Source organism: Salmo salar, chromosome ssa24 (genome assembly GCF_905237065.1).
Source record: "Salmo salar chromosome ssa24, Ssal_v3.1, whole genome shotgun sequence".
In the NCBI taxonomy this organism is placed as follows: domain Eukaryota; kingdom Metazoa; phylum Chordata; class Actinopteri; order Salmoniformes; family Salmonidae; genus Salmo; species Salmo salar.
In genome coordinates, this window is record NC_059465.1 from 15,258,902 (window position 1) to 15,329,818 (window position 70,917).

Sequence of the window (70,917 nt, forward strand, 5' to 3'; positions counted from 1 at the left end):
TAAGCATATCACCGTTTTATTTTACCTTTATTTAACTAGGCAAGTCAGTTAAGAACAAATTCTTATTTTCAATGACAGCCTAGGAACAGTGGGTTAACTGCCTTGTTCAGGGGCAGAACGACAGATTTTGTACCTTGTCAGCTCGGGATTCGATCAACGCTCTAACCACTAGGCTATGCTGCCGCCCCATAAACTCTGTAAAGTCTTTAAAGTCTACACCTGTTTTATTAGGTGCAAATACAATTTGATTTGATTCGATTTTAATCACTTTGTGTGTAGTTTTTTAAGACATCACCAGGCTGCTCAGAGGGTTGTTTTTAGGAGATTATGCACAAAGCGCTAACTAAAACTAAGTAATAGTAGCTATGCCTACTAAAATATTGATGAAGAAAAGAATGACAGAACAAGATAAAATAACAGGGTACACCATTATCAATAGAAAGAACTGTACATACACTGAACAAAAATGTAAACCCAACTTGTAAAGTGTTGGTCTCATGCTTCAAGAGCTGAAATAAAAGATCTCAGAAATGTTCGATACGCTTATTTATCAAAAATGTTGTGCACAAATTTGTTTACATTTGTAGGGGAAACTCATTCTGATTGGCTGAGCCTGGCTCCCCACTGGGTGGGCCTGGCTCCCGGGTGGGTGGGCCTATGCCCTCCCAGGCCCACCCATGGCTGCAACCCCTGCCCAGTCATATGAAATCAATAGATTTGGACCTAATGAATTCATTTTGACTGATTTCCTTTTATGAACTGTAACTCAGCAAAATCTTTGAAATTGTTGCATGTTGCATTTATATTTTTGTTCAGTATAATATTTGTACAATTGAACAATGTTGAACGTTTTCTATGTTGTGTCGAAGTAGTTGTATAGACTTGGATCTTTGTCTGGGTCCAGGTTTACAGCAAGTTTAACTCTCTGTTCTTCTCCTCCACGCAGCAAGAGCAGCAGCCACTGATGGCCAACCCAGATCCAGAGGTGTCAGGGGGTGGGGAGCAGAAGAAGGCCCAGGGGGAAAACGCAGAGCCTAGGAAGTCTGCAGTCCCCACCTGCCAGCAGAAGGCCAAGGCCCGGCTCCTACTGTTACTGTCCTACATCTCAGGAGACATGGAGGTGTTTGCAGAGTGGATGAAAAGTAATTATGGATGATATTTTAACATTGCACTTCTCCAAATAGGCAAATAAGTTTATCTGCTATACAGTTAGTCAAAAACATTGACAAATCATTGAGTAAAAACTTCATTTTTCAAATAACTTAACATATACCTTGAGGTAGTGAATTCAACAGAACGCTTACAACAAGGAAAATACATAATTCGTCATTATCCAACACAGAGACAGACACTAGAACCCCAATTCCATATTTTACTGTACAGTGTGTGATTCTGACTCTTTGTCCAATGGCAATGTCCATGAGCAGAGAAAACACGTCCAGACCGTCCCAAGCCCAGGACCGTCCCAAAAAGGACTGTGACACCGAAAAAGAAAGACATTCATAATCTTTAGACAATGCAGCAAAGTATACAATACAGCTCTGTTGAAATCTCTCTGCAAATTGACAGCCCGAATAGGACCTGTGTTGGGGACTGTAGGTACATGTATGTGTGTGAGAATACAGAAACCTGCATACAATGACCAGATTATCTATAGCTTTGTGTGCAAAGAAACATATATCATATTTTTTTATGAACCTGACTCTCTCTTTCTTCCCTCACCCGCTGCCCATCTCCATTCTCCCCCTCCAGAACAGTTCTTCCTGCTCCAGCTGTTAGACTGGGTTCTCCGTGGTGCTGCCCAGGTCATGTTTGTCAACAATCCTCTGAGTGGCCTAGTGATCTTTGCTGGGCTGATCCTGCAGAACCGCTGGTGGGCTCTCAACGGCTTCGTGGGCACACTCTTCGCCACCATCTCTGCCCTCATACTGCAACAGAGCAGGTGTGTGTGTGTCCATGTGTGTGCGTGTGTCTGAGTGTGCGTGCACGTGAGTGAACATGTGCGTATGCAATCTCTGACTGTGTGTGTCTGTCTCTCTTTTAGGGGTGCGATTGCAGCGGGGCTGTATGGTTACAATGGGATCTTGGTGGGGCTGCTGATGGCCGTGTTCTCTAACGCTGGAGACTGGTACTGGTGGCTCCTACTGCCCAACATCGTCATGTCTATGACCTGGTGAGTTAGATAGTGCCACCAGATACCCATCAGATGACCTGATAACCACCATCTCATGGGGTTTTGCACGTGAATCTAACATTTGAATAATGTAATCTTTTCAGTACCAGGAAAAGATGGCTATCTGGCCCATTAAGATCAGAATCACATCATGACGTCAAACTGACCCACTTTTTTGCCTCTATTACATCACATCATCGGGTCAAAAGGACATTCATGACTTTCTTTCTACCTTGTCTAGCTCACTTTCACTAATGTCAGTTATTATGGTCCTGTCTTACTGGCACATATCGAGCCATCTCTGCAGTGCACTAATAGACTTGTGACAATCACCATTTCTCAGAACGGACAGGGAAATAACTTTCCCCCACATGGTAAAAACAAGATTTGACGATGCCTGACTAGATTTGACCTCGACTGTGACTACTGGAGAAATTTAGAGGTTATTATGTATCATTATGGTAGAGCAGCATACATTAAGCTCCTCTCCTCCAGCCCTATAGTGTCCAGTGCGTTGGCATCCATTAACAGTCGTTGGGACCTGCCAGTGTTCACTCTTCCCTTCAACATCCTGGTATGTCTCCACATGGTGGCTACTGGCCACTACAACCACCACTTCCCCCAAGTCCTCATCCAGCCACGCACAGAACTAGCCAACATCACCTGGGCTGAGGTCGACGTAGCTAAGGTAATAAACAAAGCAGGTTGTACATGTGGGTGCGTGTGTGTGAGAAAGAAAGTGAGTGTGTGTGTATACTGTTTCTGTGTGTTGTGTCAATGCCTAGTGTGTGGTTGTGTGAGTGTGTTCAGGAAGGTGTGTACAGGTGTATTCTAGAAACTTCCAGGCTGAGTCATTCAGTAACTCTAGGAATCCCATCTATCTGGAATGGCCACATGCCAGAAATAGTTCACATACACACTGAGATGTAGGTTCCCTGAAAACTATGTCTTTAGCCTTTTCAAAATGCGAAAAAAGATGGATACATTCTTGTGCATGCGTTGAGGGTTTCAACCATCATTCTATTTTTGTCCGATTTTGTTTTATATATGAGTCAGAAGGTGTGTTTGTGTCACTCAGATCATCTGTGGTTTGGTGCCTGTGGGTTTTGATGACGTGATTGCCCCTGGCCACACACGCATGCACACACACACGCGAGTCTGATCACCTCTCTGTCTCTCTCCTCAGCTGTTCACAGCAGTGCCAGTAGGTATAGGCCAGGTGTATGGGTGTGATAACCCCTGGACAGGAGGAATCTTCATAGTCGCTCTCTTCATTTCCTCTCCCATCACCTGTGCTCACGCTACCATTGGATCCGCAGTCGGCATGGTCTCAGGTAAACACACACACGTACATAACCACCAGACTACACCCAACACGAGTGTTCCAGATTAGGTATTTGAAGTGGACAGTATCGTTCTGCTGAGTGAATTCCAGTGTGGGCTCTTTTCCTGAAGGTCTGGCCCTGGCAGCTCCATTTGAGGCAATCTACTTTGGTCTGTGGGGGTATAACTGTGTTCTAGCCTGCATCGCTATTGGAGGGATGTTCTACGCTCTCACCTGGCAGGTACACCTGCTGGCAATCACCTGTGGTGAGTTCACACTGCAATGACAACTGGGGACCTCTTGTCTCAGTGTCACATGACCGGTTAAAGGCCTTAAAGGTTTGGATGGGTGGTGCTGTAGCAATATGACTGAATTTGACTGTGGCTTTTCTTCACCAGCTTTCTTCTGTGCATATCTGGGCTCAGCCATCGCTAATGTCATGTCCACAGTAAGTACAATGTTATGAGAATATGACAGTCATGCTGTTATCTATACAGTAGCCTAATTTCATTCACACAATGTGGGACACATAAACACATTTTGAAAACACACTAAGACCACATTCAACGAGCTATATAAGGCTATAAGCAAACAAGAAAATGCTCATTCACAGGTGGTCGCTCTTAGTGGCCGGGGATTGTAATGCAGGAAAACTTAAATCCGTTTTACTTAATTTCTACCAGCATGTAACATGTGCAACCAGAGGGAAAAAACTCTACACCACCTTTACTTCACACACAGAGACTCATACAAAGCTCTCCCTCGCCCTCCATTTGACAAATCTGACCATAATTCTATCCTCCTGATTCCTGCTTACAAGCAAAAACTAAAGCAGGAAGTACCAGTGACTCGCTCAATAAGGGAAGTGGTCAGATGACGCAATTGCTAAGCTACAAGTCTGTTTTGCTAGCACAGACTGGAATATGTTCCGTGATTCATCAGATGGCATTGAGGAGTACACCACATCAGGCACCGGCTTATAGGGAGGAGGTCAGAGACCTGACAGTGTGATGCCAGGACAACAAACTCTCCCTCAACGTGATCAAGACAAAGGAGATGATTGTGGACTACAGGAAAAGGAAGGTCATTCACATCAACAGGGCTGTAGTGGAGCAGGTCGAGAGCTTCAAGTTCTTTGGTGTCCACATAACCAACAAACTGACATGGTCCAACACACCAAGACAGTTGTGAAGAGGGCACGACAATGTCTATTCCCCCTCAGGAGACAGAAAATATTTGGCATGGGTCCTCAGATCCTCAAAAAGTTCTACAGCTGCACCATCGAGAGCATCCTCACTGGTTGAATAACCGCCTGGTATGGCAACTGCTCGATATCTGACTGACTACAGAGGGTCGTACATATGGCCCAGTACATTTTCTTAACTCTTGTAAGTAAGCGTTTCACAGCAAGGTCAACACCAGTTGTATTCAGCGCATGTGACAAATACAAATTTTAATCTCTGAAATCTGACTGTTAAGGAATTTATATGTTTGAATGTAATGATTAAATAATTCTACCCTGAAACTTAACTATTAGGGATATGGTCTATATAGCATGTAGAATGAGTAACTAAAGGGTTAAGCATAAATCTAACGAGGTTGGACTGGGAAAGAGAAGAATTTGTGTCTGTGTGTTTAAGTAAACACCAAGAACCGTTAAACTGTAGTTGACCTGCCCTAGCTTGAACTCTGAGGGTTTAAGATATGAGAGAGAGTACCCCTCAAGGTTTCCCTAATCTCAGAGGAATGAAACTGTCGGCTGGGTAATGATCTACAGTGTTAAGAGATCTGGGGCCTTAATGTTTGTGTGTACGTGTGTGTGCATAAGTAAGAAGTGACCTATAAAAATTATGTCTCTGTACAATGGACTTCAGAACGTTCTCGTGAATAAACATTCTGCCTCTTGTAGACTGTCTGTTTCATTCAACCAGAATCTAACAAAATCCCAGGTTGCAGACTGAGTATTTTAATTGAAGTTAACATTGAGAACATATTTCTCGGAACACTGACTCTCTCTCTCTCCCTCTCTCTCTTTGTTCAGTTTGGCCTGCCAGCCTGCACCTGGCCCTTCTGTCTCTCCGCCCTCACCTTCCTTCTATTTACCACGGAAACCAACACCATATTCAAGCTGCCGCTGGCTAACGTGGCCTACCCCGAGAGGAACCTGCGCTTCTTCTGGAAGCTCCGCAAGAAGGAGAAGCTGGAGAGAGAGGAGAAGGAAAGAGAGGAAGAGAAGAAAAGAGATGAGGAAAAGTGGAGGGCAAAGGAGCAAGAGCTGCTAGGTAACGATAAAGAGGTGCTGAGGATGGAGAGAATGGATGGGAAAGAGAATGGTGATGGGATGGAAGGCAAGCACATGAATGAAATTATGATTCAGGAGGGAGAGATGATGGAGGGGGCCTTGGGTGAAGTGAGTAGCATGGCAGAAAATGTCTGAGCTCATCAACAGACTCCAGATGATTTACTATGTACATAGAGTAGCAGAGACTCAGGTGATAAAGGACAGATGGGTGTGTGTGTTTGTAGACGGTGTCTGAAGTGTTCGTTTTAGCATTATACATACTGTATGTAACTTATCTTATTGTTTATTACTTCTGAAAAATACCCAAAGCTCAGGTAACTAGCCCTCAGGTAACTAGCCCTCAGGTAACTAGCCCTCAGGTAACTAGCCCTCAGGTAACTAGCCCTCAGGTAACTAGCACTCAGGTAACTAGCACTCAGGTAACTAGCCGTCAGGTAACTAGCACTCAGGTAACTAGCACTCAGTTAACTAGCACTCAGGTAACTAGCACTCAGGTAACTAGCACTCAGGTAGGGCTACAGCAGGTCATCCCGGTGTATGGTATTATATCTAACTCTGCTATAAAGTGGATATTACCACAGTTATGTACTTTCATACTTGCTTGGTTTGAATTCTAATAAAAGTCTATTTTTCTAACAAAAGCTCAGGGTTGTTGCTCTTTGAAAATGCCACCATCATATGTATCTTCGAGTAGTCATGGGACACACACACATACCAATCCTCATACACACAGTGACACGCACCACCCTCAGACACACTCTACCCATATAGTGGTATGCACTGTAAGAATGTATGGTCAAGCCCATTGGCACACACACAATGGGCTTGACCTTACAGAGTCTTATAGTGGTATCAGGTAGCACATTCTTAACATGCCATTACATAATGCATAATTACTGTAGTTACTCTACTAGAAGATTCTGTCCTGATTATTGAATGAACAATTGGATAAGAGCTAGAGTGCAGCAGGGAAGTTGCAGTTCACCAGTTCAAATATTCTTAATTTAATAATAGGCCCCTTTTTTCTCAATTTCTGCCTGAATGACGTGCCCAAAGTTAACTGCCTGTTGCTCAGGCCCTGAAGCCAGGATATGCATATAATTGGTACCATTGGAAAGAAAACAATTTGCAGTTTGTAGAAATGTTAAAATAAATGTAGGAGAATATAACACAATATATATGGTTGGAGAAATTCCAAAGAAAAACCAACCAGAAATTTTTTTTTGGAGAGCCCATGCTCTTACAATGGAAAGTAAAGGGGCATCTGAATTCTAGCTCCCAGGGTGCAATTCCTATGACTTCCACAGGGTGTCAGCAGTCTATGTTCAAGGTTTCAGGCTTGTAACTTCCAAAACGAATAAGAAATATGAGTTTTAGTATAGGGACACAGTCTTGGAAATTCATGTATGCGCGCGCGATGTAGACAGAACGCACCTGCTAAAATCGGTTTCCTATTGAACATACTTCTTTCCGTAAGACATATTATAGTCTGTTTACATTTTAGGGTATCTGAGGAGTAAATAGAAACATATTTTGACTTGTTGAAACAATGTTTAGGGGTAGATTTTCGGATTCCTTTCTCTGCATGTTGAACGAGTGGATTACTCAAATCGATGGCGCCAACTAAACGGACTTTTTGGGATATAAAGAAGGATTTTATGATTTTATCTAACAAAATGACACTACATGTTATAGCTGGGACCCTTTGGATGACAAATCAGAGGAAGATTTTCAAAAAGTAAGTCAACGTTTAATCGCTATTTGTGAATTTATTAAACCTATGCCGGTGGAAAAATATTTTGATGTGGGGCGCCGTCCTCAAACAATCGCATGGCATGCTTTTGCTGTAATGGCTACTGTAAATTGGACAGTGCAGTTATATTAACAAGAATTTATGCTTTCAACCGATATAAGACACTTGTATGTACCTAAATGTTTAATATCCATAGTTAATCTTTATGATTATTTATTTGAATCGCACGCCCTCCAGTTTCACTGGAAGTTGTCACGCTAGCGGGACGCCTAGCCCTAAGAAGTTGGGTACATATAACATGTAGCTGTAGGGTTAAGGTAGCCTAGCAGTTAAGAGCATTGGGCCAGTAAACAAAAGGTCACTGGTTTGAATCCCGAGCCGGCAAAGTGGAAAAATCTGCCTTTCTGCTCTTGAGCATGACGTCGATTAAGGCAGTCCCCCACAGCTCTCTGATTCAAAGGGGTTGGGTTAATACACATTTCGATTGAATGCATTCAGTTGTGTATGAAAATGTCATGTTTTAAAATTTGGTGACCCAACACTGGTGGAAAATTCCTGACCTTTAAGCATTCTTCCAGTGCTATCAAGGGTGGCTGATCATCTGACTGATCACCTCAATCAGGGCAACTCCATACATCAAATGCAATTTGGATTCAGAACTAACCATTCTACCGAAACAGCCAATTGCCATTTTCTGGAGTATATTAAATCTAAGCTGGATATAAGTGGTGAAGTCGGCGCAGTCTTTTTGGATCTTAAAATGGCCTTTGATACTGTGAATCACGAGGTCCTGTTATCCAAACTATCCTCCCTTAATGTGTCCACGGAAGCCATTAGTTGGATGTATTCCTATCTGAATAATAGAAGCCAAAGGGTTCGTCTGGGGGACACTCAGTCAGACTCTCTTTACTATAACATTGGGGTCCCACAAGGGTCAATATTAGGCCCCCTTCTGTTTACTATCTATATAAACAATCTCCCACTTGCTTGCCCACAAGTTAACATGCAGATGATACAGTCCTGTATGTACACTCAAAAAACAAACAAGTTGTTAACAAGTTAACTGAAGCTATGGTACCGGTTTTGAATATTGACAAGACTGTTTGTATGTACTTCTCTAAGAAAACCATTCATTCTTCCCAAAGAGCTGTTCTAGTCATTAGGGAGAATCTGAAAGTTATGTCTATCTTCTGGTATCTCGGCGTCATTTGACCCCAACTTGACATTTAAGAAACAAGTGAAGGTGGTGGTTAACAGGTTCAAGTTTGGATTATCCAGCTTTAGGTTTATAAGACCTTATCTTCCCCTGGAGGCCACCAAACTATAAATGCATGCTAGATCTCACATCTGAGATGTTGCCTCACATGCTGGTCACAAGCAAGAGCTACTATTCTGAAACCAATTGAATAACTCTACAAACACTTACGATTTTTGATAACAAATCAAACCGTTACCACCATTGTCACATCTTTCACAAACATAATTTATTCAATCTGGACAGCTTTAAGCAGTATGTAGATGCACGTCTTGTATTTCAGATCCTGCATGGTCTTGCCCCTCCACCTCTACAATATTTTGACATATCATGCTCAAGGAAAGCACCTCCAGGATAACAAGGGCAGTAACTAGAGGGGATTGCGTTGTCCATTTTCGACACACTAAACTCGGTCAATCGGGCCTTCTCTGTTAGAGCTACAATATACTGGAATTCAATACCCCACGGACTTGAGAAACTGTACTGATTATGTAATGTATTTGTATTATGGCTGTGTAATTGCCCTTACCTGCCCTGGGACTACTGGTGCAAATTAGCTTTTGGCTATCCCAGGCACATTTAAATGGATGTTGTCAGACGATTGCTAGGAGTGGTGGTAGGAGTCAGGCGCAGAGAGCAGAGGTACGGAACTTTGTGTTTATTTAAATAAAAAAAACACAACACGAACAACGCCAACACAAACGGCGTGGAAAAAATGCCAAGTGCCCAAAACAGGTGCACAGCCAGCATACAATATCACAGTCGTAAATCGCCAGCACATCCAACGACAAAAACACAACCTGACGCTAAAATAATCCCGCACAACACTGGGCGGGCTAACCAAGCTTAAATAACCAAAATCAAAAGACAAATGAGGAACAGGTGCAAACAATAAGACAAACCAAACGAAAAGGAAAAAAGGATCAGCGGCGGCTAGTAGGTCGGTGACGACGACCGCCGAGCGCCGCCCGAGCAGGCAGGGGAGCCGCCACCGACCTCGAGGGTGACCCGGAGGACGAGGCGCAGGGCGATCCCCATGAAGGCGGTGGAACTCCCTCAGTAGTGGGGGGTCCAAAATGTCCCTCCTGGGTACCCAGCACCTCTCCTCCGCGCCGTACCCCTCCCAGTCGACGAGGTACTGTAGGCCCCCCCGAAGTCTGGAGTCCAGAATGGCGCGTATTTTATACGCCGGGGACCCCCCAATGTCCAGCGGGGGGGAGGAACCTCCGGCACCTCACCTTCCTGCATGGGACCAGCCACCACCGGCCTGAGGAGAGACACATGAAACGAGGGGTTAATACGGTAGTAAGATGGAAGTTGTAACCGGTAACACACCTCATTTATCCTCCTCAGGACTTTAAACGGCCCTACACACTGCGGGCCCAGCTTCCGGCAGGGCAAGCGGAGGGGCAGGTTTCTAGCCGAGAGCCAGACTCGATCCCCTGGTGCAAACACAGGGGTCTCACTGCGGTGCTGGTCAGCGCTCTTCTTCTGCCGTCCACTCGCCTTTGTAAGTGCGTCTTGGACGGCTCTCCAGGTGTCCTTCGAGCGCTGCACCCAATCCTCCACCGCAGGAGCCTCGGTCTGGCTCTGGTGCCATGGAGACAGGACCGGCTGGTAGCCCAACACGCACTGGAACGGTGACATGTTGGTTGATGAGTGCCGTAGAGAATTTTGGGCTATTTCTGCCCATGGCACGTATCTCGCCCATTCTCTGGGCCGGTCCTGGCAATACGTCCTTAGAAACCTACCCACCTCTTGGTTCACCCTCTCCACCTGCCCATTACTCTCGGGGTGGAAACCCGAGGTCAGGCTGACCGAGACCCCCAAACGTTCCATGAACGCCCTCCAAACTCTGGACGTGAACTGGGGACCCCGATCAGAAACGATGTCCTCGGGCACCCCATAGTGCCGGAAGACATGGGTAAACAGGGCCTCCGCAGTCTGCAGAGCCGTAGGGAGACCGGGCAACGGGATGAGACGACAGGACTTCGAGAACCGATCCACAACGACCAGGATAGTGGTGTTCCCCTGAGATACGGGAAGGTCAGTGAGGAAGTCCACTGACAAGTGTGACCACGGCCGCTGTGGAACGGGGAGGGGGTGTAATTTCCCCTCTAGGCAGGTGTCGAGGAGCCTTGCTCTGAGCGCACACCGAGCAGGAGGAAACATAAAACCGCACGTCCTTACCCAAGGTGGGCCACCAGTACTTCCCCCTCAGGTTCCGCACTGTCCTCTCGATCCCAGGGTGACCCGAAGAGGGGAGATTATGGGCCCATCGAATCAATCGATCACGGAGACCAAGCGGTACGTACTGAACACCTGCCGGACACTGCGATGGTGCAGGTTCCGACCGTAACGCCTGCTCGATCTCCGCGTCCAACTCCCATACCACCGGAGCTACCAAACACGACGCCGGAAGAATGGGAGCCGGATCGATGGCCCTCTCCTCGGTGTCATATACGCGGGACAGTGCGTCGGCCTTCATGTTCAGTGAACCTGGCCGATAAGAGATCGTGAACCGGAAACGGGTAAAGAACATGGCCCACCTGGCCTGACGCGGATTCAGTCTCCTAGCTGCCCGGATGTACTCGAGATTACGGTGGTCAGTCCAGATGAGGAAAGGGTGCTTTGCCCCCTCAAGCCAATGTCTCCACACCTTCAGAGCCTTGACCACAGCTAACAACTCCATGTCCCCCACGTCATAGTTCTGCTCCGCCGGCCCTAGCTTCCTAGAAAAGAAAGCGCACGGGTGGAGTTTGGGTGGCGTGCCCGAGCGCTGTGATAGCACGGCCCCCACCCCAGTCTCGGACGCGTCCACCTCCACTATGAATGCCAAAGAGGGATCCGGATGAGCCAGCACTGGAGCGACGGAAAACAGCTCCTTCAGGCGACTGAACGCTCTGTTCGCCTCTGCTGACCAGCGCAAGCGCGCCGGACCCGGACCCCCCTTCAGCAGTGAGGTAATGGGAGCAGCAACTTGACCAAAGCCCCGGATAAACCTCCGGTAGTAATTGGCAAACCCTAAAAACCGCTGCACCTCCTTTACCGTGGTCGGAGTCGGCCAATTACGCACGGCTTTAACGCGGTCATCCTCCATCACCACCCCCGAGGTGGAAATGCGATACCCCAGGAAGGAAACGGCTCGTTTGAAAAACTCACATTTCTCAGCCTTGACGTACAGGTCATTCTCCAGCAGTCGCCCAAGCACCTTGCGCACCAGGGAGACATGCGCGGCGCGGGTGGCGGAATAAATCAGGATGTCGTCAATATACACCACCACCCCCTGTCCGTGCAGGTCCCTGAGAATCTCGTCAACAAAGGATTGAAAGACGGCTGGAGCATTCTTTAACCCGTACGGCATGACGAGGTACTCATAGTGGCTCGATGTGGTACTGAATGCGGTTTTCCACTCGTCCCCTCCCCGGATACGCACCAGATTGTACGCGCTCCTGAGGTCCAGTTTCGTGAAAAAACGCGCGCCGTGAAATGAATCCACCGCCGTAGCGATGAGAGGTAGTGGGTAACTGAACCCTACTGTGATGGAATTTAGACCTCGATAATCAATGCACGGACGCAACCCTCCATCCTTTTTCTTCACGAAAAAGAAACTCGAGGAGACGGGTGACATGGAGGGCCGAATATACCCCTGTCTCAGAGATTCCGTGACATATGTCTCCATAGCCAACGTCTCCTCCCGTGACAATGGGTACACATGACTCCTGGGAAGTGCAGAGTTTACCTGGAGATTTATCACGCAATCCCCTCGTCGATGAGGTGGTAATCGGGTCGCCCTCTTTTTACAGAAGGCGATAGCCAAATCGGCATATTCTGAGGGAATGCGCACAGTGGAAACCTGGTCTGGACTCTCCACCGTCGTCGCACCGATGGAAACACCCTTACACCTGCCTGAGCACTCCTCTCACCACCCTCTGAGAGCCCCCTGTCTCCACGAAATATTGGGATTGTGATTGGCCAGCCAGGAAATCCCCAGCACCACCGGAAACGCAGGAGAATCAATGAGGAAGAGACTAATCCGTTCCCCATGATCCCCCTGCGTTACCATGTCCAGTGGCACCGTGGCCTCCCTGACCAGTCCTGACCCTAATGGTCGGCTATCTAAGGAGTGCACGGGGAAAGGTTGGTCCAACGACACCAGGGGAATCCCTAGCCTTAATGCGAGCCCACGATCCATAAAGTTTCCAGCTGCGCCTGAATCGACTAGCGCCTTATGCTGGAAAGAGGGAGAAAACAAGGGGAAAGTTACTAAAACGAACATGTGACCAACAGGGAGCTCTGGGTGAGGTTGGTGCTTACTCACCTGAGATGGATGAGGAGTGCTCCGCCTGCCATCCCGATTCCCAGAGGAGCTCCCCCAGCACCGGTCGGTAGTGTGTCCTCTCTGACCACACTGGATACAAGGGGAGCCTCCTCCTCCGGTTCCCCTGGACGCGGCCCCCCCTAGCTCCATAGGTATGGGAGCTGGAGGACCTGGAGGTGGAACCAACAGGGCCCCGTCTGGACGCCCGCGCGCAGCCAGCAGATTATCAAGACGAATGGACATGTCGATTAGTTCGTCTAGTGACAGGGTAGTGTCCCGACAGGCTAGCTCACGGCGTTAAGCAGGAGACGAGGACGCTTACGCTCTCCTCTCCCGAGGGAGCTGGATGAACGGTAGCCAGGTACAAATCCAACTGTAGCAGGAACCCCTGGCACCCAGCCGCCGCTCCATCGTACTCCCTGGGGAGAGCCAGGCGTAGGGCTCCGGGTCCGGACGTCGGTGGAGGGGTAGATGGTGGAGGGGGATTTGGTGCTGGGGATGCGGTAGGGAGGCCACTCCTCTCCCATCGGTCCATCCTCTCCATCATCTGCTCCATCGCTGAGCCGATTCGGTGGAGGATGGTGGTATGGTGAAGGACCCGTTCCTCCATCGATGGGAGAGGAGGGGAGGCTGCTCCTGCTGACTCCATAGTTGGTGCGGGATTCTGTCAGACGATTGCTAGGAGTGGTGGTAGGAGTCAGGCGCAGAGAGCAGAGGTACGGAACTTTGTGTTTATTTAAATTAAAAAAACACAACACGAACAACGCCAACACAAACGGCGTGGAAAAAATGCCAAGTGTCCAAATCAGGTGCACAGCCAGCATACAATATCACAGTCGTAAATTGCCAGCACATCCAACGACAAAAACACAACCTGACGCTAAGATAATCCCGCACAACACTGGGCGGGCTAACCAGGCTTAAATAACCAAAATCAAAAGACAAATGAGGAACAGGTGCAAACAATAAGACAAACCAAACGAAAAGGAAAAAAGGATCAGCGGCGGCTAGTAGGTCGGTGACGACGACCGCCGCCCGAGCAGGCAGGGGAGCCACCTTCGGTGGGATTCGTGACAGATGTTGATTAATGTTCACTGTCCCTATAAATAAATACAGTGTCTTCGGACAGTATTCAGACCCCTTGACCTTTTGCACATTTTGTTACGCTACAGCCTTATTCTAAAATTGATTAAATACAAATCCTCAGCAATCTACACACAATACCCCATAATGACAAAGTGAAAAACAGGTTTTTAGAAATGTTTAAAAACAAAAAGCAGAAATATTCAGAACCTTTGCTATGAGACTCGAAATTGAGCTCAGGTGCATCCTGTTTCCATTGATCATCTTCGAGATGTTTATACAACTTAATTGGAGTACACCTAAATTCCATTGATTGGACATGATTTGGAAAGGCACACACCTGTCTATATAGAGGATATATAAGGTCCCACAGTTGACAGTGCATGTCAGAGCAAAAACCAAACCCTGAGGTTGAAGGAATTGTCCATAGAGCTCCGAGACAGGATTGTGTCGAGGCATAAGTCTGGGGAAGGGTACCAAAATATTTCTGCCGCATTGAAGGTCCCCAAGGACACAGAGGCCTCCATCATTCTTAAATGGAAGAAGTTTGAAACCACCACAACTCTTCCTAGAGCTGGCTGCCCGGCCAAACTGACCAATCGGGGAGAAGGGCATTGGTCAGAGAGGTGACCAAGAACCCAATGGTCACTCTGACAGAGCTCTAGAGTTTCTCTGTGGAGATGGGAGAACCTTGCAGAAGGACAACTACCTCTGCAGCACTCCACCAATCAGGCCTTTATGGTAGAGTGGCATGACAGAAGCCCCTCTTCAGTAAAAGGCACCTGACAGCTTGCTTGGAGTTTGCCAGAAGGCACCTGAAGACTCTCAGACCATGAGAAACAAGATTATCTGGTCTGATGAAACCAAGATTAAACTATTTGGCCTGAATGCCAAGCGTCACATCTGGAGGAAACCTGGCACCAACCCTACGGTGAAGCATGGTGGTGGCAGCATCAGCGGCAGGGACTGGGAGACTAGTCAGGATCGAGGCAAAGATGAACGGAGCAAAGTACAGAGAGATCCTTGATGAAAACCTGATCCAGAGTGTTCAGGACCTCAGACTGTGGTGAAGGTTCACCTTCCAACAGGACAATGACCCTAAGCACACAGCCAAGACAACGCAGGAGTGACTTCGGGACAAGTCTCTGAATGTCCTTGAGTGACCCAGCCAGAGCTCGGACTTGAACCCGATTGAGCATCTCTGGAGAGACCTGAAAATAGCTGTGCAGCAACGCTCCCCATCCAACCTGACAGAGCTTGAGAGGATCTGCAGAGAAGAATGGGAGAACCTACCCATATACAGGTGTGCCAAGCTTGTAGCGTCATACCAAGAACACGCAAGGCTATAATTGCTGCCAAAGGTGCTTCAACAAAGTACTGAGTAAAGGATCTGAATATTTATGTAAACGTGATATGTTATTTCTAATGAATTAGCAAAAATGTAAAAAACAGTTTTTACTTTGTCATTATGGAGTATTGTGTGTAGATTGAGAGGGAAAAAGACTACATAAATACATTTGAGTATGGCTGTAACCTAATAAAATGTGGAAAAAGTCAAGGTGTCTGAATACTTTCCAAAGGCACTGTAAATATACTGCTCAAAAATATAAAGGGAACACTTAAACAACACATCCTAGATCTGAATGAAAGAAATAATCTTATTAAATACATTTTTCTTTACATAGTTGATTGTGCTGACAACAAAATCACACAAAAATAATCAATGGAAATCCAATTTATCAACCCATGGAGGTCTGGATTTGGAGTCACACTCAAAATTAAAGTGGAAAACCACACTGCAGGCTGATCCAACTTTGATGTAATGTCCTTAAAACAAGTCAAAATGAGGCTCAGTAGTGTGTGTGGCCTCCACGTGCCTGTATGACCTCCCTACAACGCCTGGGCATGCTCCTGATGAGGTGGCGGATGGTCTCCTGAGGGATCTCCTCCCAGACCTGGACTAAAGCATCCGCCAACTCCTGGACAGTCTGTGGTGCAACGTGGCGTTGGTGGATGGAGCGAGACATGATGTCCCAGATGTGCTCAATTGGATTCAGGTCTGGGGAACGGGCGGGCCAGTCCATAGCATCAATGCCTTCCTCTTGCAGGAACTGCTGACACACTCCAGCCACATGAAGTCTAGCATTGTCTGGCATTAGGAGGAACCCAGGGCCAACTGCACCAGCATATGGTCTCACAAGGGGTCTGAGGATCTCATCTCGGTACCTAATGGCAGTCAGGCTACCTCTGGCGAGCACATGGAGGGCTGTGTGGCCCCCCAAAGAAATGCCACCCCACACCATGACTGACCCACCGCCAAACCGGTCATGCTGGAGGATGTTGCAGGCAGCAGAACATTCTCCACGGCGTCTCCAGACTCTGTCACGTCTATCACGTGCTCAGTGTGAACCTGCTTTCATCTGTGAAGAGCACAGGGCGCCAGTGGCGAATTTGCCAATCTTGGTGTTCTCTGGCAAATGCCAAACGTCCTGCACGGTGTTGGGCTGTAAGCACAACCCCCACCTGTGGACGTCGGGCCCTCATACCACCCTCATGGAGTCTGTTTCTGACCGTTTGAGCAGACACATGCACATTTGTGGCCTGCTGGAGGTCATTTTGCAGTGCTCTGGCAGTGCTCCTCCTGCTCCTCCTTGCACAAAGGCAGAGGTAGCGGTCCTGCTGCTGGGTTGTTGCCCTCCTACGGCCTCCTCCACGTCTCCTGATGTAATGGCCTGTCTCCTGGTAGCGCCTCCATGCTCTGGACACTATGCTGACAGACACAGCAAACCTTCTTGCCACAGCTCGCATTGATGTGCCATCCTGGATGAGCTGCACTACCTGAGCCACTTGTGTGGGTTGTAGACTCCGTCTCATGCTACCACTAGAGTGAAAGCACCGCCAGCATTCAAAAGTGACCAAAACATCAGCCAGGAAGCATAGGAACTGAGAAGTGGTCTGTGGTCCCCACCTGCAGAACCACTCCTTTATTGGGGGTGTCTTGCTAATTGCCTATAATTTCCACCTGTTGTCAATTTCATTTGCACAACAGCATGTGAAATTTATTGTCAATCAGTGTTGCTTCCTAAGTGGACAGTTTGATTTCACAGAAGTGTGATTGACATGGAGTTACATTGTGTTGTTTAAGTGTTCCCTTTATTTTTTTGAGCAGTGTACAAATGTCTGTCGTTACATGTAACTTTAATTCAATGAAATCTAAATGCCACCCATTTATATCATTACAAATACAATTATGTAGTTACCACGTACAGCCGAGTAATAACATTCTGGTTTGCAGATGTAGAGTAATGTTACTTTGGGGCCAACTTTAAGTAGTGTTTTTACTTTCTGTGGATATACACCCATCTAGTAGCAGGTCAGACCCACCTTTTCCTCCAGAACAGCCTGAATTCTTTGGGGCATGGAAACGTTATTCAATTGGTATAAGGGGGCCTAACGTGTGCCAGGAATACATTCCCCACACCATTACACCACCAGCCTGTACTGTTGACACCAGGCAGAATGGGGCCATGAACTCATACTGCTTCGTCAAATCCTGACTCTGCCATCAGCATGACATATCAGGAACCAGGTTTTGTTGGACCAGGCAATGTTTTTCCACTCAATTGTTTAGTGTTGGTGATCGTGTACCAACTGGAGCTGCTTGTTCTTAGCTGATAGGAGTGGAACCCAGTGTGGTATCCTGCTGCAATAGCCCATCCGTGACAAGAATCGATGAGTTGTGCGTTCCGAAATGCCGTTTTGCGCAGTTATTTTCCTGTTTGTGGCCTGTCAGCTTGCAAAAGTCTTGCCATTCTCCTTCGACCCCTCATCGAGCTGTTTTCACCCACAGGACTGCCGCTGACTGGATGTTTTGTTTGTCGCACCATTCTCTGTAAACCCTAGACACTATCGTGCGTGAAAAGGAGGCTGGCCGTTTCTGTGAACGCCGCGCCTGGCACCAATGATAATGCCACGCTCAAAGCCGCGTAGAATGGGCAAAACGAGTGACCTAACGTTCAAATGAACAGTAACAATGCCTCGATGCCTGCTTTATATAGCAAACCACCGCTCTGTATGAGCGAACCATTTCGTGAACGGGGTGGTGAATTATTTTTTACACAGCCCCATTGCCAGTGTATGACAGGAATTTATTGGGTTTATTTTTACAGGGCACATTAATCAACATCTCAGTAAATGTGCCGGTTTTAGCTAGCCGGCTAATTTTCAACTGCAGTCCCTGGGAAGGTTATTAAAAACAATTACAATACAAACAATGAGTAGTGAGCACATGCAGAGCAACATAGGACAAGCAACACGTAGCATGCTGACAGCAATAGCACAAAACACATAAAAGCAACAGTGTTTCTACACCTCACAAACTATACACATGGAAAGAGGAAATACACAGCTAGAGATTATGTTCAAGTCTGATTGGCCTTTAGCCATGTCTTCATGTTTTTTGTGAAGGTGCGATAGGTGGTGCAGTTGTGTATGTCTGGAGCACAAACATGACAGAAATCATCTTAAACATTGTGTTTTCGTGTTGGGGAAAAGGAATAAGACAAACGATCTATGGTGTATTAAAATGAGCCCTCCACCACAGAAATATGACGAGCAAGACTGAAGACAGTGAGACGTCACTTGGAGAGGGGGGAAAGAGCAGCCTCCCCAGGGCAGGTGGTCCCCAGGGCAGGTGGTCTAGTTGTCTAATTAACCATACAGTCCTAACAACTCTAGCTCTGTGTATAGTCTACATTACATTCCTATCTGTAGCACATTTGGATATATCCCAAACTAACACTTGACCTGCTGAACACAAAACACAAAGCAATGAAAGTCCAGAAAACATTTTTATTCATATTTATTTATTTTTCATCACATGAAGAGCCTGACATTTTTCAGCATCATTCAACCCCAGTGCAAAAAAAGTTTAAAATGATGAGCAACAATCAAGGTGGGCTTGGCATAGGAATACACTAACATAGAATCATAATCTAGAGACAGGCTACAAGCCTGGCGACATGCCACCTCCATCTGGGTCTTCATACACTAACACTTCACCTAAACCGTCTGTCAAAAGGTATTATAACACTGTCGTAAGAATGACATAGGAAACACGCAGTCATTATGTAGGCTTTGGCTAATTAACTTGATATAAAATCAAACCTAAATAATAGTTTGAGTTATGGTGGTGGAAAAGGCCATTTTCATGAGATTGCATCAGCTGTAATGATGACTGGTTATAACATGTTATGCCATCTTTGTGGCAGTGTTAGGTAGGCTTTATGGCAGTAGGTTCAGTGAAGAGTTAACAGTTACTAACATATCTCCCTGAGCTCTGAGGTACAGTACAGGCTGTTGTTTTCTGGTGAGTGAGGGAATGATTATCTAAAATCAACAATTCTGCCCCAAAGCTAACATATTTGATTTCATAGCGCTATCAATTGGGCTCATTCATCCCCCTCCTCTCCCCTGTAACTATTCCCCAGGTCATTGCTGTAAATGAGAACGTGTTCTCAGTCAACTTACCTGGTGAAATAAGGGTTAAATAAAAAATAAATATCATAACCACCAATATGACCTGGCTTTTCCAATGTTTTCAACATGACATAACATTCAGAGTGAGACAGTGAAGTAAAATCCTCCTTCAGAATGAGCCAGTACCAACAGGAGACATACAGACATCTGAGGCATTAGATTAGAAGAGGAGCTAGCTAGACACTCAGTCATTGGTCATGCTGTTCTGTAATAGAAGAGTTCCTTCAGGACATTCAGTGGTTGACCACTGGAGCTAGTGCTGCTGTAGCAGAGAGGCGGTAGCATGAAGATGCCCCTAAACACTGATCCAAGGTCAGCTCCATGTTTGGTTAAGGTCTTCATTGGCATTGGTGGGGGTAACTGGCCCTAGATCTGTTCTTATAGGGAACTTCTAACATAGCCAGCCGGGAGGCTGAAACAATTACGTCAACAACAAGGCTACCATAAAGAACTGAATACCATAAACCTCACACACAGTGAGACAACGTAACCTAGCCCTGACTGAGCCAGGTTAACCAATCACAGAGAAAAACTGGTGAAATTACTTTCTGATTATCCACACTGTTGGGACTACAGACGCGGCATAGAAAACGACTCTACCCAGCTCTACAGACGCAACACTGGGTCACTCACTGTCAAGTCCTTTAATGGAAAAGAGAGACATAATCAGGCAACCCTGTATTTTAACCAAAACATTTCCCCTTGTGGAGGGGGCAGAGCTTGGGAAACCCTGCCATATACGAACATGGGGCATTGAAGTGAGCCAACATTAAAAATCAGTATACGTCATTGTTTAGAAAAAACAAAACCATTAAAAGCATTTGACCGGGACTCTTATGTCTACGTGGTATCACACTGTACACACACACACACACACACACACACACACACAGAAACCAAACTTAAAAAACAAGTGACAGATTTGCTCACACAAAATATGACAAGCAAAAAGCAAGGTAGAGATAGGAGTAATAATAATTACATCTTTACAAGCATTGTGAGAGTGAAATATTCTGTACAAAGATTGCCTCATATGCAAAGGAAATTAGAAAAGCGGTTTTGGGACTATATCAACAATGGACTAATGAAATAAATACCAAAAGATCCTTTTTTGGTGGAGTTTTCCTTTAACTGTCAAAATGTAACAAATAAAGTTACATCAACAGAAGAAGTGCTCACAGGGAGTGCTGGGGGGGGGTTAGATGCTTCAAGATTCATCAAACAACGTTTCAGCAACGTTTCCACTATCCGACCAATACTTCTTGAGGTCTAAATAAAAGACCTAGAGGTGGAAATGTGGTACAGTGGAACTTTGGGAGCATCTAAAACAGTGAGAAGGTATTTTCATGTTCCTTCAACATGTAACTGGTAGCTGTACATGTTCTAGCTGAAGCCTGGGTAGCATGCTGTCTACACTGTCACCTAACCCCTTTGCATTGTGTATCAGCTCTATAGCCCAACTCTGGGCTTCAACAGACATTCTCCCATCTCCCCCACTGCTCACCGTCAGTAGGACAGTCATGAGGAGGTTGGTGCCAGGGCCTGAGAGAGCAGTTAGTCACTGCACCATGAGTTTCACAGGTGACGCATACTGATGACACGTGGCCAGCGTTGATGACACACAGCATGTTCTCTTCCTGTATTCCCTTTCCTTATTTCTCAGGTGGCTGCTACACATACACTATATGGTGGCGGAAGGGCGAGTTACCTCCATACAATGTGAAGCACGTCGAGTTTGAAAGAAAGAGAGACGGGCTGCTGTATCCAGGCATGGTGTTGTGGTGAAAGCTGTAGATGAAGTTTGCTCAACAGCATAGAGAGAGGAATTTGAGGTCACCCTGAGCTAAATACTACTAAATAAACTCATAGGACAAGCCTAAAAATAACACCATGTTCCCTATACAGTAAAGTGCACTACTTCTGATCATTGCGAAAAGTAGGGATGGGCCTTTGAAATTATTTTCCTATTCAAATAATATATCATGATACTTTTTCGGATATCCGGATATTGACCGCCGACCAATCAGAATGACGAAAGTGCACATGGCAGAGGTAAACAGCGGACATGCTGCTTTCCTCCAGGTTGGCTAACAGCAACAGCGAAAGAGAAGTCTGATTTTCACCAAGATGGAACTGATTCTGTTACAAAAAGGTTTTCTGGTGAGTGTTTTTCAATGATCTGTCAGGTATTGTGGAAACTCAGTAAGATGAGTGCCTGTAAATCGCTATTGGAAGTGGGAAAAATAGCATGCCGATGTCAGGGCAGCCTGTAGGCCTAAATGTGCAGCAGTAGCGCAACACACTGTTATAAAAACTAGCTACATTCAAAATGTTGTTTTATTAAATTAAGAATTTCAAATGTCACGGTATAGGTAACTGCCAACACAAAGGAAACACTTAAGTAAATGAGGGGTTCAAAGTAAATTAAAAAGCAGGTGCTTCCACACAGGTGTGGTTCCTGAGTTAACTAAGCATTTAACATCCCATCATGCTTAGGGTCATGTCTAAAAATGCCCAGTGGCCATTATTTTGGCTACCATGGCTAGAAGAGATCTGTTACTTTGAAAGAGGGGTATCAAAGGAGCATAGGGGGTTTAAAGAGTGTGGGTGGGTGGGTCAGTCACCCATTCTTGAACACTTATGGGAGATTCTGGAGCGTTGCATGAGACAGTGTTTTCCACCACCATCAACAAAACCCCAAATTATGGAATTTCTCACGGAAGAATGGTGTCGCTTCCCTCCAATAGAGTTCCAGACACTTGTAGAATCTCCGCCAAAGCGCATTGAAGCCGTTCTGGCAGCTCGTGGTGGCCCAACGCCCCATTAAGACACTATGTTGGTGTGTCCTTTATTTTGGCAGTTATCTGTATATCCTTGTAGGTAAAAATGTCCCAAGTATAATTGTCCTCCCCGATCTGTCTTTACGCGCAATATTTCAGATAGCACTGGCCCGATTGACGAAACTTGGGTGAATAATGCGTATTGCCATAGAGATACGGCATTTACAAAATTACAGCTATGGCCAGATGGTGGTGCTATAACGAAATTGAAAATGAAAATGCAAACTGAAAGGTCACGCCTCTCACCCATTTGACCTAATGTCATGACATTCGGTACAGAGGTTCCTCTCCTCACAAACACAATAAGGTCCGCCATGATGGATTTTCTGCCATTTAGATTTCTGCATCATTTGTGGGGGACATCATGTTTACTGTTGCCTTGCTTAATTTAATTTAGACAAAGCTTTTTCCATTGATAAAAAAAAAATAAGCTTCCAATTTTGATTCTTCCAAAAATGAACACTCAAGTAATCGAATACTAATGTCTGTCCGTATATCCGGATATTCGATTAACGGTGCCCATCCCTAGCGAAAAGTAGTTTAAAAAAGTAGTAACAAAAAGGGGAATATGAGATCATTTGAGACAAGCCCTACGACAGTGCAAAAGCTGCTGTTGCCATGCCAACACGGTCCCCAGAGCGGGTTGTCGGGGGCTACAGTTGCCAAGCGGCCATGTTAGAGCCAGTCTCTAAGTGTTGCGAGGTTCCTGTCCATCCAGTGCTGATTCAGTCTGATGGTCTCTAAAGCCTCCTGGACGCTACGCATCTGAGAGCCCCGCTCCTTCAGACTGGAGAAGAAACCCTGGACCTACACAGACAAGAGTTGACATGAGAGAAGAGGACTCACACGCTCTACGCATCTGATACACAGACATGATATACAGTCAGCATGGTTCTGAGGTGTAAGCTCACTTCCTCCAGGTGTGTCTGAGTAGAGAACTGGGAGGTGGTGGACTTGATGATGCTCTGGATGGGATAAGACCCCACTGGAAACCTACACACACACACAGCCAATTAAAACAGGCCACATCTCCACATCATGCAATCAAAACAGGGCCATTGATTCTGATTGGGAAACTGTATTGTTTTTGCGTCCATTTCTGTATGTTGACGGTGTAAGTATCTAAACGTATAATTGATCTTATTCTTTAGGGGCACTCACTTCTCTATGATCCTGTCCCAGCTCTCTTTGACAAAGTCCCAGACGAACAAGTGGCCAGCGAAGCGGTCGCTCACAGTGCTGATGACCAATGGCAGCTCCTGGGTGTGGATATTCCCTCCCTCGAGCACCTCACTCAGAATCCTGAAGGAAGATGTGTTTAGAGTGTTGCAGAGACACACACCACAGGGCGCTACAAATATATCTGGGCACAGCTTAATTACAACTGTGTGACTCTCCGCACAACCTCTGGGTAGAGGTTAATTTGGCCAGTTAATTGTCTGTATATTGATTAAGTACCATGGACTAGAGGCCTTCACTGGTCCAAAAAGCTGGATCCGTTCTGAAATGGACCTGGGGAATTCCAATCCGGACCCAATATGCACGAATACATTTTTTAAATATACAGACCCGTTCCATACGGACCCGAGGACAACTAGATCTGTTCCGTTTAGACCTCGTCAGATCCAGACCCGATCCGAGTGAGGGAAGCAGCAGAAAAGTCCATTTTTAAGCTACTTTACTAACCCAGAGCTGATTAAGCACATTGGCGAGGAGGTAGAGAGAAGTGACGATCTAGCAGGGGCCGTGCTGTGCGGGTGACACAGGGTACAGGGAGGGAGAGACCGCAACCAAACAAGCTGACTCGCACTATAGTAGACTAATAGCTGCCATACTGTAGCTAGGTTATTTATCATCCAATATGACTACGTTGTACCTGTCTTGACTGCATCAAACCAGGAGAACCTGGTTAACTAACCATCTAGGCTAATTGAAGCTGCATGCGCTTTCTCATCCTACAGTTACAAACAACAACAACACCATTCAGAATATAAAGTAGCAGCCTATCTGTTGGCTCTTGGTTGTTGTAGCTCATCCTTCGCCTTTAACTTTCCATTCCATCATTGATAAGATATCTCCTAACTTGTTCCCCACACGAAGGCTGACTGTAGCCTATTGCTTCCAACCAGCACCACTCTTGTGAAAAGCAAAGACCAGCAGCATAAATTATACGATTTCTCCCTCTCCCTCCACTGCAGCAGTTGCGTTCGGATCTGTATGGGTTCTTCTGGACAAGTCAGTTAAAATTACACATACCTGAGACAATCATATCAGATCCGACTCAGACCATTGAAGCCATTTTGAATTCTGGTCTCGGGTATTCGAGTACAGGTGGATCCGTGAAGACCTCTACCATGTCTCCCCCCCCGCCGCCCCCCACACACACGGTCTCCCTCACCATACGATGCGTCGTGGGTCCTGTGTGGAGGCGAGGGCCTGCAGTATCTTGCGTTTCTCCGAGTCGTAAGTGGTGAGTCTGTAGGTGTCCAGCAGAGACAGCCAACCAGGGTCAGACTGGGCTGCTACAGAAAACACCACTCGCTGAAGATCACCTGGGATGCTGGAAGAGACAACACATCATTACATTACCACAAGATCACCATAGAACAGGTCACCATAGAACAGGTCACTAGCTTTACTCATTTCTGATGAAGACAAAGGCAGCCAAAATATCTAAAAGTACAGTGGGGCAAAAAAGTATTTAGTCAGCCACCAATTGTGCAAGTTCTCCCACTTAAAAAGATGAGAGGCCTGTAATTTTCATCATAGGTACACTTCAACTATGACAGACAAAATGAGATTTTTTTTCTCCAGAAAATCACATTGTAGGATTTTTAATGAATTTATTTGCAAATTATGGTGGAAAATAAGTATTTGGTCAATAACAAAAGTTTCTCAATACTTTGTTATATACCCTTTGTTGGCAATGACACAGGTCAAACGTTTTCTGTAAGTCTTCACAAGGTTTTCACGCACTGTTGCTGGTATTTTGGCCCATTCCTCCATGCAGATCTCCTCTAGAGCAGTGATGTTTTGGGGCTGTCGCTGGGCAACACGGACTTTCAACTCCCTCCAAAGATTTTCTATGGGGTTGAGATCTGGAGACTGGCTAGGCCACTCCAGGACCTTGAAATGCTTCTTACGAAGCCACTCCTTCGTTGCCCGGGCGGTGTGTTTGGGATCATTGTCATGCTGAAAGACCCAGCCACATTTCATCTTCAATGCCCTTGCTGATGGAAGGATGTTTTCACTCAAAATCTCACAATACATGGCCCCATTCATTCTTTCCTTTACACGGATCAGTCGTCCTGGTCCCTTTGCAGAAAAACAGCCCCAAAGCATGATGTTTCCACCCCCATGCTTCACAGTAGGTATGGTGTTATTTGGATGCAACTCAGCATTCTTTGTCCTCCAAACACAACGAGTTGAGTTTTTACCAAAAGGTTATATTTTGGTTTCATCTGACCATATGACATTCTTCCAATCCTCTTCTGGATCATCCAAATGCTCTCTAGCAAACTTCAGACGGGCCTGGACATGTACTGGCTTAAGCAGGGGGACACGTCTGGCACTGCAGGATTTGAGTCCCTGGCGGCGTAGTGTGTTACTGATGGTAGGCTTTGTTACTTTGGTCCCAGCTCTCTGCAGGTCATTCACTAGGTCCCCCCGTGTGGTTCTGGGATTTTTGCTCACCGTTCTTGTGATCATTTTGACCCCACGGGGTGAGATCTTGCGTGGAGCCCCAGATCGAGGGAGATTATCAGTGGTCTTGTATGTCTTCCATTTCCTAATAATTGCTCCCACAGTTGATTTCTTCAAACCAAGCTGCTTACCTATTGCAGATTCAGTCTTCCCAGCCTGGTGTAGGTCTACAATTTTGTTTCTGGTGTCCTTTGACAGCTCTTTGGTCTTGGCCATAGTGGAGTTTGGAGTGTGACTGTTTGAAGTTGTGGACAGGTGTCTTTTATACTGATAACAAGTTCAAACAGGTGCCATTAATACAGGTAACGAGTGGAGGACAGAGGAGCCTCTTAAAGAAGAAGTTACAGGTCTGTGTGAGCCAGAAATCTTGCTTGTTTGTAGGTGACTAAATACTTATTTTCCACCATAATTTGCAAATAAATTCATTAAAAATCCTACAATGTGATTTTCTGGATTTTTTTTCCCTCATTTTGTCTGTCATAGTTGACGTGTACCTATGATGAAAATTACAGGTCTCTCTCATCTTTTTAAGTGGGAGAATTTGCACAATTGGTGGCTGACTAAATACTTTTTTGCCCCACTGTATATATATATATTTTTAAACGAGCAAGCCTGTCTTCATTGTTTATATTCATAAAGGGGCAATATACGATAAATACATACATTTTTGACCTTTTTTATATTCATGATATATAGTCATTGATTATTGAAGAATATAAATGTCTCATGAGCTTAGTTCAACTGTTGTACCCCATCAGAACCCAAAATATAATCTTGTTTTACTACATCGTTTGAACAATTTTCAGTCAGTCCATGTGTGTACCGATTGGTTTGGTTCGAGTTGGTCCACTGTTCGTAGAGGGCTGTGGCCTGGTCAGTACAGTTCTGCCGTCCAAGACTACATGCCAACTCTAGCAGGGCTGACCTCAGCTTCTGACTGGAGACACTCTCCTTCACTCCCCAGTCCTGACTGTCCATCAGAGGGCCAAAATGACCCAAGATGTACGCCTGGAACACACATTACAAAGAGAACGTTAGTACAGTCAGTTTGTCCCAAATGGTGGGACTAGGCCCCAGAACAAGGTACCTGACAATCTAGTGTGTGCACCTTCATGCGGGCCACCAGTCTTCGCTCCTGTCTCTTGTCCAGTAGTCTGTAGATAGAGCTGAGCTGTGATAGGGCCTCTGTCAGAGGAGCAGTCTCAGTCTCATTGGTAGTATAGTCCAACAGACTGAGAACCTGACGGAAGGACACACGACCCAGCCTGATGAGAGGGAGAGAAAAAAATGAATAGATATGAATCAATTTAGTCTATTTGTGCCCGTTGTCTGTTCAGTTGAGCATCCAAAACATCTAACATATAGACATGTTCAAGTAATCATACAAGTCCAGGCAGAGTATTAAGACAGGCCTCCAATTCATCCATTTCTTCATTATTTACCAGGTAGGTTGACTGAGAACACATTTTTTTACAGCAACGACCAACGTCTAAAAAAAATGAAATCCTGTCTTTCTGAGAGATATCACCGAGTGAGTATTACCCTCCATTGAGTGTACCATGCCACAGTACAAACACACACACACACACACCACTGACCTGGACAGGGAGAAGATGTTGTGTATGAGCGAAGCGCGGTCGTGGGGTGTGAGTGTGCTGACGTCAGTCTTTAGAGCGTCTATGAGAGCTGCCCAGCCCTCGTCTCCATAGTGAACTATATAGAAGCCCGTGTTCATGTAGTTCAACTTCAGCCACTTAACACTCTCTGACACCTTTAGAGTCGCTAAGAGGAGAAAACAGAACACTACACTCAGATACATGAACATGCTCTTACCTCAGAGCATACAACCAGCAGGCCAAACATCACTAAGTACTATACAAGCCTGACACACGAACTAGACAATGCATAACATTAAGTCAAACTAAATGACAGCTACCCAGCTCAATGTACAGAAGTTGTCTGTGTTATACCTGTCTTATTCTTCAGAGTGAACATCTGTCTGCAGGAAGGGGCGGAGCTACAGCTGTCATTCACGTATGTCACAGGGATGTGCCACAGGCTGAGGAGGACACAAAAAGAATCAGGTTGGTGTGTGTGCGTGCGCGCGCACGAATATGCTTACGCGCGTGCATCTCACCTGGAGGTGTGTGTGGTGTTGTCTGTGGAGAGCAGGAAGTGTTCCTGTGTGAGGATCACATCACCACCCTTGCGGCTGACGGTAACCAATGGGAAGCCTTTCTGCAGCGTCCATGTTCTCATCATGTCTGACACACTCTCCTGCTGGGGAAGCACTTGGACCTGGCACATTCAGAAACAATAACCAATGATATTGGCATATTTTATCATCGGACCCAGCTTTGCCGGCTGAATTCAAGAATCCACCACTCATTGTATATAGGAGAGGTCGCAATTTGCGCGATAAATTGGTTCATGCCAACTGCCAGCCACGAAAGAAAATCAGCCAGGCTCTTTTACGCCCTCTACCAAATGGTAGCTATAAATGTAGAGGATGCGCACAGTGCAACAATATGATGAAGTGTGAATATTTCTGCCACCCACACACAGGAAAACGGTTTCAAATTAACGATATCATCACGTGTACCACCACCCATGTTATTAACATTATTAAATGTCCATGTGGGCTCTGCTATGTTGGTAAGACCTCCCACTCTCTCAAACAGAGAATTAGTGAACATAAAAGTTCAATCAGGCGAAACGACAGGGATTATCCAGTCGCAGTACATTTTAATGACTTAAAACATGACATTTCTACCTTTAGATTTTGTGGTATAGAGAAAGTCAAGATATCAGACAGGGGAGGTGATATTAATAATACTCTGAGCAAAAGAGAATGTTTTTGGATTTTCACCCTCCAGACATTATTTCCTAAAGGACTTAATGATGAAATGCCTATGTATGTTATGTTGTGAATTTAAAATATGTTCCTATTCAAGATTACTTTGTTTTTTCGTATGATGTACCCAATGATTAATGAAAACTTGCTATGTCCTCGTTGTGATTTTATGGACGTGTTCGGTGCGTCTTGTCTATACACTTTTGTAATATTTGTGAAATGCATATTGTTATGTTTGGTAGCACTTATTTATTTATTTTCCTTTGCCTCCAACCCCTTTCCATACGTGGAACGGATGTGGGTGGGGCTAGGTCTACATAGAGGTGCTGTTTTCAGAAAATTCACAAAAGCTCTGACGAAGGCCGTTAGGCCGATACGTAAGCTTATTAAATATCAGTGATACTATCAAGATCAGTGTGCGGTTTCCTTTTTTTCCTTCATCCTGTTTCAACTGTTGCCATGCACCTGTAACAAGATTGCTCAGATGTGCGAGTGCCTTTTGAATCTTGTAATAACCAATGATATAAAAATATATATGTCTACTAATAATTAGGGCTAACACAATTTAATCAACTGGTCGATTGTTTGATCGATAGGCTGTTGGTTGAAGAAAATGTTTTAGTCAAGTAGTGGCAAATACACTACACATACAAGAGTATGTGGACACCCCTTCAAATTAGTGGATTTGGCTATTTCAGCCAAACCTGTTGCTGACAGGTGATTAAATCGAGCACACAGCCATGCAATCTCCATAGACAAACATTGGCAGTAGAATGGCCTTACTGAAGAGCTTAGTGACTTTCAACGTGGCACCGTCACAGAATGCCACCTTTCCAACAAGTCAATTCATCAAATTTCTGCCCTGCTAGAGCTGCACCGGTCAACTGTAGTGCTACTTGTCTGTAGTCATTTAGGCAGGTTACCTTGGTGTTCTTGGCACAGGGACTATGGTGGTCTGCTTGAAACATGTTGGTATTACAGACTCGGTCAGGGAGAGGTTGAAAATGTCAGTGAAGACACTTGCCAGTTGGTCAGCTCATGCTCCGAGTACACGCCCTGGTAATGCGTCTGGCCTTGCGGCCTTGTGAATGTTGACCCGTTTAACTTCTTGGTGACAGGGGGCAGTATTCGGAAATTCAGATGAATGTGCCCAAATTAAACTGCCTGCTACACGGGCCCAGAAGGTAGGATATGCATATTATTAGTAGATTTGGATAGAAAACACTCTGAAATTTCTAAAACTGTTTGAATGATGTCTGTGAGTATAACAGAACTCATGTGGCAGGCAAAAACCTGAGAAAAAAATCCAACCAGGAAGTGGTTTGTAGTTTTTCAAGTGATTGCCTATCCAAACTACAGTGTCTGTGGGGTCATTTTGCACTTCCTAAGGCTTCCACTAGATGTCAACAGTCTTTAGAACCTTGTTTCATGCTTCTACTGTTACTGGGGAGAGAATAAGAGCTGACTCAACAAGTGGACTGCCTGAGACCAATGAGTTGTTTACTGCGCAGTCACGCAGGCGCGCTGTTCCTTCTTTTTCCTCTGTAATGAATACGCTATCGTCCGGTTGGAATATTATCTAATATTTATGATAAAAAGACCCTAAGGATTGATTGTAAACATCGTTTGACATGTTTCTACGAACGGTAATGGAACGTTTTGACTTTTCATCTCGGGTTTTGCGCTCACGAATTATGCCTTTGGAATAGTGATCTGAACGCGCGAACAAAACGGAGGTATTTGGACATAAATATGGAGTTTATCGAACAAAAACAACATTTCTTGTGGAAGTGGGAGTCCTGGGAGTGCATTCCGACGAAGATCAGCAAAGGTAAGTGAAGATTTATAATACTATTTCTGAGTTTTGTTGACTCCAGAACTTGGTGGGTAACTGTATAGCTTGCTTTGATGGCTGAGCTCTGTACTCAGAATATTGAGCAATGTGCTTTCGCCGTAAAGCTATTTTGAAATCTGACACAGCGGTTGCATTAAGGAGAAGTGTATCTATAATTCTTTCAATAACTGTGAATTTAAATAAATTTAAGTAAATTTTATCAACGTTTATGATGAGTATTTTTGTAAATTGATGTGCTCATTCACCGAAAGTTTTGGGAGGCAAAACATTTTCTGAACATCACGTGCCAATGTAAAATGGGGTTTTTGGATATAAATATGAACTTTATCGAACAAAACATACATGTATTGTGTAACATTGAGTCCTGGGAGTGTCATCTGATGAAGATCGTCAAAGGTTAGTGATTAATTTTAGCTGTATTTCTGGTTTTTGTGACGCCTCTCCTTGCTTGGAAAATGGCTGTGTGGTTTCTCTTGTCTCGGCGCTGTCCTAACATAATCTAAATGTTATGCTTTCGCCGTAAAGCCTTTTTGAAATCGGACAATGTGGTTGGATTAACGAGAAGTGTATCTTTAAAATGGAATATAATAGTTGTATGTTAGAGAAATTTACATTTTAATTAAATTTGAATGACGCTAGCGTCCCACATGTCCCAGAGAGGTTAAAGGTCTTACTCACATCGGCTACGGAGAGCGTGATCACAGTCGTCCAGAACAGCTGGTGCTCTCATGCATGCTTCAGTGTTGCTTGCCTTACCAGCTCGTCTGGTAGGTTCGTGTCACTGGGCAGCTCACAGCTGTGCTTCCCTTTGTAGTCCATAATAGTTTGCAAGCCCTGCCACATTCGACGAGCGTCGGAGCCGGTGTAGTGGGATTCAATCTTAGTCTTGTATTGATGCTTTGCCTGTTTGATGGTTCGTCGGAGGGCATAGCGGGATTTCTTATAAGCGTCCGGGTTAGAGTCCCGCTCCTTGAAAGCGGCAGCTCTACTCATTAGCTCAGTACGGATGTTGCCTGTATTCCATGGCTTCAGATATGTACGTACGGTCACTGTGGAGACGACATCATCAATGCACTTATTGATGAAGCCAGAGATTGATGTGGTGTACTCCTCAATGCCATCGGAAGAATCCCGGAACATATTCCAGCCTGTGCTAGCAAAACAGTCCTGTAGCTTAGTATTTGCGTCATCTGACCACTTCCGCATTGAGTGAGTCACTACTACTTCCTGCTTTAGTTTTTGCTTGTAAGCAGGAATCAGGAGGATATGGTGAGATTTTATACAATGTCGGAAGTTTGCTAGCACGAGCATCGGGGCCAGACCAAGTTAATAGCTGACAATGTTTCAAGTTACTTGTAGACAGGCCATACGTAGCCAATGTGATTCATAGATATTTATCAGGATATTTTCTACCTGCGGGCTGCAATTTTTTTATTTGTTGGCTTTATGTAGGGTATTTTTATATATTGGCAATGGCAATAGACGTTACTTTTACATTAGTATATGAAAATTATAACTTGCACGCAAGATCAGTTGAAATGGTACGATAACTTAGCACTCCAAACGGAAAAGGTTGCCGACGGCTGGTGTTGCCCGTTACCGGCAACTTCAGGAGCGTAACGGCAGAATCTGCAAAGGCCAACAGCAGCGGGAGGAGGCTATATTGATCTCTGGCTCCCTCTTTAGTGATTTGTGTCTCTTCATTTTTAATCGCAGTGTTTAAAGCATCAGACAAGCTCAGTAGCCTAGATACAGTAGATTGTATTCAAACATATGGAAAAATACACGGTTCATTTTTTCCTCGGTCGACCAATCTTTTTTTTTTGTCAGGGACAGCCCTACTAATAATATTACTACTCATCACATTGGGCCAGAGAGAGATGGAGTGTCATCACCATCACTAGTACTAACAGAATAGACAAGACATCTCCACACACAATACGCATACAGCGTGATGGTTGTGAAAAGGGGAAGGGTACGACACCAGATTTTGCAGACGCAAAATAAGGAACCTGTGAAAATAAGTAAAATCAGGAAACAGAGATGAATGTAAGAGACGGGGTTTCTCAGACAGACCACTGCTACCTGTGTGATGCTGTTCCAGAGGTCGTCAGTAACAGTGTTAGATCCACTGTATTGATGCAGGTACTCGATGAGTCCTTTCCTGAACTGACCTTCTGGCAGAGTGGAGTTCAACATCAGCAGGAGGGACGCACCCTAGAGACAAACACACATCACTGCTGTGACCATAGGACTCGATATCATTCACTACACTAATCAATTAAGTTGTAAGTAAAGGCGAATAATGTAAGTAAAGGCAAATAATGTAATTGAAGTACCTTCTCATAGGTGATCGAGTCAAACATCTCAGACACCTGTTCAGGTGTGGTCACCTGGGCCGACACTGAGACTGGGTGGGAGGAGTTCAGAGAATCTTTGGCCATCGCCTTGAACCGCTCCTCCAGGAACACATTGCCCTGGAGACCGAAGAGAGGTCATTCTACCGCGGCCATCTTAATCTACATTGACCCCTTGCACAGCACTTACACGCACGTGTGACGTGGTACTACTTACTAGGTACAGCTGTGGGAACTCTGTCATTAGAGATGCGTACTGCCAGTAGGTGGCGAAGCCCTCGCTGAGCCACAGGTCATTCCACCAGCGCATTGTCACCAGGTTCCCAAACCACTGACACATGGCGGCATTAGAACAGTGTTACGGCAGCTTTATAACAGTATCATAGGAGCATTAGACACTGTTAAAGCAACTGCAAAAAGAACAGCAGCGCTTCTTAACCACGTCAAGACAGCATTAAGACTGCTGACATGCATACACACGTGTTCCATCGCCGCGTAATCGTCTACACACCTGGTGAGCGAGTTCGTGGGCTACGACGTTAGCGATTAGTTGTTTGTCGAGAGGAGAGGACTGGTTTTGTACCAAAAGGCTGGTCTCTCTGAAGGTGATCAGACCCCAGTTCTCCATCGCTCCCGCCAGGAAGTCTGGGATAGCAACCAGGTCTGGAGGAGGGGGAGAGAGAAGGGAGGAAGGGTAGAGCGAGAGAGAGATACAGAAACGTGGAGGGGTCAATACCAATGCGTATTTTGTGTCACATTATTGAAAACAGACTTTTCCCTCAGATTTTTTTTTATTCATCTTTTGGCCTTCATTTTTTAATATTTTTTTTATTTAACCTTTAACTACTACATGTAAAAGGTGTTCATCGGTTGAGCTAATTGTGTGAGGGCTGAGTGTCTGTGTGTTTCTGTCTCTCCTCTCACCCAGTTTCCTCAGAGGATATTCGGTGTCAAATAAGGTGTTGTAGAACTGCAGCAACCTGGACGCGGTGTCCAGAGCATACTGTGTGTGTTCCTTCTTCTCTGGCACAGAGTACACTGACACCTGCAACACACACCGTACAAATTGAATAAATACAATAGTACCAAAGTTGGGGGGGGATAGGCACAGAGTAGACAGAGTCGCATTCTAGTGTGTTGCAGGCCATATAACTAGTGTGAATAGATTGAGGCAGGGACTCTGTACGTACCAGTGTACTGGATACATTTCTAGTGATGCTGGTGAAGTTGGCTACGATGAAGGCCACCAGGTAGGTGCTCATATTAACACTAGTCTGCTCAAACTCATCCTCCAGCATGCCGCTGGGTAACGTAGTCGTCTTAGCCTGGGAAACACAACACAGATTACATTTATATTTTAGCAAAGGCTCTTATCCAGATCGAATTACAGTAGTTAGTGCATAGCTTCATTAACAGATGGTTTACACACTGGTATTGTTCATGTGAAGCGTCTCCAATAATCATTTCATGTCAACACATTTTGTAATGTATATTTACAACTTAAAAATACACAGCTGCACGCAAACTCACAAGTGCATACACACACACACACAGTGTACCTTGGGCATGTTGGACAGAGCGATGTATTCAGGTTCTCTGGTGATCCTGACCAGGAAGGTGGCTTTAAAGGCAGGCTCGTCAAAACAGGGGAAGGCCTTCCTGGCTGCCTGGGGCTCAAACTGTGTGGCAGCTAGGACCCTGAGGGTTGAATAGAATCACTGTCACAGAGAGCAAGGACTAGGCTGGAAGTTTACTAAAGGTCAACATACACTCAAATTTTCACACTTAAAGAATGTGTCTCACTGCATTCACACCGAGTTAGGTTGTTATTTTTAGGACAAACTTTAGTAAATAGTCTTTAGAGTGTTTTGCATACCTCTTGGCTCCAGTCTTGTCATTGTAGGAGCTGTTATAGAAGCCGTCGTAGGTGTGTGAAAGGCTGGCTGTGTAGTCCAATGTTAACACACACACCTGGCCTTCCTTCAGATCCTCTGGGAAGCTGACAGCTATCTGCTGCCATGGTTTATACTCCAACACCTTGACCTCAACACTCTTACCCTCTCCAACCTGGAAGGGTTAAAGTAAAAACAGTATTTAACAAGGTGAAACAATCTAACTAGGTAAAAACATTATTTAGCAAGGGAAACATAATTAAGCTAAGTAAAACATAATTTATCTCCACAGGGAAAGCAACTCTTACCCTCTTCACATTGCAAGTAAGGAAGTTACATAAGAACAATAACAGTTAGGTTTTCAATAATATTACCATTTCCGATTAAATAGTCAATGTTCGTAGCATTGCTACCTGAAAGGTTGCCTTGATGATATTGATCTCGGAGCTGTGCAAAACGATGCGCTTGGTGTCGTGTTGTATAATCATGTTGATGATGGTGCGGCCGGTGAAGGTCATGGAAGTCAGGTTAGGGGTCAGGGAGAGGTCGTAGTTTACAGGTCGTACACTGGCTGGGAGGCGGAGCTCATTCCAAGGAAACAGCTCCCCATTGGTGCTTTTAGGATAGACCAGCTCCATAGGAGTGGAGGAGTTCGCCTTAGGACAGCCAGCCTGGGGAGAGAGGATCAACATGGTGAACACAGACACACCCCCGTAGCTGTGGAGGCCGATGCAGTAACCGCACACTCTTCACTCACACAAACACCTACCTTAGTGAAGGTACAGCCAGGCAGGAAATAGAGAACCATCGCCATGGACGTGACCAGTACCAAGATGAACACGCCCACCACCAGCATACGAGCTGAGGGACGGGAACATGACCTGGCCAAAAAACAACAAATTAAACTATTTAATAATATCTATCTTTAGTTTTGTTTATTTCATTGTTTCTATTTTACTGTAAAGTGTCTGTCATATTTAAATGCACTTCTTTAAAACAAGTTTATTTCGATTTGAAAAGTAACCTGGGTGGAGCATGTCTGATGTAAGGGGAGGCGCTAGGACTGCGGGCGGAGCTTCTGTTCATGAAGGACATGCCCAGTAGGCGGGCTGACGACTCATAGTCCTCCTCCTCATCGTCCAGGTCGTTTTCTCCCAGACCTCGCACCAGCAGACGGGAGCTACGGGGCTCATACACCACCTCATCTGGGTCCAACGCCGGGAACTCCTGGAGGGGGGAGGTGTAAAAAAAGAGAAAGAAGAGCGAGAAAATAAAAAGACAAGGCAAGATATGAAAATCTGGAAAAACAAACAGTTGGAAGAAAAGGGAATAGTAATGAGGGTACGGGTTAATGTCAGTGTGGTATAGTATGTAATTACCGGGAAGGCTGTAGAGTCTTTGGCCAGGTCCACTACGTCAGGTTCCTCCTCAAACATACTGTTCTCTATCATGTTCCTGGGCAGGGACGTTCGCTCTGGTTACACATACAAACAAACAAACGGTTAACACACACACACACACACACACACACACACACACACGTTCAATAAAACGTGCATGGAGCTCCCATTCTTTTGATTCTCCCCAGTATCTCCTCAGAAAAACAGAGAAATGGTCAACTATTTCATAAAATAATAATAATTAAAACAGTAGTCAAACTGTAAAAAAAAATTCCCGTTGTGCCTCTTTATAAAGGGTCCCATTTTTCTCCTGTAATAAAACCGTGCAGAGGGACTGAGCCCCTATGTGTGTTCTGATTCAATGGTGGGTGAATGCAGGGCTGGGCCCAAACAAAGCTCTCACACACACACCCTGAAGTCCCAGTCAGTGAATAGTGGGTGTTGCGTGTAAGTGAACAGAGAGCCAGTATCATCATAACCGATGACACTATAAAAAAAGCCATCTCATACACCTAGTACGTTCTATTGCGCGTGTTCCATTGTGTGAGAACATGCATGCGTGTTGGTAGGGCCCAGCTGCCTAGACTGAGTGACTCAGAGAAGGCTAACTGAAGCCATCAGAGTTCATCCTATCCCTCCGTGCAGCAGATCTTGTCCTGACTCAGAAGTCCTGTGGTCTGCAGAGAGTTCTGCTCCTATTAATAGGCCTTGATATGGAGCTGAATATTTATTTCTTTTACCAGGTAAGTTGACTGAAAACACTTCCTCATTTACAGCAACAACCTGGGGAATAGTTACAGGTGGGAGGGGATCAATGATCCAATTGGAAACTGGGGATGATTAGGTGGCCGTGATGGTATGAGGGTCAGATTGGGAATTTAGCCAGGACACCGGGGTTAACACTCCTACTCCTACGATAAGTGCCATGGGATCTTAAGTGACCACAGAGAGCCAGGACACCCGTTTAACGTCCCATCCGAAAGACGGAACCATACATAGGGCAAATGTCCCCAATCACTGCCCTGGGGCACTGGGATATTGTTTTTAGACCAGAGGAAAGAGTGCCTCCTACTGGCTCTCCAACACCACTTCCAGCAGCATCTGGTCTCCCATCCAGGGACTGACCAGGACCAACCCTGATCAGCTTCAGAGGCTAGCCAGTAGTGGAATGCAGGGTGGTATGCTGCTGGCACATATTTAATAATACCCAGATCAAAATAAGAACCATAGCAACCTTTCATTCCATGTTAGAACTTGTATTGTCAAATGAGGCCATTCGAAAAATGTGGTAGCTGTTACTAAGACCAAAATTAGTGCACCTCAAACTGACGCAGCAAGGTCTAACGTTATAGCTGAAGCAGCAATGAAACTGAAAGTGTCTGCAGCATCTCACCAGACTCTTCCTGTTTTCAAACAAACAGACCCACAGACAGTCTACAGACGTATATGTTTACCCAATATGACTAAGCTAGGGCCACACAGACCTGAAGTTCAAGACCATAGTGGTACTGGGACTACACTCACCCCAGGCAGAGCCCAGACCAGGTATACTTGGTGCCTCAGGGCAGATAAGGCCAGGCAAGAGGCCTTTCCTTTGGGCTGTGTGTTAGTGAAAACAACCTGTGTCTGCTGAATAAGGAATAATCTCTGGGCATTTCATTTACATACTACTGCAGTCAGTGTCCAGGACAGGATTCACCTATCAGTTAGGCTTTACATGTAGGCCCTGTGCATTCTGAATTGAAGTAGGCTAACGAAATAACATACAGTTGAAGTCAGAAGTTTACATACACTTAGGTTGGAGTCATTAAAACTTGTTTTCAACCACTCCACAAATTTCTTGTAAACAAACTATATTTTTGGCAAGTCGGTTAGGACATCTACTTTGTGCATGCCACAAGTCATTTATCCAACAATTGTTTACAGACAGATTATTTCACTTATAATTCCCTGTACCACAATTCCAGTGGGTCAGAAGTTTACATACACTAAGTTGACTGTGTATTTAAACAGCTTGGAAAATTCCAGAAAATGATGTCATGACTTTAGATGCTTCTGATAAATTATGTCAATTAGTCTGAGGCAATTGGAGGTGTACCTCATAAAAAAAATTGTAGACCTCCACAAGTCTGGTTCATCCTTGGGAGCAATTTCCAAACACCTGAAGGTACCACGCTCATCTGTACAAACAATAGTACGCAAGTTTAAACACCATGGGACCACACAGCCGTCATACCGCTCAGGAAGGAGACACGTTCTGTCTCCTAGAGATTAACGTACTTTGCTGCGAAAAGTGCAAATCAATCCCAGAACAGCAGCAAAGGACCTTGTGAAGATGCTGGAGGAAACAGGTACAAAAGTATCAATATCCACAGTAAAACGAGTCCCATATCGACATAACCTGAAAGGCCGCTCAGCAAGGAAGAAGCCACTGCTCCAAAACCGCCATAAAAAAGCCAGACTACGGTTTGCAACTGCACATGGGAACAAAGATCATACTTTTTGGAGAAATGTCCTCTGGTCTGATGAAACAAAAATAGAACTGTTTGGCCATAATGCCCATCGTTATGCTTGCAAGCCAAAGCACACAGTGAACCACGGGGGAGGCAGCATCATGTTGTGGGGGTGCTTTGCTGCAGGAGGGACTGGTGCACTTCACAAAATAGATGGCATCATGAGGCAGGAAAATTATGTGGATATATTGAAGCAACATCTCAAGACATCAGTCAGGAAGTTAAAGCTTGGTCGCAAATGGGTCTTCCAAATGGATAATGACCCCAAGCATACTTTCAAAGTTGTGGCAAAATGGCTTAAGGACAACAAAGTCAAGGTATTGGAGTGGCCATCACAAAGCCCTGACCTCAAACCTATAGAACATTTGTGGGCAGAACTGAAAAAGCGTGTGCAAGCAAGGAGGCCTACAAACCTGACTCAGTTACACCAGCTCTGTCAGTAGGAATGGGCCAAAATTCACCCAACTTATTGTGGGAAGCTTGTGGAAGGCTCCCTGAAACATTTGACCCAAGTTCAACAATTTAGAGGCAATGCTACCAAATACTAATTGAGTGTATGTAAACTAATGACCCACTGGAAATGTGATGAAAGAAATAAAAGCTGAAATAAATCATTCTCTCGACTATTATTCTGACAATTCACATTCTTAAAATAAAGTGGTGATCCTAACTGACCTAAGACATGGACATTTTAGTCAGATTAATTGTCAGGAATTGTGAAAAACTGAGTTTAAATATATTTGGCTAAGGTGTATGTAAACTTCCGACTTCCACTGTACATGGAACGTTTCAATTAGGCAAAAGCACTCCGAGAGAAATATAGCAGTGTCTATGTCTATTGAGCAGCAGTGTTTCCATTGACTATTATGGATTGTATTGACCACCAGTATGTGTGTGTGTGTGTGTTCCAATCTGAACAAACATGAGCCCTTTATTTATTATTTGCAGTAATAAAGCTGTAGAGCCATAAAGCAGACAGCTTCAGCAGAGGGGGTAGTGCTACTAAACCTACAGCAAGAACCTGCTGGTCCTTATCAGATTGAGCACACACCCCACATAAGGAGTCCTTTCAAAAGCAAAAGGCTTGACCAAGCAAACAGTTGAGTAAGTTAAAAGGACATTTTATGTGCCTCTAGAACATAAACAAACTACTTAACTAATGCAGCCTCCAGTCAAGACTGTAAATAACACTAACACAGCTTGGCCTAGCCTCTAAAACAAGAGGATATAGCATTTTCGAGCAGCAGAAAATGTAAACCAATCTGAGTTGGATTTCCTCACCTTCCTTGGTAGGGCAAAGTGTAGGCCAAGGCTGATCAATAAGAATAATGTCCCAATAAACATAAAGAGAGGATGGGGTGTCAGTGCAATTGAGTTTTTCAATCCAACAGGTTTGCTCTGATTTTCCCCTCAGATAACAGTAGGAACTGGGCTGCAGCTGCAACTGGGCTGCCATAAGATTTCAATTTCCTGCTCTTTAGATGGCTAATATGTAGCTAGCTAGCCTTTAATGGGCTGGCTAAATAAATAACCCCTCTGGTGACAAGAGTCAAAAGTCAACCCTGACCTCAGCCCGACTGGGGAATGTGTTTGTGTCCCCAAGTGAATGTCACACTGACATAGACACATTAGCTAAGAGACTCCCAGTTTATTCAGACGAACCCGAATGTAGTTACTATACTCAAGGCAGGCGTATATCAGATAACACACCCATCATTATAAGTGCATATACTGCTGATTAGTCCGTTAGCCAGGGAGCAGTTTTGGCAATCAAGAGCCTGACATTTGTTGACTTGAAACATTCGGCTATCTAGCTAACCTTACTACAAGCTCGACTGCTAGTTACTACGGAGAATGTGGCTGGCTAGAAAGTCTGGGTAGCAGTTCGCTAGATACGCGAGCGTCGTCATTCCTTACCACTGTCAAATGGGTCCTCCATGACAAGATATCTGGACGAGCCGAACTGTCCTCACTTCACCAATAACAACACCCCGCTGGAGGACGAGGGAACCACTGCTGACCAAACTCCGCCACCAAAAAGACTGATGCTACTAGCTATCAGTCGCTAGTCAGATCAGGTGACTGTACAGCCAGGCTCAGTGGGCTAGCTAGCTTGGCTGCTAGCTAACTTCTGACACTAGAGAGCGGCCACAACTTTCCTCTCCATGCTTTAACGTTTTTGAATTATAAATACGAGTCACAATCGGTGAAGTTAGTACCTTACGGAATAAAATAATTAATATGGTCAATCGTCCAAACGATAGTCTGTCAACAAACTGTTCGCCATGCATTTCAATGATAGCTTCCCATTCCCTTTCTCTCCGGGCAGTTATTGACAGATTTCTGTCATGTATTTACCGGCATTCTATTGGTCGGGGCTAAGAGTGGTGGCTCGTAAGTAAAAAGACAAATCCCTACCGCTTGCTGTGAAAACAAACTACAATTTGGGAAGTTCGTGTGCGTGTCAACTATATCTTATTGTACTGGATTTTCCATGTACTTTTTTGTTCATCCCTTATTAAATGTTGGGAACATCCTCATCATACACATATTGTTATCGGTAGGCTACATGTTTCACAATTCTCGGAGTAAATGGAATGGTATCAAGCACATGGAAACCATGTGTTTGATGTGTTAAATACCATTCAATTTATTCCATTCCAGTCATTACTATTGGCTCCCGAGTGTGTCTAAGGGACGGCATCTCAGTGCTAGAGGTGTCACTACAGACCCTGGTTTGATCCCGGGCTGTATGACAACCGGCGGTGATCTGGAGTCCCATAGGGCGGTGCACAATTGGCCCAGCGTTGTCCGGGATAGGCTGTCAGTAGTTTGTTTATCTGTTCTAAAGGCACTGTGAGCTGTTGGAGATTAACCTTGCTCTGTGCAATATTCACACGAGCAACTGCAGGTGACACTCCAGTTGGCCTACATTATGTGAGTCAGTTGAGTTTATCCCACAACTCAACCCTATGTGCCTTTTTTTTACATTTCCTTTTAACTTACTCAACTGTTTGCTTGGTCAAGCCTGTGCTTTTGATAGGACTCCTTATGTGGGGTGTGTGCTCAATCTGATAAGGACCAGCAGGTTCTTGCTGTAGGTTCAGTAGCACTACCCCCTCTGCTGAAGCTGTCTGCTTTATGGCTCTACAACTTTATTAACACAAATAAAGGGCTTCTGTCTGTTCAGATTAAAACACACACACACACACACACACACACACACACACACACACACACACACACACACACTCTGGTGGTCAATACAAAAAAATATGAGCCCATCCTCCCCAATTAAGGTGCCACCGGCCACCTGTGATTAAAAGACACTTAGACCTCTGTGTTTGACCTTCCCTGTGGGTCGTCACCCCGCCTATTTCTACAATTTATCTTATTAAAATGTGATTTTGAACCTAACCTTAACCACACTGCTAACGTTATGTCTAACCCTAACCTTAAATTAAGACCAAAAAGCTCATTTTAGTTTTCATGAATTTTACAAAATAGCCCAGCGTTTTCCAAACTCGGTCCTCGGTTCCCTAAAGGGTGCTCTTTTTGATTTTTGCTGTAACAGTACACAGCTGATTCAAATGATCAAAGCTTGATCATTTGTTGATTATTTGAATTAGCTGTGTAGAGCTAGGGGCAAAAAGCAAAACGTGCACCCTTTGGGGTCCCGAGGACAGAGTTATTACACTGGCCTGTCTGTGTCTCTCTCGCTCTCTCTCTCTCTCTCTCTCTCTCTCTCTCTCACACACACACACACACACACACACACACACACACACACACACACACACACACATACATACATATATAAACACACACACACACACACACACACACACACACACACACACACACACACACACACACACACACACACACACACACACACACACACACACACACTGTTCAGGAAGTCAGGAGTCACATGCAGTAAGACGATGTCCCCATGGCCCACAATCAGCATGTGAGTGAGCTTTGGCTACTTATGTCCCTGTCTTTATCAATAGACAGTCAGTCACCACAGACAGCTATTCAATGTAGAGGTGGATGCTTGACAGCAGTTCAGTGTGGGTATGCATCTGTAAATGTTCAATAGCTAAGAAGCTCATTATGGGTCAAAGGAGCCAAGGAAACGGAATCGTTGTTTGTGTTTGTGTGTGTGTGTGTGTGTGTGTGTGTGTGTGTGTGTGTGTGTGTGTGTGTGTGTGTGTGTGTGTGTGTGTGTGTGTGTGATTTCAGGAAGTGGTTGTTTCAGCAGTGTGAGAAAGCTGTACAGTGCCATCAGTATTAACACCTCCACATTTTATTGTTTACAGCTTGAATTTAAAATAAATTAAAATTAGATTTTGTGTCACTCACCTACACACAATCAAAGTGGAATTATGTTTTTAGAATTTTTTACAAGTTAATAAAAAATGAAAAGCTAAAATGTCTTGAGTATTCAACCCCTTTGTTATGGCAAGCCTAAATAAGTTCAGGAGTAAAAATGTGCTTAACAAGTCACATAATAAATTGAACGGACTCACTCTGTGTGCAATAGTATTGTTTAACATGATTTTTTGATGACTACCTCATATCTGTACCCCACACATACCTTTGAGCATGGTGAAGTTATTAATTACACTTTGGATGGTGTATCAATACACCCAGTCACTACATACACTCGGGCTCCCAAGTGGCGCAGCGGTCTAAGGCACTGCATCTCAAGTGCTAGAGGCATAACTACAGACCCTAGTTTGATTCCAGGCTGTATCACAACCGGCCGTGATTGGGAGTCCCATAGAGCGGCGCCAGTGTTGTCCAATTGGTCCAGCGTCGTCCGGGTTAGGGTTTGGCCAGGTAGGCTGTCATTGTAAATAAGAATTTATTCTTAATTGACTTGCCTAGTTAAATAAATTAAAAAAGACAAAGATACAGGCGTCCTTCCTAATTCAGTTTCCAGAGAGGAAGGAAACCGCTCAGGGATTTCACCATGAGGCCAATGGTGACTTTAAAACATTTTCAGAGTTTAATGGCTGTGATCGAAGAAAATTGAAGATGGATCAACATTGTAGTGACTCCACAATACTAACCTAAATGACAGAGTGAAAAGAAGGAAGCTTGTACAGAATACAAATATTCCAAAACATGCATCCTGTTTGCAATAAGGCACAAAAGTAAAACTCCCAAAAATGTGGCAAAGAAATTAACTTTATGTCCTGAATACAAAGCGTTATGTTTGGGGCTAATCCAACACATCACTGTGTACCACTCTTCATATTTTCAAGCATGGTGGTGGCTGCGTCATGTTATAGGCATGCTTGTCATCGGCAAGGACTAGGGAGTTTTTGGGGATAAAAATAATGGAATAGAGCCAAGCACAGGAAAAATCCTACAGGAAAACCGGGTTCAGTCTGCTTTCCACCAGACACTGGGAAACAAATGTACATTTCAGCAGGACAATAACTTAAAACACAAAGTCAAATATACACTGGAGTATCTTACCAAGACAACATTGAATGTTCCTGAGTGGCCTAGTAACAGATTTTACTTAAATCATCTTGAAAATCTATGGCAATACTGGAAATTGGCTGTCTAGCAATGATCAACAACCAACTTGACAGAGCTTGAAGAATAAAAAAAGAATAATGTGCAAATAGCACTGCTGGGTGACTTAAAAAGTCATGGCCAGTCGATCAATAATATAATTTTACTTTTAGTAAAGGTGTTCATCTTTCATTTAGAATCTGTGGAAACAATGAGAATAAAAAGGTTCAGAACTTTTGTGAAACATCACAGCACAGCACAGTAAAATATTTGTCAAATTGAAGTCAATACTGGATGGTGTTTAGAGATAGATTGGAGGGGTTGACGGTAGCTGAAGGGTAAAAAAAAAACGAATGTAAAATGTACCGTGTCCGTGTACCATTTCCGTAAAATGTACAGTGGGGGGAAAAAGTATTTGATCCCCTGCTGATTTTGTACGTTTGCCCACTGATAAAGAAAGGATCAGTCTATAATTTTAATGGTAGGTTTATTTGAACAGTGAGAGACAGAATAACAACAAAAATATCCAGAAAAACGCATCTCAAAAATGTTATAAATTGATTTGCATTTTAATGAGGGACATAGGTATTTCACCCCCTCTCAATCAGAAAGATTTCTGGCTCCCAGGTGTCTTTTATACAGGTAACGAGCTGAGATTAGGAGCACACTCTTAAAGGGAGTGCTCCTAACCGCAGCTTGTTACCTGTAAAAAAGACACTTGTCCACAGAAGCAATCAATCAATCAGATTCCAAACTCTCCACCATGGCCAAGACCAAAGAGCTCTCCAAGGATGTCAGGGACAAGATTGTAGACCTACACAAGGCTGGAATGGGCTACAAGACCATCGCCAAGCAGCTTGGTGAGAAGGTGACAACATTTGGTGCGATTATTCGCAAATGGAAGAAACACAAAAGAACTGTCAATATCCCTCGGCCTGGGGCTCCATGCAAGATCTCACCTCGTGGGGTTGCAATGATCATAAGAACGGTGAGGAATCAGCCCAGAACTACACGGGAGGATCTTGTCAATGATCTCAAGGCAGCTGGGACCATTGTCACCAAGAAAACAATTGGTAGCACACTATGCCGTGAAGGACTGAAATCCTGCAGCGCCCGCAAGGTCCCGCTGCTCAAGAATACATATACATGCCCGTCTGAAGTTTGCCAATGAACATCTGAATGATTCAGAGGACAACTGGTGAAAGTGTTGTGGTTAGATGAGACCAAAATGGAGCTCTTTGGCATCAACTCAACTCGCCGTGTTTGGAGGAGGAGGAATGCTGCCTATGACCCCAAGAACACCATCTCCACCGTCAAACATGGAGGTGGAAACATTATGCTTTGGGGCTGTTTTTCTGCTAAGGGGACAGGACAACTTTACCGCATCATTTGACGGGGCCATGTACAGTCAAATCTTGGGTGAGAACCTCCTTCCCTCAGCCAGGGCATTGAAAATGGATCGTGGATGGGTATTCCAGCATGACAATGACCCAAAACACATGGCCAAGGCAACAAAGGAGTAGCTCAAGAAGAAGCACATTAAGGTCCTGGAGTGGCCTAGCCAGTCTCCAGACCTTAATCCCATAGAAAATCTGTGGAGGGAGCTGAAGGTTCGAGTTGCCAAACGTCAGCTTCGAAACCTTAATGACTTGGAGAAGATCTGCAAAGGGGAGTGGGACAAAATCCCTCCTGAGATGTGTGCAAACCTGGTGGCCAACTACAAGAAACATCTGACCTCTGTGATTGCCAACAAGGGTTTTGCCACCAAGTACTAAGTCATGTTTTGTAGAGGGGTCAAATACTTATTTCCCTCATTAAAATGCAAATAATTCTATAACATTTTTGACATGCGTTTTTCTGGATTTTGTTGTTGTTATTCTGTCTCTCACTGTTCATATAAACCTACCATTAAAATTATAGACTGATAATTTCTTTGTTAGTGGGCAAACGTACAAAATCAGCAGGGGATCAAATACTTTTTCCCCCCACTGTATATAGTATGTATTAACTGGAAGTATAAGCCGAAGTATTGTTGTCCATTAGTTTACTCCAATTAGAGGATGGGAGTTAGGGTTAGAGGAAAATAATAACAGAAAATATATCAAATAAATAAGCAAAAAAAATATGGGGAATAGGAAATGATGCAAATAATTACATTGATAGAACACACAATCTGTAATATTAAAGCTGATCTACCCCCTAAACATTTAATACATATATATTGTACAATCCAGGTGTGCAGAGTTCTTAGACTTACACAGAAAGACTGTAGTTGCTGCCAAAGGTGATTCTAACAATATTTCTGTATTTCATTTTCAATAAATGTACAAACATTTCTAAAAACATGTTTTCACTTTGTCATTATGGAGTATTGTGTGTATTGTGAGAAAAAAGATATATTAAATCCATTTTTAATTTAGGCTGTAACACAACAGAATGTGGAATATGTCAAGGGGTATGAATACTTTCTGAAGGCACTGTACTACTCCAACAGATTTTTCAGTTTTTTTCCAGAACAAGTATCAGGTCAGCGCCAAATACTTGTTTCCAGGCTATTTCCAAGACAACAGAGGAGAGATTCTGAGGTTCTCGTTGCCTCTCCATCCATCCCTCCATACATGATTCAAGCAATGTGCATGCACGATGGGTCTGTTTTTTGACTAAACCAACACGCAGAAATTCAGCAAAATGAAAAACATAGATATGTGTACAACATGTTTACACATATACAGTTGAAGTCGGAAGTGTACATACACCTTAACCAAATACATTTAAACTCAGTTTTCCTAGTAAAAATTCACTGTCTTAGGTCAGTTAGGATCACCATTTTATTTTAAGAATGCGAAATGTCAGAAGAATAGTAGAGAGAATGATTTATTTCACCACATTCCCAGTGGGTCAGAAGTTTACATACACTCAATTAGTATTTGGTAGTATTGCCTTTAAATTGTTTAACTTGGGTCAAACGTTGCGGGTACCCTTCCACAAACTTCCCACAATAAGTTGGGTGAATTTTGGCCCATTCCTCCTGACAGAGCTGGTGTAACTGAGTCAGGTTTGTAGGCCTCCTTGCTTGCACAAATGTTCTATAGGATTGAGGTCAGGGCTTTGTGATGGCCACTCCAATACCTTGACTTTGTTGTCTTAAGCCACAACTTTGGAAGTATGCTTGGGGTCATTGTCCATTTGGAAGACCCATTTGCGACCAAGCTTTAACTTCCTGACTGATGTCTTGAGATGTTGCTTCAATAAATCCACATAATTTTGCTACCTCATGATGCCTTCTATTTTGTGAAGTGCACCAGTCCCTCCTGCAGCAAAGCACCCCCACAACATGATGCTACTACCCCTGTGGTTCACGGTTGGGATGGTGTTCTTTGGCTTGCAAGCCTCCCCCTTTTTCCTCCAAACATAACAATGGTCATTATGGCCAAACATTTATATTTTTGTTTCATCAGACCAGAGGACATTTCTCCAAAAAGTACGATCTTTGTCCCCATGTGCAGTTACATACCATAGTCTGGCTTTTTTATGTCGGTTTTGGAGCAGTGGCTTCTTCCTTGCTGAGCAGCCTTTCAGGTTATGTCGATATAGGACTCGTTTTACTGTGGATATAGATACTTTTGTACCTGTTCCTCCAGCATCTTCACAAGGTCCTTTGATGTTGTTCTGGGATTGATTTGCACTTTTCACACCAAAGTACGTTTATCTCTAGGAGACAGAATGTGTCTCCTTCCTGAGCGGTATGACGGCTGCGTGGTCCCATGGTGTTTATACTTGCATACTATTGTTTGTACAGATTAACGTGGTACCTTCAGGCATTTGGAAATTGCTCCCAAGGATGAACCAGACTTGTGGAGGTCTACAATTGTTTTTATGAGGTCTTGGCTGATTTCTTTTGATTTTCCCATGATGTCAAGCAAAGAGACACTGAGTTTGAAGGTAGGCCTTGAAATACTGTCACGCCCTGACCTGAGAGATCCTTTTTATGTCTCTATTTAGGTTTGGTCAGGGTGTGATTTGGGTGGGCATTCTATGTTGGTTTTTCTATGTTTGGGATTGCTTTGTTTCGGCCAGCTATGGCTCCCAATCAGGAACAGCTGTACATGGTTGTTGCTGATTGGGAGTCATACTTAGGCAGCCTGTTTTTCCTTTGGGTTTTGTGGGTGAATATTTTTCTGTTTAGTTTTACTACCTGACAGAACTGTTGCTGGTCGTTTTTGGTTTATTTTGTAAGTGTTCATTTAGTCCATTAAAGTCTTTCAAGATGAACACATCCTCCGCTGCACCTTGGTCTCGTTTTGACGACGGCCGTTACAAATACATCCACAGGTACACCTCCAATTGACTCACATGATGTCAATTAGTCTATCAGAAGCTTCTAAAGTCATGGCATCATTTTCTGGAATTTTCCAAGCTGTTTAAACGCACAGTCAACTTAGTGTATGTAAACTTCTGACCCACTGGAATTGTGATACAGTGAATTATAAGTGAAATAATCTGTCTGTAAACAATTGTTGGAAAAATTACTTGTGTCATGCGCGAAGAAGATGTCCTGACCGACTTGCCAAAACTATAGCTTGTTAACAAGAAATTTGTGAAGTGGTTGAAAAAGGAGTTTTAATGACTCCAACCTAAGTGTATGTAAACTTCCGACTTCAACTGTATGTTTCCTACTGAATTTTCAGCAGTTCCCTCCCTCTAGTGGCTGTGAGGTTGTAGTGTGTGAGGCCAAGCTTCATTCTGTCTCACATACAGACTGCTTATTTTGCCTTTTCAGGCCACTCCTACATTCACTATAGACACCTACAAATTGGTTTTCTGTTTGTATTTAATTTGCTCTTACTCTGTGTAATTCCACATGATCTTGGTCTTCTTACTGCTCTTCAAAGAGTACTTTGACAACACTTTATTATTAAACATTTTAATCAAATTCAACAAAAACAATTCCAAGTCCCTGATGTAAACTGAAAATCATGACCAAACTATATACACACACAACTATCCATAAAAAAACAAAGCTCTAGTCAAGCATTTTCTACCACTGCATCTCCCCCTCCCTCTGTCTCTCTCTCCCTATCCCCCCTCCCTCTGTCTCTCTCCCTATCTCCCCCTCCCTCTGTCTCTCTCCCTATCTCCCCCTCCCTCTGTCTCTCTCCCTATCTCCCCCTCCCTCTGTCTCTCTCCCTATCTCCCCCTCCCTCTCTCTCTCTCCCTATCTCCCCCTCCCTCTGTCTCTCCCCTCCCTCTGTCTCTCTCTCTCTCCCCTCCCTCTGTCTCTCTCTCTCTCCCTATCTCCCCCTCCCTCTGTCTCTCTCTCCCTTATCTCTCCTCTCTCCCTCTGTCTCTCTCTTTCTCTCCCTCTGTCTCTCTCTCTCTATCTCCCCTCCCTCTCTCTCTCTATCTCCCCTCCCTCTCTCTCTCTCTCTCTCTCTCTCTCTCTCTCTCCTCTCTCTCTCTCTCTCCCTTCCCTCTGTCTCTCTCTCTCCCTCCCTCTGTCTCTCTCTCTCCCCTATCTCCTCTCTCTCTGTCTCTCTCCCCTTCTCTCTCTCTCCCTTCCCTCTGTCTCTCTCTCTCTCTCTCTCTCTCTCTCTCTCTCTCCCTATCTCCCCCTCCCTCTGTCTCTCTCCCCTCCCTATCTCCCCCTCCCTCTGTCTCTCTCTCCCTCCCTATCCCCCCTCCCTCTGTCTCTCTCTCTCCCTATCTCCCCCTCCCTCTGTCTCTCTCTCTCTCTCTCCCTATCCCCCCTCCCTCTCTCTCTCTCTCTCTCTCTCTCTCGCTATCCTCCCCTCCCTCTGCCTCTCTTTCTCTTCAGTCTATCTGTTGGTCCAGCCAGCTCCTCAGAGTTCCCAGGTTTCTTTGCAGCCAGAGGATGTTCTTCTGGACGTTATCCATGGCAACCTCAGTCACTCTCAGCTGAGATGCCTGCTCATGGATCGACTCAAAGAATACACGCACCTGGGGAACACACACACCTGGTAAGCATGGCCGTGGGTTATGGGACACACCCTCTCCCTCGCTCAAACAGAACTTTGCTTCTGACAACAAATGATATTGCCACAGAAAGATCAGTAATCTCACCTCAGTGAGTTCCTCTGTGGAGGAGAACTGGGCTGTGGTACCAATGATGATGTTTCTAATAGAGAACGATCCCAACTGGAACCTGCAGTGTAGAAACAAGAGCAAAACACCACAGGTTGGCTAAAGCCCCCAGGCTATGGGATTGCTGGCCTACTACTACCTACTTTGTCATCAGTGTTAGTCTCTCAGTTCATCTTTCTCCCTTTCCCTCTCTCATTCTCCACCACACGGATAGGCTCCACCTATTTATCCTTAGTGTTAGTCTCCTTCTCTAGCTCTCTCCCCCCTCCCTCTATCCCCTCCCTCTCGACCACCTACTTGTCCACCAGGGTGCTCCAGTATTTCTGGACGTAGCTCCAGGCCAGATGATGTCCCCTGGGGTTCCTGGCTACCATGACGATGAGGGAGTCCAGGTCCTGGGTACGGATCACCTCTCCCTCTACACCCAGCTCCAACAACCTGTGGTAGAAACACACACACAAACTGAATGTAATGATGTCAAATATTGAATTGAATTGACAGAGTATAGAAGACTGTACATACCTGGTTAGTTTGTTAGTGTCTCGGCTGCTGGCCAGGGCAGAGAGGATCTTGCGTTTGTGTGTCTCTGAGAGGGAGTGGGTGTATGTCTGGAGGAGAGACGCCCAGCCCGTGTCCTCCTGGGCCCCTACTGAATACACTGTCTCTGCCACGTCTGCAGGCAGGCTGGTGGATGGAGAGGCACAGACAGGACATGGTTTACTTCTGCAGTCAGGCAAAGTTTGCACCTTTGATTGGTCATAGATTTGAGGAGGTATGTTACTGTCAAAGGTATGTAACCACACTCTCAAATAGCTGACAGACAGACAGATCGGCAGGCAGGCAGACAGACATACTTAAGTGTGCTGTTGGAGTCCAGCCAGTGTGTGAAGCTGCGCTGGGCCTGCTTCAAGCAGGGGAGGTCTCCTAGATGGCAGGCCAGGGAAAGGAGCTCCGACCTCAGTCGCCTCTCAGACACAGAGCCCTTGTCGCTCCACGTCTGACGGTCAATCACATCACGGAAATACCACAGGATGTACGTCTGCGGAAAACACACACAGAGAGGACATCAGACCACACACAGAGTGGACATCAGACCACACACAGAGAGGACATCAGACAACACACAGAGAGGACATCAGACCACACAGAGAGGACATCAGACCCGACACAGAGAGGACATCAGACCACACACGGAGAGGACATCAGACCACACAGAGAGGACATCAGACCACACAGAGAGGACATCAGACCACACACAGAGAGGACATCAGACAACACACAGAGAGGACATCAGACCACACAGAGAGGACATCAGACCCGACACAGAGAGGACATCAGACCACACACAGAGAGGACATCAGACCACACACGGAGAGGACATCAGACCACACACAGAGAGGACATCAGACCACACACAGAGAGGACATCAGACCACACACAGAGAGGACATCAGACCACACACGGAGAGGACATCAGACCACACACAGAGAGGACATCAGACCACACACAGAGAGGACATCAGACCCCACACAGAGAGGACATCAGACCCCACACAGAGAGGACATCAGACCACACACAGAGAGGACATCAGACCCGACACAGAGAGGACATCAGACCACACACGGAGAGGACATCAGACCACACACAGAGAGGACATCAGACCACACAGAGAGGACATCAGACCCGACACAGAGAGGACATCAGACCCGACACAGAGAGGACATCAGACCACACACAGAGAGGACATCAGACCCGACACGAGACATCAGACCACACACAGAGAGGACATCAGACCCGTCATAGAGAGGACATCAGACCCGACACAGAGAGGACATCAGACCACACACAGAGAGGACATCAGACCACACACAGAGAGGACATCAGACCCGACACAGAGTGGACATCAGACCACACACAGAGAGGACATCAGACCCGTCATAGAGAGGACATCAGACCACACACAGAGAGGACATCAGACCACACACAGAGAGGACATCAGACCCGACACAGAGAGGACATCAGACCACACACAGAGAGGACATCAGACCACACACAGAGAGGACATCAGACCACACACGCACTCAAACTCCGCAACTGAACCAGAATGTTTTTAGAATTGTTTTATGTGTTTGTGTGATGTATGTGTATGTGCCCTACCCTGAGGTTTTGTGTGACATCAGGTATGTCTCTTCTCTCCACCATCCTGTAGAAAGCTTCCAGGTAGCCCAACCCCTCGAGTAAGGGCACGGTGTGACTTTCTGATCGCAGGTAGCCAATAAGGTCCAAGGCTTTATCGAGTGACAACCGACCTGCCCTATAGAAGTAGTATAGAGAGATGACGTCAGAAATAAAAGTCTGTTTGTGTTGTCTATTTATATATTAACACACACAGGTAGGTTTCTTACGTGGTGAGTTGGAAGGCGTTGTGTATGAGGTGTGTTCTGTCCATGAAGCTGAGAGCTGTGTGGTTGTCCTTCAGTAGTTGTATCAAGTTGTCCCAGCCTGAACCATCATAGTGGACCAGGTAATAACCAGCCATGTCCACATTCACCTTCACCCAGCCCACCTCCTCCCCCACATCCACACTGTCTGAGGAGAGAAGAGACTAGGCAATCAATAAATTAGTGAAACAACCAGTCAATCAATCAACTCCTCACTAACCTCCATACTGACGAGCGAGACCACAACTATCTTACCTGTGAGTGTGGTCATTAGGTGTCTTACCTGTGAGTGTGGTCATTAGGTGTCTTACCTGTGAGTGTGGTCATTAGGTGTCTTACCTGTGAGTGTGGTCATTAGGTGTCTTACCTGTGAGTGTGGTCATTAGGTGTCTTACCTGTGAGTGTGGTCATTAGGTGTCTTACCTGTGAGTGTGGTCATTAGGTGTCTTACCTGTGAGTGTGGTCATTAGGTGTCTTACCTGTGAGTGTGGTCATTAGGTGTCTTACCTGTGAGTGTGGTCATTAGGTGTCTTACCTGTGAGTGTGGTCATTAGGTGTCTTACCTGTGAGTGTGGTCATTAGGTGTCTTACCTGTGAGTGTGGTCATTAGGTGTCTTACCTGTGAGTGTGGTCATTAGGTGTCTTACCTGTGAGTGTGGTCATTAGGTGTCTTACCTGTGAGTGTGGTCATTAGGTGTCTTACCTGTGAGTGTGGTCATTAGGTGTCTTACCTGTGAGTGTGGTCATTAGGTGTCTTACCTGTGAGTGTGGTCATTAGGTGTCTTACCTGTGAGTGTGGTCATTAGGTGTCTTACCTGTGAGTGTGGTCATTAGGTGTCTTACCTGTGAGTGTGGTCATTAGGTGTCTTACCTGTGAGTGTGGTCATTAGGTGTCTTACCTGTGAGTGTGGTCATTAGGTGTCTTACCTGTGAGTGTGGTCATTAGGTGTCTTACCTGTGAGTGTGGTCATTAGGTGTCTTACCTGTGAGTGTGGTCATTAGGTGTCTTACCTGTGAGTGTGGTCATTAGGTGTCTTACCTGTGAGTGTGGTCATTAGGTGTCTTACCTGTGAGTGTGGTCATTAGGTGTCTTACCTGTGAGTGTGGTCATTAGGTGTCTTACCTGTGAGTGTGGTCATTAGGTGTCTTACCTGTGAGTGTGGTCATTAGGTGTCTTACCTGTGAGTGTGGTCATTAGGTGTCTTACCTGTGAGTGTGGTCATTAGGTGTCTTACCTGTGAGTGTGGTCATTAGGTGTCTGTGGATACTTGTTGAGGTGTCAGTCCTGTAGGTCAGAGGGATGTGCCACAGGAACCTAACACAGAGAGATCAGAGAGGGGATGTGGCACAGGAACCTAACACAGAGAGATCCAAGAGGGGATGTGCCACAGGAACCTAACACAGAGAGATCAGAGAGGGGATGTGCCACAGGAACCTAACACAGAGAGATCAGAGAGGGGATGTGCCACAGGAACCTAACACAGAGAGATCAGAGAGGGGATGTGCCACAGGAACCTAACACAGAGAGATCAGAGAGGGGATGTGCCACAGGAACCTAACACAGAGAGATCAGAGAGGGGATGTGCCACAGGAACCTAACACAGAGAGATCCAAGAGGGGATGTGCCACAGGAACCTAACACAGAGAGATCAGAGAGGGGATGTGCCACAGGTACCTAACACAGAGAGATCAGAGAGGGGATGTGCCACAGGAACCTAACACAGAGAGATCAGAGAGGGGATGTGCCACAGGAACCTAACACAGAGAGATCAGAGAGGGGATGAGCCGCAGGAACCTAACACAGAGAGATCAGAGAGGGGATGTGCCACAGGAACCTAACACAGAGAGATCAGAGAGGGGATGTGCCACAGGAACCTAACACAGAGAGATCAGAGAGGGGATGAGGCGCAGGAACCTAACACAGAGAGATCAGAGAGGGGATGAGGCGCAGGAACCTAACACAGAGAGATCAGAGAGGGGATGTGCCACAGGAACCTAACACAGAGAGATCAGAGAGGGGATGAGCCACAGGAACCTAACACAGAGAGATCAGAGAGGGGATGAGGCGCAGGAATATGACCTTGCTGCACATGAGAATCACAGAGAATGTGTGTGTGTTTGTGTGTGTGGTGTGTGTGTTTACCCCTGCTGCAGGCTGGGCCATGCTGGATCAGAAGGATGTGCGGTCCTCAGGAACCTCTCCTGTTTCAGCAGGAGACGAGACCCCTGCCTAGTAACCGTTACCAAGGGCACACCTGTCTGCAGCATCCAGGTGTTCATCATGGTCGTCAGGTCCAGGTGCTCCCCAGCGTACAGATACTGACACACACACACACACACACACACACACACACACACACACACACACACACACACACACACACACACACACACACACACACACACACACACACACACACACACACACAGGTAAACATCACACTCTTAAATCAGTGGTGAGACTTGACTGTTGGTATTGTAATGTATTGCTATGTAAAGAGAGGTGTGTTTACTGCGTTCTTAGCTGCCTGCCTGCTGCTGTAACAGTGTTCTCCAGAGGTGAACTCCTCTTCTGAACACGTCTGAGAACAACAACACAGCACCTTACATTTACACACTAAATCATCCTACACAGAGGGATCAATTAAGCAATAAGGCACGGGGGGGGTGGTTTATCGGCAATATACCACGGCTAAGGGCTGTTCTTGGGCACGACGCAACGCGGAGTGCCTGGATACAGCCCTTAGCCATGGTATATTGGCCATATATCACAAACCCACGAGGAGCCTTATTGCTATTATAAACTGGTTAACAACGTAATTAGAGCAGTAAAAATAAATGTTTTGTCAAACCCGTGGTATATGGTCCGATATACCACAGCTGTCAGCCAATCAGCATTCAGGGCTGGAACAACCCAGTTTATAATAAAATATATATCATTTGATCAATCTACGCACATTGGCCAGGCTGTCCCACAGGTCCTGGTTGTGAGCGTTGCTGTAGCTGTACCTGCGAAGGTAGCGCACGATTCCACTCTGGAACACTTGGTCAGTCAGGTAGTGTCTGAGCATGTGCAGGACACATGCACCCTGGTGGAACAAACACCACAGTACATTAACACTGTGGCCCTGATCCAATACTTTAGACACTCATCCTTACTCCCTCCCTTGAAGTAAACACAGGGTTGATAAAAGCAATGTGATGTGAAAAAGATGTGAGTGTGTGTGCGTGTTTGCTTTTTTGTCTACCTTGTCGTAGGATACTGTGTCGAACATCTCTGCAATCTGTGTGGGGCTCTCAGCCGCACTGGAGATGGGGCGGGAGGAGTTAAGAGAGTCTCGACCAATCGCAGCGAAGCAGGTGTCCACCAGATAATCCTCCTGAGAGATAAAAAGGGCACCTTTTCAACAGGAATATCCCTCAGGGACATGTGAAACATTCATACTAATCATTAATACTACTGTGAAGTTGTAATGTGTACAACATATGAGTAACAGGATCTTACCACTCTGAGTTTGGGGTATGTGGCGTTGACTGAGATGTACTCCATGTATCTGGCGAAGCCCTCGTTCAGCCAGATGTCGTTCCACCACTCCATGGTCACCAGGTTGCCAAACCACTGATAGACAGACAAACGGGCAGGCAGGAGAGGACAGACAATGAGAGATGTCAGCAGAAGAGGAGGGCAGAGATCTGTTGCAGTCATTTCATTCAGGTCCATTCACTGTGAGGAGATCCATTAGTCTCCCAGTGAGGATAAACTTCCCGAAGAATGCAGAGGTTTATGACATGAAAGTCTAATCCCTCTTCACACTACCAAGGTTCACTTCCTGCCATGACCTGCTACTTCCTGTTCAACACCCTGAACAACTTTCTGTCCGGCTCTCACCTGGTGGGCGAGCTCGTGGGCGATCACCATGGTAACCCAGACCCTATCGGAGGCTGAGGAGGTGGCGGGGTCGTAGAGCAGGCTGGTCTCTCTGAAGGTGATCAGACCCCAGTTCTCCATCGCCCCGGCCTGAAAGTCTGGGATAGCAACCAGGTCTGGAGGGGGGGAGGCAGGCAGCAACTTCAATGATTACCTTACTTGTTTCAACAACTGCTACTGAACCCTGGTCATCAGCACCGTTAAGTTACCTTGTTTAGGTAGTGGGTATTTGATGTTGAAGTATTTAGTTACCTTGTTTAGGTAGTGGGTATTTGATGTTGAAGTATTTAGTTACCTTGTTTAGGTAGTGGGTATTTGATGTTGAAGTATTTAGTTACCTTGTTTAGGTAGTGGGTATTTGATGTTGAAGTATTTAGTTACCTTGTTTAGGTAGAGGGTATTTGATATTGAAGTATTTCTCATAGAACTCCAGTAGTTTGACTGCAGCCTTCAGGGCATAATGGGTCTGCTGCCATTTCTCAGGAGCAGCATAGACAGATACCTGAAACATATGACAGGGATGTTCTGAAATCACACATACCGCCTGTACACACACACACACATTCACACACACCCCTGTCCCACCTACCTTGACCCCTGAGGCAGTTGTTGCGCTGACAGATCTGAAGTCACACACGATGAAGGCCACCAGATAGGAGCTCATCCTCACACTCACAGCAAAACGGTCCTCCATTAGACCATCATCCAGGACCACTGTCTGCTCCTAAAGGGGAAACACACACACATTGTAATGCACACTCACATACTATGATCCACCTGCCACCATGTTGCTTTTGTGTGTTTACTCACTACAGGCATGTTGGACAGGGCGGTGTGTGCCCGGCTCCTCCTGATACTGATAGAGTAGTTAGCCTTGAAGCTCGGCTCATCAAAACAAGGAAACGCCATCCGAGCACTGGTGGGCTCAAAATGAGTGGAGGCCAGGTTCCTGGAGAGATAGATAGATAGATAGATAGATAGATAGATAGATAGATAGATAGATAGATAGATAGATAGATAGATAGATAGATAGATAGATAGATAGATAGATAGATAGATAGATAGATAGATAGATAGATAGATAGATAGATAGATAGATAGATAGATAGATAGATAGATAGATAGATGGTGGGCAGAGAGAGAGAGAGTGGAGAGCAGAGAGAAAGAGAGAGAGAGACATTACAAGGAGTTTATCATGTGATGTCTCACAAAAAAAACATTTGGTTAGAGAGTGATGCACAACGCAACCTTTCTCCCTCACATGGAGAGAGAGAGTTAGGCACACTCACACACGCTCCGTACCGTGTCTCTCCGGTGCTGGTTCTGTAGGTGCTCCTGTAGAAGCCATAGAAGCCTTCTCCTAGCTCCGCCCCAAACTCCAGAAACAGGAAGTACTTCTGCCCACCGCTGAGCACTCTGGGAGAGAAGATGGCAGTCTGCTCATGGGTAGGGTTGTGGAGCACAGGGAGCACCTGAAGACACACATGCAGTAGTAATTAGATGGACATGTCAGAGGAGACAAAAGTGGGACATCGTTAGAAACTGAGCATGACGGTTTAGTTTTGAGGGAGTAGCCTACCCGGTCTGACAGGTGAGCCAGGTTCTGGTCCAACATGGTTGCTGTAGTGATACGGAGCCCCTTGCTGTGCAGCACCACCCAGTTGGTATTGTTCTGAACCTGGAGCTCTATCCGGACAGTACCGCTGTAGCTGAGCATGGTGAGGTTAGGGTGGAGCAGGAGGTGGTAGTGGAGCGGAACAATGTACCCCGGAAGACGGAGGTGGCTCCAAGGGAATGAGAGGCTTCCTGTACCTAAGGGAGGCTGCTCCTCAGTGGGGTTAGGGGGCTCAGAGGCCTGGGTCGGGCTAGCGGAGGTCTGGGTCACACCAGCCAGAGACAGGAGGGCCAGAACCAAGAACCTGACCATAATGGTGGAAATGTTGGAGGAGGACCACTGTAAGGATGAGGATAAGGATCACTCTTGAGAGCAGCAAACAGTCTGCAGGCACTCAGTTTGTTTTCAGAACGTAGAGAAACATCAGGGAGGATAGCTGTAGATAATTACACTTCAGGAGGAACGTAGTCTCTCTTTGGTTAGACGGAAATGTATAACCTTACAGCAACAGGCTAGTAGAAATGTCCAGAAGTTATTTCTTGAACCTGAAGGAAGACAGAAGGACCTATGTTATTTTATATTTTTCTTACAGTGAATCTATTTCATCTAGGATCTCACACAGTAATGAAGTGGTAATGTGTTTAATTAATTAGGTCTGATTTTATAAAGCCAAGAAGCTGAACAATTTAAATTCTGGTCGGGTCGATAAAGGCTGCTGTCTATTCTATGCAATGATACACACGCTTACAGCCAGGCAGCAAGCCCAGTGTGTTACATGTCAAAAAACAACATGGTGAGTGGAAGAGATAGCTGGTTGTAAGTTACCCTAGCTGTCCAGGCTACAATAGAGAAGGACAGGGCTGCACTTGTAATCTGATACTGGGATAGACAGACACAAATGCACATTCACCCCCTAAACAGCTAAATAACTTTGTTTTGATGTTAACAAGTCCAACACTATCACCATAGAACAGAAATCATGTTGCCCCAGCACCCCAGATGTTCCCTGAGTTGGATGGAGGTGTAGACGGAGGTTAATTCCATGTTTTTATTCTTTTACCTCATTTGAGCTGCATCATCCTTCCCTCGCTCTCTGTCTCTGCTGACAGCTTTCATTTTCTCTTTCATGCTCCCGCCCCCTTTCCTATCCCCACGAGTACAGCAGCTGTGTGTGTGACCTTCCTTTTCTGTAACGTTTTCCTTTCTTTACCAGCCCTCATATAGAATGGTTTACTTTACGATTGTCCATGCATTACTGACTGCAGTGATATTATTAGAGTGTTTCTTCATATTTTCCAGGCTGAAGTTAGGACTGTATATATATATATATATATATATAGCTGTGTCTGTATTTAACCTGTCAGCTGATGAGGCGGGGAAACCAGGTGGTTAATCCACACTACCCCCACAACAACACCACCCATTTCATCCTGGAGACCGACATACTATATCCAACACACTATCTCTCCTGTATACACACACTGCAAGAACACATACTTTCCATGTGTCTCGTCCATAGTGCACAACTAGCCTTCTGACAGTACCTGGAGGTTCCTGAAGTGATGCTCTTGGTAGGAATTTGTTCCAGAACATCAGGCTTCTGAAGAGCATGAGATTTGCACGTGCGTGTGTGTGTGTGTCAGGGTTCGGCTCAATTCAGAATTGAATTGTGAATGCCTCATAAACTCCAATTAAATTATAGAATTTGAATTAAAGTAGTAAACAGGATACAGAATTGAGATTCACATTTTTCTTAAAGGAATTCAATTCAGCTCAAATACTTATTTCCCTCATTAAAATGCAAATCAATTTATAACATTTTTGACATGCGTTTTTCTCTATATTTTTGTTGTTATTCTGTCTCTCACTGTTCAAATAAACCTAACATTAAAATTATAGACTGATCATTTCTTTGTCAGTGGGCAAACATACAAAATCAGCAGGGGATCAAATACTTTTCCCCCCCACTGTAGCTAGGGTTAGCTGTTCAGCAGTCTGATGGCCTGGTGGTAGAAGCTGTCTCGGAGCCTGTTGGTCCAAGACCCAATGCTTCGATACCGCTTGCCAGATGGTAACAGAGTGAACAGTCTGTGGCTAACTAAAGAACTGACCGACTAACTAAATCACTTAACTTCTTTGGGATAGGGGGCAGTATTTTCACGGCCGGATAAAAAACATATCCGATTTAATCTGGTTACTACTCCTGCCCAGAAGCTAGAATATGCATATAATTAGTAGATTTGGATAGAAAACACTCCAAAGTTTCTAAAACTGTTTGAATGGTGTCTGTGAGTATAACAGAACTCATATGGCAGGCCAAAACCTGAGAAGATTCCATGCAGGAAGTGCCCTGTCTGACAATTTGTTGTCCTTCTGTTGCATCTCTATCGAAATTACAGCATCTGTGCTGTTACGTGACACTTTCTAAGGCTTCCATTGGCTCTCTAAAGCCGCCAGAAAGTGGAATGGGGTGTCTGCTGTCTCTGGGCAAAGTATAGGATTAGATTTGTAAGTGGTCAGCCTGGGGACAGTGAGAGTGGAGATGCGCGGTCACGAGAACTCGCCATTTTTTTCTTTCTCTCTTTGAATTAATACAACGTTGCCCGGTTGGAATATTATCGCTATTTTACAAGAAAAATAGCATAAACATTTATTTTAAACAGCGTTTGACATGCTTCAAGTACGGTAATGGAATATTTTGACATTTTTTGTCACGAAATGCGCTCGCGCGTTACCCTTCGGATAGTGACCTGAACGCATGAACAAAACGGAGGTATTTGGATATAACTATGGATTATTTGGAACCAAAACAACATTTGTTGTTGAAGTAGAAGTCCTGGGAGTGCATTCTGACGAAGAACAGCAAAGGTAATCAAATTTTTCTAATAGTAATTCTGAGTTTACAGAGCCCCGACGTTGGCGAGTCTGAATAGCTAGCCTTGATGGCCGAGCTATGTACTCAGAATATTGCAAAATGTGCTTTCGCCGAAAAGCTATTTTAAAATCGGACATAGCGATTGCATAAAGGAATTCTGTATCTATAATTCTTAAAATAATTGTTATGTACTTTGTCAACATTTATCATGAGTAATTTAGTAAATTCACCGGAAGTTTTCGGTGGGTATGCTAGTTCTGAACATCACATGCTAACATAATGTCCTAGGAGTGTCATCTGATGAAGATCATCAAAGGTTAGTGCTGCATTTAGCTGTGGTTTGGGTTTATGTGACATATATGCTTGCTTGGAAAATGGCTGTGTGATTATTTGCGTCTATGTACTCTCCTAACATAATCCAATGTTTTGCTTTCGCTGTAAAGCCTTTTTGAAATCGGACAATGTGGTTAGATTAACGAGAGTCTTATCTTTAAAATAGTTGATTGTTTGAGAAAATTGAATTGTGGTATTTTAGTTGGTTTTGTATTTCGCGCCGTGCGATGCCATTGGCTGTTGGCTAGGGGTTCCGCTAGCGGAACGTCTGTCCTCAACAGGTTAAACATATATCTTCACATACTGTATTTTCTTCTCAATATTTTTGTTGTTGTTGGTCTGTTGTTTTTTAGTTTGTGAACATGCTGAGTAAAAACAGAAGGACTGACTGGTTGAGCCTGAGACTATTACAGACTGTGTTACAGCTCACTCTCTCTTTCTCTTTATCCCTCTTTTTCCGCCCTCTACCATCCCCTCTCCACCTTACCACAGTGCTAGTACATGGTGATGTGTTGGCCTCCCTGGCAGGTGAGAGGGTGGGCTGGATGCTGCTGCTGTGTGTCATCTCTGACCTGAGTAGGGGTCACCTGGAGGTTAACTGGATGTCACCTGGGGAGGGTCGGCAGGCCTACACACACTACACACAGACAGACACACACACGACCTGATGTTACTTGCTCAACATTTTTGAGAATCTTGTTATCTCTGTCCTTTCCAACATGACAGTCTAATGACTTGACACCTCTGTTCTCTCTGACATGTTCATCTAGTGAGTCCTGCCAGTGCTCCCTACAGTGTGGCCGGGGGGGAACAGAACAGTGGCCGCAGTGCCGTGTCGATAGTAACGGTGGCGACCAGTGAGTGGACGTCACACAGCTGTTTTGTCAGTCACCGCTGCCAAGCCAGAGTCATCAGGACACACCATGCCACCTTCACAGGTAGGGCTCGGTGTGCGTGCGTGCGTGCGTGCGTGCGTGCGTGCGTGTGCATACTTTCAAATGACTTGGTATACTGTAGTTGTTGAGTGAGTGGGATAGTGAACAACGTTTTTCTACAGATGAAGACCTTGGAAAGAGTTGCTATGAACATCATGACAGTGTGTTTGAAGGTAAGTGTAAGCATTCTCAAGAACTTAACTGCCATTGAGGTGGTGAATTTAGTTAGAACATTCATTTGTAACAAACAAACATTTACAGTAATTGAATGATTTTGCAACTACACGCACTTTTGGCATTTCTTATTAAAAATAAAGAAATCTGTTTCTTGAAAACAACTTTTATCAACAGAAATATTTTTCTAATTTTGTCAGGAACCATAAACGGGCATTTTATTCAACAATACATAGATTTGACTCTGTTTTTCCAGAACACCTTCAGCAGATGTGATCACCATCACGTCATAAAACAAACTCCAAGAAATATGTGTACATTGTTGGTGTAATGACTGTGTGGCAGTAATGACAGGGTAATGGTAAATTGCATTAGCTGTTAAAAAATAAGTGGGTGGAAATACAGTGGCTGGCAAAAGTATTCATCCCCCTTGGTGTTTTTCCTATTTTGTTGCATTACAACCTGTAATTTAAATGGATTTTTATTTCATGTAATGGAAATACACAAAATAGTCCAAATTGGTGAAGTGAAATGAAAATAATTACTTGTTTCAAAAAAATTCTAAAACATAAAAAATGGAAAAGTGGAGCGTGCATATGTATTTACCTCCTTTGCTATGAAGCCCCTAAATAAGATCTGGTACCACCAATTACCTTCACAAGTCACATAATTAGTTAAATAAAGTCCACCTGTGTGCAATCTAAGTGTCACATGATCTGTCACATGATCTCAATATATATACACCTGTTCTGAAAGGCCCCAGAGTCTGCAACACCACAAAGCAAGGGGCACCATCAAGCAAGCGGCACCATGAAGACCAAGGAGCTCTCCAAATAGGTCAGGGACAAAGTTGTGTAGAAGTACAGATCAGGGTTGGGTTATAAAAAAATATCAGAAACTTTGAACATCCCACGGAGCACCATTAAATCCATTATTAAAAAATGGAAAAAATATGGCACCGCAGCAAACCTGCCAAGAGAGGGCCGCCCACCAAAACTCACGGACCAGGTAAGGAGGCCATTAATCGGTGAGGCAACAAAGAGACCAAAGATAACCCTGAAGGAGCTACAAAGCTCCACAGCGGAGACTGGAGTATCTGTCCATAGGACCACTTTAAGCCGTACACACCACAGAGCTGGGCTTTACGGAAGTGTGGCCAGAAAAAAGCTATTGCTTAAAGAAAAAAACAAGCAAACATGTTTGGTGTTCGCCAAAAGGCATGTGGAAGACTCCCCAAACATATGGAAGAAGGTACTCTGGTCAGATGAGACTAAAATTGAGCTTTTTGGCCATCAAGGAAAACGCTATGTCTGACACAAACCAAACACCTCTCATCACCCGAGAACACCAGCCCCACAGTGAAGCATGGTGGTGGCAGCATCATGCTGTGGGGATGTTTTTCATCGGCAGGGACTGGGATACTGGTCAGAACTTAAGGAATGATGGATGGCACTAAATACAGGGAAATTCTTGAGGAAAACCTGTTTCAGTCATCCAGAGATTTGAGACTGGGACGGAGGTTAACCTTCCAGCAGGACAATGACCCTAAGCATACTGCTAAAGCAACATTTGAGTGGTTTAAGCAGAAACGTTTAAATGTCTTGGAATGGCCCAGTCAAAGCCCAGACCTCAATCCAATTGAGAATCTGTGGTATGACTTAAAGATTGCTGTACACCAGCGGAACCCATCCAACTTGAAGGAGCTGGAGCAGTTTTGCCTTGAAGAATGGGCAAAAATCCCAGTGGCTAGATGTGCCAAGCTTATAGAGACATACCCCAAGAGACTTGCAGCTGTAATTGCTGCAAAAGATGGCTCTACAAAGTATTGACTTTGGGGGGTGAATAGTTATGCACGCTCAAGTTTTCAGGTTTTTTTTGTATTATTTCTTGTTTATTTCACAATAAAAAATATTTTGCATCTTCAAAGTGGTAGGCATGTTGTGTAAATCAATGATACAAACCCCCAAAAAATCTATGTTAATTCCAGGTTGTAAGGCAACAAAATAGGAAAAATGCCAAGGGGGTGAATACTTTCGCAAGCCACTGTAGATATCTACAATATCATTGATAGCTATAAAGACAGTATAATATCATCTGATAAGCAGTATTGAGCAGAGAACATGTCCATTTTATACAAAAGTTTTTACTTTGTAATGATAATAACCTGGAAATAGTCCTTACCAACACATTTTGTTGTGGTAATGATAGTGTTGGTGATGACAATTTTCAACATTTTGGTACTTAATGTTTGGTCATTTCATAAATTCCAACCACAACATAATGAGATGTATTCTGTCAGATGGAGGACAATCTAGATGAGTTATAGCCGTTGTGATAATGACACAGAATACAAATATTATTTCGTCTTGACATATTCAAAGTGACTTTTCTTGAAAGTGGAGATATACTATCATACACTCCAGGTCATGTCGTTGTTCACCACTGTCACTTCCCAGTTCTTGTGTGACTTTATGTGTATTTTATTTTTAAAAACACTACAATTTATCATTTTGTTCAGTGTGATGCTAATGATGCAAAACTGTGGGACAACTGTATTTTGTAGAAAATAATATATTTAGGGCTTATGCACATTGAAAATGTATATAGCTTTAATTTATTTGATTCCTTTTCTAACCGGATGAATTAAATATTTTCCAATTATCAACATTTTTCTTGTTGAAATATATAACAGAAGATCAAAAGTCATGGTATGGGACAATAAAATGCTTTTCAAAATGACCAAAAAACATTTGAAAAATGAAAAAGAAAAGTTTAAGCTTATTATAGTGTCAACTTAATATATGTAAAATAAAAACTTAAGTAAAAATACTTTAAAGTACTACTTAAGTAGTTTTTTGGAGCACTTTACTTTACTATTTATATTTTTGACAGATTTTATTTCTACTTCACTAGATTCCCAAAGAGAATGATGTACTTTTTACTCCATACATTTACTCTGACACCCAAAACTACTTATTACATTTTGAATGGCTAGCAGGACAGGAAAACGGTCAAATTCATAGACTTATCAAGAGAACATCCCTGGTCATCCCTATTGCCTCTAATCTGGTGGACACACTAAACCCACATGCTCGTTTATAAATGATGTCTGAGTGTTGGAGTGTGCCCCTGGCTATCCGTAAGTAAATTAAAAAAACTAGAAAATGTGGCCGTCTGGTTTGCTTAATATAGGGAATTTTAAATGATTTATACTTTAACTTTCAATAATTAAGTATATTCTCGCAAGTACATTTACTTTTGATACTTAAGTATATTTAAAACCAAATACTTCTAAGCTTTTACTCAAGTAGTAATACATTTAGACTTTTACTAAAGTAGTATTTTACTGGGTGACTTTCACTTTTACTTTAGTAATTTTCTATTAAGTTATCTTTACTTTTACTCAAGTATGACAATTCGGTACTTTTTCCACCACTGACCACTAGGACACGAAAAGGCCTGTATTTGCAAAATTGCCCAATTACAGCTGTGTTCCTCTTTCTATGCAGCCATTGGCTGGTGGACAGATCATGTAACTCTTCAGGCCTTGAGGCTCCTCCTTCTTAAGATCACCATCTTTAATGCTCTGATCACAGCATGCGCCATCATAAAGTGGTGAGACCCCTGACCCCTAACTCTGACCCCCAACTTTTTTTCCTACATCCGTAATCTCTAACATTAATCGCTGGCTGTAGTAGTAGTATTTCACCTTTTAAGATGGTCAGAATTAGATGAAAACAGGATCACTTCTATACTCTCTTTATAGAGGAGAGACCATGGTCCACAGAGAGAGGATGTCTTGTAAATCTTGACTATGATGATGACCATAGAAGAGAGGATGTCCAGTATTGGCTGGGGTCTGCCGAGGACGTCTCCTAGAGTAGCTGTGTGTTCATGAGTTTAGGCGCGCTTCTCAGAGGAGATTGTTGGAGATTGCAGGTGTCCCTGTGATACAGTGTGTGTGTGTGTGTGTGTGTGTGTGTGTGTGTTACACGAACCTGTGGTATGTGATCATCTCAGACAGATGCACATACAGAGACAACTGGCTTCCAGTCTGACCTAAATCTCTGTCAGTTAGAAACACTAAGGGCTCGATTCAATCCGTTTTGCCCAAGTTCAGCTCTATAGCGTGCTTGAAATTTAAAGGTAATTTCCAATTGAGCCGATATATGCAGCGTTAACCGTGAATGCAGTCTCCACGAATGCTTGAACAACTGCCTTTAAATTTTAATCACGCTATAGCGCTGAACTTCGACAATACGGATTGAAACGAGCCCTAAGGCCAGAGACAATGTGAGATAACGTAAGATATGTCAATAAAATGCTAATCTGTTGTAGAACAATATTATTTGGTGTGTAGAAGTATTTCTTGTAAACAACGACAAAAGGCAAATCAAAGACAAAATACATCAGAAAAAGTCACATTGGGTCCGTTTTTCATTTATTGTTTTTTAAATAAAACACTTGCACAAATGTACATTTTTTTCCCCAAGTTTTCATTAGTGCCTCCATAAGAGTAAAACAGACATAGCAATGGAGCGCCACTAGGTGGCAGTACAATCACATCTGAAACAGACAGAATATGGAGCGTACCTTCCTCTAACAGACACTACGTTTATACATAAGTTACGTATTTCAACATTGAGCAGTCACTCTTCACCACACGGACACTCACACACAAGTTAAGAGTTCACAATGCCAGAGGCAGACTGAGCATACATTTCCCACCAGACACTGCTTTGTAATTTTATATGAGGGCATATATATCCCATCAGCGCGTGTGACTTCGTCTCGGCCTGTGGAAGTAACAGTGCCCTGTCTATAGCAGGTACTTATGTAGGTCTGCAGTGTATGCAGGCTTCTGGTTCAACTAATCAACCAATCATCCAGATCTTGATTAGCTGAATCAGGTGTGTTCCTGCTGGGCTGGAACTAAAACCTGCGTATACTACTTCCCTCCAGGACTGGAGTTGTGCAACCCTGGTCTACAGTTTACTAAAGCCTGGTCCGTGTATCCCAATCCGGGAGCAGCCCGTCAGCTCTGGCAGTAGTAGCAAAACAGAGTCCATCTACAGTAGCAAGTTTACTAAGATTTACAGGTGGGTAGAGAGGTTACGGTTTGGGTTCGGAGGGGGTGTGGTCATCGTGTTCGTATATGAAAACAGGCGAGCTTCGATGGTGAATCACCGTATGTGGTGGTCTTTGGTTGCAACAGCAAGCAAACTGAACACTCATAGAGAAACACACAACATAGTCAAAGCTGTTTAGTAAACGGATTGAACTGTTACCACCAGCTGAAATTGAGCGCCAGTAAAAAAACTCAGTAAGAGCATGTCATTAAATACAGCAGTGTGAACGAGCAGTGAACAGTGAATACGTTCATAAAAAGAGGACTGTTTTTCGGTCCTTAGACAATAAGCCAGGTAAAACACACACACACACACACACACACACACACACACACACACACACACACAGTATTTGCAGATATACTGTAAATGATAATCAAACATTGAATGGTAATGGTGGGTCTGAAACTGTTCTGAACAGCTGCTATGGTACCATACAGAATACATTCAACAGAAAATAGCTCACATTAAGTTATTATAGAACAGAGGCTAAATCAACTCAACTGCCTTCGGAATCTCTGCTTTAAAACAGAGGTTCCATCTCACTGTGTTAGTGAGCTGGTTAACTGTCTCAAATGGCTCCCTATTTCCTATATAGTTCACTGTTTAGTTCACTAAAAGTAGCATACTGCAGGGAATCAGGTGTCATTTGAGATTTGCACTGTGAGTGACAAAACTGCAGATGAAATCCACAGCTTAGAGTGAGGGGGTGGGGTGGGGTGGAAGGGGAAGAGAGTGAGGGGGTGGGGTGGGGTGGAAGGGGAAGAGAGTGAGGGGTGGGGTGGGGTGGAAGGGGAAGAGAGTGAGGGGTGGGGTGGGGTGGAAGGGGAAGAGAGTGAGGGGGTGGGGTGGGGTGGAAGGGGAAGAGAGTGAGGGGTGGGGTGGGGTGGAAGGGGAAGAGAGTGAGGGGTGGGGTGGAAGGGGAAGAGAGTGAGGGGGTGGGGTGGGGTGGAAGGGGAAGAGAGTGAGGGGTGGGGTGGGGTGGAAGGGGAAGAGAGTGAGGGGTGGGGTGGGGTGGAAGGGGCAGAGAGTGAGGGGTGGGGTGGAAGGGGAAGAGAGTGAGGGGTGGGGTGGGGTGGAAGGGGAAGAGAGTGAGGGGGTGGGGTTGAGAGGGGAGAGGAGGAACACTGGTGTGGATTTAGCAAAAAATCGAAATAAAGTGCTTCTCTTAAAACAACTTCCTCTGTCTATGAGGTATAAAAAAAACTATCACAACAAAATCACGCTAAAATAAAAACCAAAACAACGCCATCCAGCGTTCCAGGATACGTCACACACACTATTTACAGTCTGGAGTGTGTTTCTACAATATACACACACAAGTTGGAGTGTTGGTTGGTAATCCTCAAATATAGACAGGTCATAATCTCCAGGAAGCCTGCTAGGTCCCACACAGCAGAGATGGGAAGAACACAGGAGTGTCATGGAATCTGTTCAGATTCCAGCTGTGGACTCCTTTTTGGCAGTAATATGCCTCAGGGTGTTCAGTCAACTATTCTCTTTTCACCAAGAAGAAGAAGAAGTGAAATCTCCAGAGGGGCTCTGGTTAGAAGTTTCTCTTAGACACAGATCCAGGGTCAGCTTAGTTTACCCTCCTCAATCATAACCATTAGGGGAAAACACAAAACTGACCTTAGATCTGCATCAAGAGGGAACTTTATCCTACAGCTCAGCTAAGGGCTCTATATCAACACACATACTCACACACACATACTCACACATACTCACACATACTCACACATACTCACACATACTCACACATACTCACACATACTCACACACACACACACACACACACACACACACACACACACACACACACACACACACACACACACACACACACACACACAAACGCTATACCAGTGCAGAGCCGAGCGCGAAGAGAGTGAGCCGTAGGAGCCATGCGATAGGCTGGGAGGTGTCGGCGGAGCTTTGCGGGAAGATCCTCCAGCGTTCACGGTGGGGGTGGAGACTCTCCATGTCCTTCAGAGCACTGAACGCCGCTGCCGTGAAGTTAGCGTCCCCGGTGGTCAGGAGGTCAAACACACATGAGTGGAAATAAATATCCTGTAACTCCAGCTGCTCCCTGCAGCGTGCCCGTGCACCCTCCACACTGAACCTCTGGGGGGCGCTGTAGGAAGCCGTGTGGGAGGGCTTGCCCTGGCCGTGTGGCTGCTGGAGATGTAAGCCCAGGGCTGGAGGTGGTAGAGGGAGAGGCAGTGGCAGGTGACCTCCCCGGTCGATGCGTTCTGAGGTGGGACATCCGTTCAGGCAGAGCTGCAGGTCCTGCGTAGCGTCGTAGGCATGGGCCATCTCCTCCGGGATGCGCACCGCCAGGGTCAGGTAGCGCCCCAGCTGTCGTACGATAACCGTCACGCCGATGTAGCCGGCATGCAGCTCCACATGGTGACCGGGGCTACGCTCCGAGATCCACAGCGCCCGTACCTTACCGGTAGAGTCACCGTTATTTCCGTTAACGTTATGGTTGGGGTCTCCGCTGCTCACGGTACCGTCTACGAAGGCAGCGGGCAGGTCGTCTGTTACTGCCTGGTACACACGCTGGTCTGTACACTCCTCAAAGGGCTTGAATATGATGGTGATCTATGGACACACAAAAAGGTAATCGTATGACCAGGCACACAATAACTTTGATCTTTGTGTAAAACAGGCTAAAAACAGGTTAAA

At 44.9% G+C, this 70,917-nt stretch overlaps 5 protein-coding genes across 11 annotated transcripts in view; 1 reads left to right on the plus strand and 4 right to left on the minus strand.

Annotated features, from left to right (window-relative positions):
* Positions 1–6,440, plus strand: part of slc14a2 (solute carrier family 14 member 2) — a 17,844-nt gene extending 11,404 nt beyond the window's left edge. For all 5 annotated transcript variants that reach the window (XM_014170756.2, XM_014170754.2, XM_014170755.2 and 2 more), the window contains 8 exons: positions 947–1,142; positions 1,753–1,942; positions 2,045–2,173; positions 2,669–2,861; positions 3,360–3,507; positions 3,629–3,763; positions 3,896–3,945; positions 5,539–6,440. In XM_014170756.2, the coding sequence (XP_014026231.1) occupies positions 947–1,142; positions 1,753–1,942; positions 2,045–2,173; positions 2,669–2,861; positions 3,360–3,507; positions 3,629–3,763; positions 3,896–3,945; positions 5,539–5,934 (1,437 nt within the window). In that variant the 3' untranslated portion in view covers positions 5,935–6,440. The remainder of the gene's footprint in view (positions 1–946; positions 1,143–1,752; positions 1,943–2,044; positions 2,174–2,668; positions 2,862–3,359; positions 3,508–3,628; positions 3,764–3,895; positions 3,946–5,538) is intronic.
* Positions 6,441–10,018: 3,578 nt separating this feature from the next.
* On the minus strand, positions 10,019–13,418 carry LOC123730420 (cold shock domain-containing protein 3). Its single transcript, XM_045707043.1, has 2 exons — positions 13,129–13,418; positions 10,019–10,074 (listed from the first exon to the last, which is right to left on the minus strand). The coding sequence occupies exons 1-2, from the start codon at positions 13,369–13,371 to the stop codon at positions 10,042–10,044; spliced, it is 276 nt and encodes a 91-aa protein (XP_045562999.1). The 5' UTR covers positions 13,372–13,418; the 3' UTR covers positions 10,019–10,041.
* A 5,624-nt stretch (positions 13,419–19,042) lies between these two features.
* LOC106585016 (leucyl-cystinyl aminopeptidase-like) lies at positions 19,043–41,508 on the minus strand. 2 transcript variants are annotated; one of them, XM_014170752.2, is made up of 22 exons: positions 41,080–41,508; positions 36,629–36,723; positions 36,274–36,476; positions 36,019–36,130; positions 35,663–35,920; positions 35,234–35,424; positions 34,917–35,055; positions 34,548–34,682; positions 34,282–34,402; positions 33,869–34,020; positions 33,575–33,688; positions 33,340–33,477; positions 33,086–33,217; positions 28,429–28,589; positions 28,262–28,350; positions 27,890–28,073; positions 27,400–27,556; positions 27,115–27,299; positions 24,988–25,149; positions 23,751–23,891; positions 23,501–23,582; positions 19,043–23,396 (listed from the first exon to the last, which is right to left on the minus strand). In XM_014170752.2, the coding sequence occupies exons 1-22, from the start codon at positions 41,099–41,101 to the stop codon at positions 23,265–23,267; spliced, it is 3,105 nt and encodes a 1,034-aa protein (XP_014026227.1). In that variant the 5' UTR covers positions 41,102–41,508; the 3' UTR covers positions 19,043–23,264. The 2 variants fall into 2 exon arrangements, with proteins under 2 accessions (XP_014026227.1, XP_045562929.1); XM_045706973.1 differs by lacking the exon at positions 41,080–41,508 and adding an exon at positions 40,444–40,580.
* Positions 41,509–50,401: 8,893 nt separating this feature from the next.
* Positions 50,402–60,002, minus strand: erap2 (endoplasmic reticulum aminopeptidase 2). Of its 2 annotated transcripts, XM_045706975.1 has the most exons (21): positions 59,844–59,978; positions 59,234–59,328; positions 58,748–59,122; positions 58,471–58,640; positions 57,979–58,117; positions 57,758–57,892; positions 57,550–57,670; positions 57,130–57,284; positions 56,746–56,859; positions 56,489–56,620; positions 56,198–56,329; positions 55,754–55,822; positions 55,384–55,559; positions 54,476–54,555; positions 53,205–53,388; positions 52,957–53,113; positions 51,654–51,838; positions 51,322–51,483; positions 51,097–51,237; positions 50,779–50,860; positions 50,402–50,655 (listed from the first exon to the last, which is right to left on the minus strand). In XM_045706975.1, exons 3-21 carry the CDS (start codon positions 59,093–59,095, stop codon positions 50,509–50,511), a joined length of 2,829 nt encoding a protein of 942 aa, XP_045562931.1. In that variant the 5' UTR covers positions 59,096–59,122; positions 59,234–59,328; positions 59,844–59,978; the 3' UTR covers positions 50,402–50,508. The 2 variants fall into 2 exon arrangements, with proteins under 2 accessions (XP_045562931.1, XP_014026228.2); XM_014170753.2 differs by having other exon boundaries at positions 58,748–59,328; positions 59,844–60,002.
* Positions 60,003–69,274: 9,272 nt separating this feature from the next.
* rgmb (repulsive guidance molecule BMP co-receptor b) overlaps positions 69,275–70,917 on the minus strand; it is a 12,634-nt gene continuing 10,991 nt past the window's right edge. Inside the window, exon 3 of the mRNA XM_014170751.2 lies at positions 69,275–70,833. Within this exon, the coding sequence (XP_014026226.1) occupies positions 70,087–70,833 (747 nt within the window). The 3' untranslated portion in view covers positions 69,275–70,086. The remainder of the gene's footprint in view (positions 70,834–70,917) is intronic.

Excerpts from the sequence above, each read along its gene's own strand:
- LOC123730420 (XM_045707043.1), bottom strand. The coding sequence starts at position 13,371 with ATGTCCATTCGTCTTGATAATCTGCTGGCTGCGCGCGGGCGTCCAGAC. Across the intron at positions 10,075-13,128 it reads GCACTCCTCATCCATCTCAG|GCCGGTGGTGGCTGGTCCCA; the intron begins GTGAGTAAGCAC and ends GTCTCTCCTCAG.
- LOC106585016 (XM_014170752.2), bottom strand. The coding sequence starts at position 41,101 with ATGGAGGACCCATTTGACAGTG. Across the intron at positions 36,477-36,628 it reads AAGACTCTACAGCCTTCCCG|GAGTTCCCGGCGTTGGACCC; the intron begins GTAATTACATAC and ends TCCCCCCTCCAG. Across the intron at positions 33,218-33,339 it reads ACTCGATCACCTATGAGAAG|GGTGCGTCCCTCCTGCTGAT; the intron begins GTACTTCAATTA and ends GTTTGTCTCTAG.
- erap2 (XM_014170753.2), bottom strand. The coding sequence starts at position 59,095 with ATGGTCAGGTTCTTGGTTCTGGCCCTCCTGTCTCTGGCTGGTGTGACC. Across the intron at positions 53,114-53,204 it reads AACGCCTTCCAACTCACCAC|GGCAGGTCGGTTGTCACTCG; the intron begins GTAAGAAACCTA and ends CTACTTCTATAG. Across the intron at positions 50,861-51,096 it reads TGGAGCACCCTGGTGGACAA|GTTCCAGTTGGGATCGTTCT; the intron begins GTAGGTGGTCGA and ends TCTACACTGCAG.